Source organism: Mesocricetus auratus, unplaced genomic scaffold (assembly GCF_017639785.1).
Source record: "Mesocricetus auratus isolate SY011 unplaced genomic scaffold, BCM_Maur_2.0 Super-Scaffold_100010, whole genome shotgun sequence".
In the NCBI taxonomy this organism is placed as follows: Eukaryota; Metazoa; Chordata; class Mammalia; order Rodentia; family Cricetidae; genus Mesocricetus; species Mesocricetus auratus.
In genome coordinates, this window is record NW_024429194.1 from 19,574,160 (window position 1) to 19,646,248 (window position 72,089).

At 46.6% G+C, this 72,089-nt stretch overlaps 1 protein-coding gene across 1 annotated transcript; it reads right to left on the reverse strand.

The window, feature by feature from the left end:
• Window positions 1-23,308: 23,308 nt before the first annotated feature.
• Cops8 (COP9 signalosome subunit 8) lies at window positions 23,309-33,715 on the reverse strand. The gene is made up of 8 exons (XM_005082217.4): window positions 33,553-33,715; window positions 32,846-32,916; window positions 31,767-31,815; window positions 30,230-30,362; window positions 26,488-26,595; window positions 25,414-25,476; window positions 24,889-24,936; window positions 23,309-24,194 (listed from the first exon to the last, which is right to left on the reverse strand). The coding sequence occupies exons 1-8, from the start codon at window positions 33,628-33,630 to the stop codon at window positions 24,115-24,117; spliced, it is 630 nt and encodes a 209-aa protein (XP_005082274.1). The 5' UTR covers window positions 33,631-33,715; the 3' UTR covers window positions 23,309-24,114.
• Window positions 33,716-72,089: the final 38,374 nt, after the last annotated feature.

The following is a 72,089-nucleotide window of genomic DNA, read 5'->3' on the forward strand; positions in this document are numbered from 1 at the left end:
CATATGGGGTGTGGCTCATGTCTGTGGTTGGAAACCCTAGATCTGTAGATGACTTTGCCTTTTTCCTGCGGTTAGAAAGGGTCCATTAAAGAAGAACATGAAGTATACCATGTCTTGAAGATGTAATTTTCCCACCCACAGTTAAGGGCTGATGACCAAAAGCAATTCCCTCAATCCTAAGAAAAGATGACCAGCCTGTGGGAACATGAGTCAGTGGCCTTGGCTTTGGGAAGATCTTCAGCTCCCACAGTGCCAGTTGGGGTCACACAGCCCACTCTCTCTTCCACTTGAATTTAGTGGGACCTTGTGTCAGAAACTTACCCATAAGCCATTGTGGGCAAGAAGTGTCTAAGAAAAGGTGAGTGGAATTGCAGGTGCAGTGGTCTACTCTGTGGAGGTCCAGAGCAGAGGAAGGCAGTTTTAGGCTCAGACTTGCAGCAGCCCAATCCAGTCTTCCCATCCTGGGCCAGGGGACTGTATCCAGCCTGAATGTTGATGCCCTATTTTTCTAATCGTGTGTGGTTGCTTCCTCCTGCCCTGGTGTTCTCAGATCCTGAGAAGGCCCTGTGACCTCGTGGACCAGCTCAGAGGGCTGCAGGAAGTGGGCCAGGCCTGACTGGCTTGCCTAGCCACAGTAGGCCTCACATTGTTCATCTTAGAAGAGTGTCTGGGTGGTCATCTTTGGAGTGATGTCACACTCTCTCCATTCCAGCTCTCAGAGCATGAAGTCCCAGAGATTGTGTGAGGGATCTTCAAGGTGAAGCCCTCTTAGGCTCTGTTGACCTTCCCCTGCTCTCTAGGCCTCCTGGGGGGGTCATGACATCTGCTCTGACCTTGGTCTGTGCTTATGTCTCAGATCTGTTCCTGCAACAATCTTGCAGCCTGAGATCCACCTTCAAATAGTGTCTCCTTCCCCTTGTCCCTCAGTCCATGGCATCATGCATGTGCCGGGCCTTCCACAGCAGGCCTTCCCTGCTGTTCCATAAGTCAGGCAGCATCATTTGGCAAAGGAAAGACCTGGAGATTTATATATGAGAAAACACAAGTCCAGTGCCTACGGGACAATGTCATTGACAGGAATGAGTGCAGCAGGCCATGAGGTGAGGTCATGGTATCAGCAGGGGCAGCAATGACCAGCTTGTGTATCTTGCATAGTGCAGCAGGATGAACCAGGACCCTATGACACTTAGATCGTCCCAAAAGAAGTGAGCAACCTGGAGCTGTCAGTGAAATCTCCCCCTTTCTAGCTGACAATTCATTGGTGTTTCAAAGCAACACACACACACACACACACACACACACACACACACGCACGCACACACACACATACACCGTGCCTTGTACAATATAATAACAATAAATTTAATAAGGGACTAGCAAACTGACCATAAAAGTTTACTTAAAGACTTCAGAGTGAAATTACCTAGGAAAGGAACCATGTTTCCGTGATGAGGAGTGAGGCCAAGTCATCCAAGCTCAGAGGTCAGATTCAACTGGCCATAGCAACCCTTGTCATGCTGTTTTGATTAGAAAAGAAGTCAAACTAACATTTATAGGAATTCTTAGTGAAGACTGATCTAGAGGCTCATACACATGTGTGACCCAGGCATCTTCAGAGACGTGTCTTGGAGCTCTTGCAGCTGGATTGTGAAGAGAGGCAGTTAGCGTGCCTCGCTGAGAGCAGCTGCAGCTTCATAGATCGTTAAGCCAGCACTACATGGGTCGTTTAAATAAAATGTACATTGCCAACAGTTCAGGATGAGCTAGTGAGTTAAACTCACCAATTGGCATTGGTGCTCATCGTAAATGAGGCTATCATCAGACGTCTAGATACCAGTCACATAATCTCAGAACCTGTCTGTTGAAAGTCACTTAAACCTGTAGATGCTCTCCATTCCAGAGCACTGATGAATGCTCCTTGTTCAATATGTCATCACAACCTTTCATTGTTTTATATTTCCATTGCACGACCAAATTCTCTCTAAAGTGACCCAACAGAATTGAGGAAAATACTCTATGACTACTGAGCACTAGGAAAATAACCCAGCATTCTGTCCTAGGAAATTTACATTAATGAATGATGCCAGAAAGCTAAGTGCATCTTGAAGGACTATTCACCATTCACATGCTCCAGAGGCTACAGAATGAAGAGGTTCCATTAGCGGGGTATTCCAGCCCACTGAAGCTCCCATCGGCAATTACTGCCTACAGATGGAGGTGGGAAGGCAGTTGTGGGTGGAGTACGGAATCTTCTGTGTGGCTGTTGCTGAAGTCACCTTTCCCGAGTCCCTGGTGAGGAGATAGAGGCTCAGTACTGGTCCTGTGCTGGCTGTGGGCAGAGAGACTGTCTCTAGCACTGGTTTCCTGAGCTCACATGATTGTCCACTACCCACGGCTCCTGTTCAGCACGTTAAATCACATTAAATCCACGGAAGAAAGAAAGGTGAAGGATTCTTTTATCTTGGGTTGAGTTCCCTCTGCAAGTGAGTATTGAAGAGTCACTTCTGTCTGAAGATACAAAGAAAGCCAGCAATGGCCCTGCTTAGACAGAGGACGCCTCTATGAAGAAGAGATATTTCAAGAAACAGAAACAAACGTTAAAAATAGAAATCAAGGTTAAGAAATGTGAAAATAGAGTCTAAATGATAGTTGAAGATACATTGTTTCCTTCTCATGACTATTTCACAGGCCTGGTCTGCAACAAAAGAAAATTCCTGAGGTATGATTATGAATGAATGCCAAAAGCAAAATAGTTATGAGCTTAGAATAAATTAAATATTTACAAAATCACTCTATTGCACTGAACTCACACACGAAAGGCTGCCACTCAAATGCTTACCCAGCCCCAAATTCTATATGTCTTAGTAAACTTCTGTACAGTTAGATTGGCCATCCTGAAGCCATGGAGCTTAACTCACCACAGCAGGAAGCACCGTAGATGTCCATCATCAGGTGAATGGATCATAAAAACATGGTACCCATAAAAACTACAATGTTGTTTAGTTGAAAAGAACAATGCAATCACTTAGAAAATACAACATTACCCAAGGTCACCCAAACTTAGAAAGAACCCCCACCATGTTTTCCCTCATGTGTGTGTGTGCATGCCTATAATGTGTATATACATGCACACGTGTGAGCAGCTGTAGGTGTGGGTGTAGTGTAACATGTGGAAAGGACACCAAGAAAAAGCGATATAGGGTGGTGAGCGAGGCTGGAAATCACATGGGAATGGAAAAAAGACTGAAAATACAAGACTCTAGAGCTAGAGAGATGGCTCAGCAGTTAGGGGCACTGGCTGCCCTTCCGGAAGTGCCAGGTTCAATTCCCAGCGTTCACATGGCAGCTCACAATCACCTGCAATTCTAGTTCCAGGGGATCCTGCACCCCTTCTCACCTCCACAGGCACAGGCCTGCAAGTAGTACACAAAACAATCAGACACATAAACAGTAAAATAATATTTATTTTAGAAAATGAAGAATTTAAGGAAAAGAGGGGTAGAGCCAATGAGTCTGGGAATAAACCAGAACTGCAAGAAGGAAACACAATATCAATAAGATGAGTGACCCTGGGAAGAACCAAGGCTGCCCATAGGTCAGGAACTGTACTTACATTCCTAGTGTGTCACAGAAGGCTCTAGACTAGTTGCTCTCAACCTGTGGGTCTCAACCCACATGGGGGGGGTGCATATCTGTTATTTACATTATGAGTCATAGCGGTGGCAAAATCAGTTATGAAGTAGCAACCAAAATAATGTTATGGTTGGGGTCACCACAGCATGGGGTTGAAGCATTAGGAAGGTTGAGAACTACTGCTCTAGAACATAGGTAAGACTCCCACAATTCGGTAATGGCAAAATGGGGAAACAATCCAAAATGTCCTCCTCAGTGACAAAACACCATTTGCAAAGTCACCTGGTCCCCTTGATCACTGGGGCATCAGATTTTTGACTAGCATTAAAAGGCAAGCCAGATGTCATCAAGCATTGGTGAGGATGTGAGCCGAGACCCTTGCTCCCAAAGCACAAATTGGTTTCACTGCCTTGGAAAAGCCATTGGTTGAGCAGCAAGCCTTGGACCAAGGATTTGGAATCCTAGATGTGGCTCTTCCTACTGTTTACTGGAAATACCTGGGGCAAGAACCACTCTTAGAGAGGACTCGGTTGAGGGGCAGTTAGGTCCCCACCAGGAAGAAGATAGTGCCGCTCTCACACGTGCTGAGCTGAAATCCTGTCCCTTCTATTCAGCCACACTCCCTCCCTTCCCATCACAGGAGAGTAGCCACTTTGGGCTCCCTAGATTGGAAGTGCTGTCTCCACCAGGCACTACTCTAAGAGATCCTCTGAAGTGAGGCTGCCATATTTTAGTCTCTTCGGGCTAGGGGACCAGAGGCAGACAGGATATCTGTGGATATCCTGAAATGACCAGTTCTCTGTGGCAGGAATGTCCCACACAGTATAGGCTGTTCTTCTGCATCATTGGTCCCTGCCTGCTTGATACCAAGAGCTCCCTGCACCAGTGACTGGGATGGCCTCAGTGTCTTCAGACATAGCTGACTGCCCTTTGGAAGACAAAGTCACCCTGGAGGGCTGCTTTAGGTGAAGAGCAGGCTGTGGACAGATGCCCAGCCCTGCGGCACCACCCACCCTCTATGGACTCACCCAGTCTCCAGGGTGCTTTCCGCAGCAGCTGCGCTGCTGGTGAGGACCGTGAAGGACATCTCACACATCTGCTTCCTTTGCCCAGGTTTTCAGATCATCCACAGGCCCAGCCCAGCACTGAAGACAAGGGCTTCCTGTGAAAGTCACCAAAAATACAGTTGCTTCTTTCTTAATATCTTCAAAAATCTGCGAGACCACTTGGAATTGAGGAAATAGAAAGTTCTAGAATTAGACAGATGGAGTGTAGAGCTCTGGCCATTCTGTTGCCAGCTAGAAGAGGTCAAGTTTCCGACCTCTGGGATTGGGGGTCAGATATGAAAGTGTGGAACTCGGAGCATGGCCTCTTGTGGGGGAGGAAGAAGAGGGGAAGAGAAGAGTGGGAGGAAGGAGGGCAGTGGAGGGGGGACGGAATGAGGAGGAGGAGGAGGGCGGCACAGACCCAGCTCAGACGCAGCTGTGTTTTCAGCTCACACTCACTCTCTGTCTTGGGCTGTCAGGCCTTCCGCACCGCCCTTCTCGAATGCTGCTTCCCCACCTCACCACATGGATGAGAATGTCAACAAGGAGCGGCCAGTTCCCTCATTGCTGCCTCTGTTCGTTTGTCCTCATGAGGTGGGCAGTGCTGAGCCCTGTGCCCAGCTGAAAGCAGAACTTGAGGCTTTTGTAAACATCTCCTGAGGTAACAGGATAGCCCAAGTAAACACCTAGGTGTGGTCCACAAAAGAAGACGTTGTGGAGCATCAGGGACAGGCCCATGAGGGCCAGGTGGGTGGAGGAGGCAACTGAGGTGGTCTGTGGAACCAGGCCAGGGTGGAAACCAGGGCTGCAAAAATGACATCCTCAGGTGTCACTGGAAGGAGCATGTTTCAAAGCCTCTCCCAGAGAATGCAATGGAGAGAGGAAAATACAAGGGTGAAGGAAACAGGGATACATCAGTGTCTTGTACTAGTTCACTAAGCCAGGCAGCCTTACACATAGCAATGTACACACAGTCTCATACACATGCAGCCCCCACACACAGACACAGACTCCCTCCACCCATTCATACACACACACACACACACACACACACACACACACACACACACACACTGCCACAGTCACACATCTGCCTTGCCTTCAAGCAGACCGCAGAACACACATGTTTCTCTCCAGTTTCCCATCTGTGAGAAGTGCCAGCTTCCAGCCATCCCCCATGACTCAGGTCTCCAGAAGGAGGCACCGTGTGGTTTGGCTCAGCTCTGTTCCGTGTTGAGGCCACCTCACCCAGCTTGAGTCACAGGCTTCGTGTTTGTTCAACCTTCAACAGGCTGGACTTATTTCAGGTGCTTTCTTGGGCAGTGAGCAGGAAGCAGGGGAAAGCAAAAGCAGATGAATTCTTGGCAAGAGGTGAAGAGAGAGGGCGGGGCTAGGGACACCCAATGGGGCAGCTTGAGGCCTGCCAGGGGACTTCTGGTGCCCCCTGCAGGTCAGGGGAGTGCAGGCATCTTGAATCTGTCTGGTCCTTCAGGTCCCCAGTGGAACCCTGGAATCTCTGACAGTGAGGGAGGGTATGTCTCCACCCTTGCAGCCCATAGCTACTGACAGATTCCAGTGGGATAGGTGTCCTGCCCCTACCAGAACCTCATGTGTGAGCATAGCTGGACAGACCAAGTGGAAAAGCATTACTGGGGAGGATTGTATGTTGGTTTTGTGGCATGCACAGCATCCTGGGAACAAGAGATTTCAGTGCACAAAGGCACTGCCCTGTGTTGAGGGGAGGGCCTTCACCTGAGTAATGATAGGACCAGAATAAGAGGCTAAGTAGATAGCACATTCTCTGCTTGGTTCTAAGGTAGGTGTGTGTGTGTGTGTGTGTGTGTGTGCTCGTGCACACACATGTGTGCAAACCCATGCCAATACATGTGTGGAGACCAGAGGTTGACACCACGTGTCCTCTTCTGGCCTCTTATTTTTTGAAGCAGGGCCTCTCCCCAACCCTGGACCTCATGGCTAGATGGGCTGGTAGTGGTGCCCCAGCATCCTCCTATCTCTGTCTGTGGAAATATTAGGTGTCCAACAGGCCCATTTTTCACCTGAGTGCCGAGACTCATGCTTGCACAGGGTGTCATTACTGCCTTGGTTTTTAAGGCAAGTTTGACACCTAAGCAAGGTAAATGCAAGGGAGAAAGGGAGACTTCAAATGATGGTGTGTGTGTGTGTGTGTGTGTGTGAGTGTGTGTGTGTGTGAGTGTGTGTGTGTGAGTGTGGATTAGAATCCGTCAGTGTGTGTGTGTGTGTGTGTGTGGATTAGAATATGTCAGTGTGTGTGTGTGTGTGTGAGTGTGTGTGTGTGTGTCTGGTGTGTGTGTGGTATCTGGACAGAAGGAAGCAAGTGTATCGAGCATATGTGGACAGAGGGGTGTGAGTGTATACGGGTACATGGAGACATGGTGTCAGTGACATTCTTTGTTCCCAAGAACCATGGCCCCTGATTCAGCTCAGGCAGGGTCTGAAGAGCGTGCTCAGACAGGGCTCCTCCTTCATAACAGCTATGGTAGGCACAAAAGACCAAATACTGGGGGTGAGATATTCAGTGAGTGAAAAATATCACTAACTTCCCTTACCACCTGTGTAAGTTACTTTTCTCATAATTGTAACCAAACAGCCCCCCACCCCACCCCAGTGGCAAGCAACTCAAGGGAGGAAAGGCTCGTTTGGCTCACAGTTTAAGAGGGACACAGTCCGTCACAGTGGAACAGCATGGCAGCGGGAGCCTGAGGTGGCTGGTGAACTACATTCACATCAGGAGGCAGTGGGTGAGCACTGGGGCTCTGCTCAGCTCACTTCTTCCTTGTTATGCTCACTTCTTGTTATGCTCACTTCTTCCTTGTTATTGCCTCTCAGCTCCTAACCCAGAGGACGGTGGTGCCCACATCCAGGGCGGGGCTTCCCTCCTCAGTTACATCTATTTGGAAACTCCTCACAGACCTTTCTAGAGGTGTGTTTCCTGGATAATTTACAGTCAGTATTAACCATCAGAGACCTACGGACACATTGTCATCAGATACAATTGACAGGTCTCACCAGTAGCATGGATTTATTAATGCAACTCCCCTCTTCGTCTAGCAAAGGTCTGGAGGGTATTTGCGGAAGTATGTTCTAGAAAAAGAAAGTCACAAAGGCAGTGGGGAGGGAAACAAGGGGAGGAAGAAGTGACGTACTTCAGAGTAAATGAAGAATGTGCGTTGAACACCTGTTGGATTCTACCTTTGCCTCTGAGCTCTTTATGCTCTGGAGAAAACGACAGAAAGAACACCAGACAGGCAGCTGGGATCTACCAGACAGTCTCCAGACACAGAGAGCTGAGTGATTTATCATGGTGAGGAAGAAGATTCCTTATTTAAGAACATCAGTTGGTGCTACGGGAGACATCTTTCTCTGTATTTTAACAGAAAATATAGTACAGTGTCCCAAGGTACCTTCTCATGTTTTCTGCTCTGGGGTTTGGCCCCCCAAACAAACACAGATCTAGAGTGGAGAGGTGGCAAACCCTGAGAATAGACATGCAGGCTTCATGGGGCTCAAGAGCCAGCCAGGTCTTGGTGATTGCAGGTTTTGACTCAGTAGGTTGGAGGCTTCCAAGCAGTACCCAGCTTAGAATCAGGATCCACTTAGAGAATCAGGTCTATAGGAACTTCCCATGACAATCATTTTCCCAAATAGGACTTGGGATAAAATGCAGGACACAGCGTTTAGAGTCATTGTTCTGTGGACAATGGTGGGGGGGGGCAGCTGTGCGAGCCTGTGCTGCCATCAAGGATAGGCCAGACCCTTTGCACAAGCTGAGGACCCTGAACTTCTTCACAATGGGAGACTTGCCATTAACACCCAATTGGAGTTCCTTTATGTCAGTCATGAACCGGCTGGGACACTTGGCTTAGGACGTGTTTTTTATTATTTTAAATTGCAATAGACATTTAGATTTTCTCTTCTAAGTTCACAAACTGAGTGTGCTCCAGTACCATGTTAACACACTGGCTGCTATTTCAGATCTCTTTTCCTTAACCAGGTTGTCCTAGTTGGGGTTTTTATTGCACGGCAACTCTTATAAAGGAAAACATCTAATTGGGGTGGTTCGCTTACAGTTTCAGGGGTTCAGTCCATTATCATCATGATGGGGTGGGCACATGGCCGTATACAGTCAGATGTGGTGCTGCCTACATCTTGCAGACAACAGGAAGTTGACTGGCTGTCACACAGAAGAAACCTTGAGAAAAACAGACCTCAAAGCCCACCCCTGCAGTGACACACCTCTTCCAACAAAGTCCCACCTCCTAATAGTGCCACTCCCTTTGGGGGCCATTTTCTTTCAAACCACTATGCAGGTTCTGGCTCCAAATTCACCAGAGTTTTTTTTTTTCCTCTTTTGCTTCAGTAAACTGTGTCTTACCGAGTAGTGACCATTAACTAACAAAGGACAGAATGCTGACAGTGAACCCCAAAAGCAAATGAATTGTGCGTGTGTAGCCTGAGAGTGCAGGATCATGGTGAGTGGTGTGAATCCAGTGTGGGCCCTGCTCCCTGCACGCAGAGGATTCCTTGCCCTCCAGGCGGCCTCAGCATCATGCAGGGCTGAGTTCCATGTCTAAGCCCTTCTGAAACCTGGAAGAGGCGGGAGGAGGGAATGCAGAAAAGCGTCTCTGCAGACAGCAGCCTTACCCCTGCAGAAAGCACAGCACCCAAGTGTGTAACCGATCATGTCAACAACTGGAAACAACTCCAAAAGTGGGCAAAATTAGGCAAAACGGAAGCACAGAGAGCCATGTTCCTGTGTTTCCACTCAGGTTGTCTGTGAAATGGGTAGAAATTCCTGAATGACGATCTGAATGACGATCTGAAGCCAGGATTCTGTAAAGAGGTGGCTAGCAGGTGTTGGGTGAGGCTGACAGTAGACTGGATTCCCTGACCCATTCATTCTCCCTTGATCCCAACCTCACAAGAAACCCACTCTAGCTTTTCAAGACACAAGCCGTCGTGGATGGGCCTTTATCACCTTAGCCATAACCAGGCATTTCTCTTAGTGTCCTGAACTGCTTTTCTTGGAGACTGGACTTAGGCACATGACTGGGAGAAAATAATTAAGTCCAGAATGGTCTTGGCAATTGTTCCCATCATGGGATTCACAAGTGGAAAATGTCTGGTTCCTCTTTTCTCCCCAGTGAAGGCTTTTCTACAACTCCACCCAAGAAAGAAATCACGGCTCGACCCAGGATCCATGTGCTCTGGCCCAGGGCAGGGGTGGTGGTTGAACACAGTCTCTTCCCGAAGACCCACTCATTTCTTGAAGAAATGACAGAAACAAAATTAAAACCTGCTTGCTTCTCACTATCTCAATTCTTTCAGGAGAGTGCTGTCAATCATTTCCTCACTAGCTTTAGCTTATCTGCAGGTATTTAAATAAAAGTGCACAACCACGACCCTGCTGGTTTGAAAGCTGCCTTTAAAGCACTATAAGTTCAGAGGAAATTTAGAACTTGGTTTGGCCACAAAAAGGTGATCACATTACCTAGATTATCAGTGCCATTGACAGGGCAAGCACCTGTTCCAGGCTTTCTTTTGGGCCCCCAACCAACTCCCAAGTCATGACATGGAGACTTATTATTAGTTATGATTGCTGAGCCTTAGCTTAGGCTCATTTCTTACTATCTGTTATAACTTGGGTTTTACCTTTGTAGCATTACACAATGGCTCCTCTGGGCCTTTTTTTGTAGGGAATCTGACCCTGCTACACATTGACTGATCTCAGAAGCTTTCTGGAACCATGGCGCAAGCATCGATAACTCCTATAACTCCTGATTCTGCATGCTTGCAAAACCACATGGCTACTGCTGCTGAATTTGGCTGCTAGTTAAGATGCAGTCTGTCTGTCTTCTGCCACAGCTGTAGTCTTGGTGTGCCCTGGCAGCATAACCTGGGAACCATGTTCCATATGTGGTTGTTTTCCACCATGGGAGCTCTACAGCAGCATTCTCAGTTAAGGCTCTCTCCTCTCAAATTTGTGTTTTTGTAGGTTGTGTGTATGTGGACTTCCCTGTCCCACCAGCCAGTCCCAAATAACCACACAGAGACTTACTACTAATTATAGATGCTCAGCCAACAGCTCAGGGTTGTTACTAGCTCTCACATTGTAAATGAACTTATTTCTTATCTACGCTCCGCCATGTGGCTTGGCATCTCTTCTCAGTACAGCAAGTTTATCTCCTTCTCTCCTTCTCTCCTTGTCTCCTAGATATTCTGAGACTCCTCCCCTTCTTCTTGGAGCTCTCTTTTTGTTTTCAAGTCTCAACTAACCTCTACCTGTTCAGCTATTGGCCAGTAAAATGCTTCAGTGAGATTCAGCTCTAAGGCATTTTCTCATTGAGTGATCAATGGGGGAGGGCCCAGCCCATTGTGGGTGGAACCATCCCTGGGTTGCTGGTCCTGGGTTCTATAAGAAGGTGAGTTGAACAAGCCAGGTGAAGCAAGCCAGTAAGCAGCACCTTTACTTGCAACAGTAATATTGTGATTAACGCAATTACCGCAACATATATTCCACAGTTGTGGGCTTTGGTGGGTAGACTCTTGACCTCCTATTGTCCCAGAGAAGATCAAGAGTTCCTCTTCAGTTGCAAGCATCTCTTCAACAACTGCAGCTGCTTTTCCTCACTGAGGCTTTTCTATGACTTTAAATCCACCCATGTGCCTTTCTTTACCAAGACACACATGTTTACCGTTTTTATTTCTTTTTCTTTCTCTGTAAATCTAAATAAGAGCTCTGCGCAACAATCATGATGCAGCCTGCATATTTTGCTGTCCCTTAATTGAGTTTGTTAAACAACTTTGTTACATTAGCATTCAACTATGCATAACACTTTCAAACTTTAGGCAGAAAATGGCTACATTTGTCACAAAATGTAGCACAGGTGATGTAGCCCAGTTCCTGAGAAAGCCCTCTTCCACCCTGAAACATCGTGAGCACACTGTCTGCCTTTCTGTTGGCATTCTGGTCTTTCACATTCCTGTCAGAATGGTCCATTAACCTCTGTTCACAAGGTGTCTCCAGCTCAAGGCTCCAAACTCTTCCACATTCTCCCCACAAGCTGGTTCCAAAAGGTTACAAGCCAAACTTTCATGTTTATCATAGCAAAAGCGCCGCTTCTGGTACTGATTTTCTGTATTGGTTACTTTTCCTGGGATAAAAGGTCCCGGAAAATCAACTTAAAGAAGAGTTTGCCTCAGGCTGGAGGGATGGCTCAGGGGTTAAGAGTTTGCTTTGACTCACAGGTTGAGTCACAGTTCACTCTGGCAGCTGCCACACTGTGTGTCTGTAGTCACCAAACAGAGCGGGGGGGATGACGACAGGAGGGATACCGGTCCCAAGCTCAGTTCATTTTCTCCTTTTCTTAGTTTTATGCAGTATTGAAGCCCAGTCCATAGGATTATGCTGTGCACATTCGAGATGGGTCTTCCCCCCTCAGTTAAATCCCTCTGGAAACATCCTCACAGACACACTCAGAACTGTTCTCTGGGTGAGTGTCTTAGGGTTTCTATTGCTGCGATGAAACACCATGACCAAAAAGCAAGTTAGTGAGGAAAGGGTTTATTTGACTTACACTTTACCATTGCTTTTCTTCACTGAAGGGAGTCAGGACAGGAACTCAAACAGGGCAGGAACCTGGAGGCAGGAGCTGATGCAGAGGCCATGGAGGATGCTGCTTACCGGCTTGCTTCACCTGGCTTGTTCAACCCACCTTCTTATAGAACCCAGGACCAGCAACTCAGAGATGGCTCCACCCACAATGGGCTGGGCCCTCCCCCATTGACCACTCAATGAGAAAATGCCTTACAGCGGATCTCACTGAGGCATTTCCTCAACTGGAACTCCTTCCTCTGATGACTCTAGCTTGTGCCAAGTTGGCACACAAAACTATCGAATACAGTGATTCTACATTAACCAAGTTGCCAATGAAGATTGACTATCACCACTAGAGTTCTTGCGTAGTGTTCTGTTCTTGTGTGAGTGTGTGCATTTGTATGTGTGCACGTGTGTGTGTGTGTGTGTGTGCTTGTGTGTGCAGCAGGAATTCCTTCCCTAGGGAGAGGTAAATAAACATCCACCCTCTTTCTAAGAGCCCAGTAACAAGCTAACAACCAGTTCCACCAAAGTCCAACTCTCCCTCTCCCTCTCTCCCTCTCTCTCTCTCTCTCTCTCTCTCTCTCTCTCTCTCTCTCTCGTGTGTGTGTGTGTGTGTGTGTGTGTGTGTGTGTGTGTGTGTGTGTGTGCACGCATGAAAAAGCCAAAGATCGACCTGTGATGTCATTCTTAAGACAGTGTTTCTTACTAACCTGGAACTGGCCAATCAGAAAACCCCAGAGATGCGCCTACCTCCACTTCCTCAGGCTGGGTTTACAAGTGCACATCACCATATCTAACTTTCACATGGGCTCTGAAGATCAAACACGGGTCCCCAAACTTGCACAGCAAACAACCGAATCTGTCCTTCCAGCTCTTATCCTTCTTGCATTTGTTACAGAACGTGGAGAGGAAGTCAGGTGGGTGGGACCTGTAATATAGTCAGTGCATATAGTCCCAATAGCTCCTCAGTGGGAATTGAGCTTACTTCAGCGATTCTAACTGACAGCATGTCGCAGCATTTCCCCAGATCCCGAGATATTATTGACCATGCATACACACTAGTCACATGTGGCTACTCAGGGTGTAGAACAAAATCTTCCTATGTCTTCTGTAGAACTGAAATTGTAGATGATGCTGGCCTCCTGTACTCAAAAAGCAGGGGTATAGACAGTTGGATAACTCTTCTTGGCGTTAAGATGAAATCACCCCTTTAAGCTGTCTTGATTTTGCCTTCTGAAGCATTAGCAGAATTCTTTCACAGGACAGTCAGTTCAGTATTTGTAAACATCCCCGCCCCATCCGTTTATGACATGTGTTAGATATTATTTATCTGGCCTTGGAAGACATCAAACTGGGCGATTTTGTGAATAGCCAATCTGACTGTTGCTGGGCTCTCAGGGAACAAACTGAGTTCACAGCTGCCCACTTATCAGTGATAAGTAGTCACTCAGAGTTCAACCAGAGAGCAAGGAATGTTCTTTTACTATGAGATAAAATGCAAAAACTCCCATAAACAGCCTGGGGATAATGGGAAAGGCCTCCTGCTGGGCTTTGCCATAATTCCCATTCTGGTTGTTGGGGACCCAGCTCCACACAGAGTGTGGTCTGTCTAGTTGATGCTTTTTATATTAAGGTCTTTCTTCTATTTTGTTGATTTTGATATAGACATCACAGGTATTTATCACTGATATTCAGCAAATGAGTATGTGGGTGCGCATGTGTGTGAACACTCATATCCTTCCTTAAAGGATATAAGTATCCATTTAAAATTAAGAGTATTCTGCATTAGAACCACAGTGAAATCAATCAAATCTGCAAAATTAATGTTGGTGAGAAATTACCCAACTCAAGGACTGGAAAACATTTCAATGCAGAGTTCGGGTGCAAATATTTCAGCTTCATCTGGGTACACGCTGTCTGCCACAGTCTTGATTTGCAGTTAGAACTCCGCCCCAGTGAGCACGTGAATAAGTGGGTGTGGCTACGCTCCTGAAATGCTACTTGTGAAATACTGAACAGCCTTGTGCAGGCTCACAGGCTGAGTTTTGCTGTGGATCTAACCTACAGTGTCTACCCAGATCTCACTCACTTCCCAAGAATGTGTGAGGCTTTGCCTCCCCAGTCGCTGGGCTTCCCGGTTTCATCTTAACTGAGGCTGTTTCTGATCTGTCTTCATCTCTCACGGATGAATCTGAGGGAAAGACGGTTACCTCACAACATGTCCCTCATGCTGTCTTGTGCAGCTCTGTCATTAACACATGATTTACACTCGCCACAAACGCCATGGCACCAGGGTTCTCTTCACTTCACACCTGGAAGCCCATTCGCGAACCTGGGAGCTGACCTGACCAGGCTGCTGGCTGCAGCACTGCTGGTCTCAGCCTCTCGAGTGCTCATATGTGTGCACGTGGGGATACCTGTGGGGAGGAGATTTGGGCCTGGAAAACTCCCAGCCCCCAGGCTTCCCTCCGCTCACGTATCTCCACAGCCTGGCCTCTGTGGAGGTGTCTGACTTCATCAGGAGTCTGCTCAGCCCTCGGCTCCCGAACTTCCGAGTCCGTGGCTCTGCAGGTGGAGCGAATGGCAGAGCATCGTGTCAGGGGTGTGAGGGAGCCCAGTCACGTAATGGACAGAGAGAGACAGCTGGCTCTTGGCATGGCTCAAGGGGTCTCTTGAGGCCCACGAGGTCTTATACAAGTACTTTTTGAGGGTACACCCTCCGTGCCCTAATGTCCTCCCACAACGTCCCATCTCCTAGAGTCCATGACCCTTCAACACCTGGGTCCAAGCCTCAGTACAGGGGCCTCAGGGGAGTGCAGAGCATCCAAGCCACAGCCGTTTCCAAGTGGAGACATTCCACGTGTATCATTGCCTCCACATCTGAGCTGGAACAGTCGTTCACCCCTGATGCTTGATGTATCGGGCCAAAATTGTGGCTTCTTTAATAGCCTGTACCTTTTAACGATCATTATTTACTGCAGTGTGAAGCTGACTCCTGGCCCGTTGGCAGGCCTCCTATTCTTTGACCTCCTCCTGGCTTTCTGGCATTATTCACAATATCCCAAGTCATCCTCCACCACTGGAGCTGGCGTCAGCTGTTTCCCGGAGGAGCTCCAACTCCTTTTAAAGAAAACGCTTTTAGTTTCACTAATTCTATCTGTCATTGTGTGGTTGCTGTCCCATGCATTTCTATTTTCATTATCTGTTTATATGAGGCTCGATTTGCTGTTTCTAAACTACTGAGTGGAAGCTTAAGTGACTTAATTAAACATCAGAAATACAAAACTAGCTCTGAGTGGAGCTATGATTCCTCAGATATGTTAGTGCTTTCATTACCACCCATCCAAGGGCATTTCCTTTTCGTTTCTTCTTTACTTAACAGTGCATTTTAAAATTATGCATGAATTCATGGAGATTCTTCACACTTTCTGCCACTGGTTCCCAATTTGGCCCTGTTGTGGTCAGGGAACACTATGGTCTGTGACCTTGTAAGTGACTGGACACTTTCCTTGTGGCCTTGAGAGCTCAGTTTCTCAGGTCCTCAGAGTCTTGCTGATTTTCTGTCAAATACTGATTATGAAGAATTGAAACTTCCAGCTAAAACTGTGGGTTCAAGAGCTTAGTTTAATTGCTTAGGCTTGAGTTACCCAGGCAGATGGAATTGACCTGGCTAAAAGATATAGGCACAAGCAATGGCTTTCTGAGAAACTCCAAACATCTCAGGAAATAGTAGCAAGAACTGACAAATGGGATTAGAGTAAAGTAAAAAACTTAAGCAACACCAAAGTGAAAGTCAACAGAGTGAAGAGACAGCTACAGAGGGGAGCTGAGTCTCTTCTGACCACACACTGGACAGGGGAGCTCTCTATCTCTACACACCAGACAGGGGAGCTCTCTATCTCTACACACCAGACAGGGGAGCTCTCTATCTCTACACACCAGACAGGGGAGCTCTCTATCTCTACACACCAGACAGGGGAGCTCTCTATCTCTACACACCAGACAGGGGAGATCTCTATCTCTACACACCAGACAGGGGAGATCTCTATGTCTACACACCAGACGGGGGAGATCTCTATCTCTACACACCAGACAGGGGAGATCTCTATCTCTACACACCAGACGGGGGAGATCTCTCTATGTCTGCACACTAGACAGGGGAGATCTCTATGTCTACACACCAGACAGGGGAGATCTCTATCTCTACACACCAGACGGGGGAGATCTCTCTATGTCTGCACACTAGACAGGGGAGATCTCTCTATGTCTACACAGCAGATGAGGGAGATCTCTCTGTGTCTACACACCAGACGGGGGAGATCTCTCTATGTCTACACACCAGACAGGGGAGATCTCTCTATGTCTACACACCAGACAGGGGAGATCTCTCTATGTCTACACACCAGACAGGGGAGATCTCTCTATGTCTACACACCAGACAGGGAGATCTCTATCTCTACACACCAGACAGGGGAGATCTCTCTATGTCTACACACCAGACAGGGAGATCTCTCTATGTCTACACACCAGACAGGGAGATCTCTATCTCTACACACCAGACAGGGGAGATCTCTCTATGTCTACACAGCAGATGAGGGAGATCTCTCTGTGTCTACACACCAGACAGGGGAGCTCTCTATCTCTACACACCAGACAGGGGAGATCTCTCTGTGTCTACACACCAAACAGGGGAGATCTCTCTGTGTCTACACACCAGACAGGGGAGCTCTCTATCTCTACACACCAGACAGGGGAGATCTCTATCTCTACACACCAGACAGGGGAGATCTCTATCTCTACACACCAGACAGGGGAGATCTCTATCTTTACACACCAGACAGGGGAGATCTCTATCGCTACACACCAGACAGGGGAGATCTCTCTGTGTCTACACACCAGACAGGGGAGATCTCTCTGTGTCTACACACCAGACGGGAGATCTCTATCTCTACACACCAGACAGGGGAGATCTCTATCTCTACACACCAGACAGGGGAGATCTCTCTATGTCAACACAGCAAACAGGGGATATCTCTCTATGTCTACACACCAGACAGGGGAGATCTCTCTGTGTCTACACACCAGACAGGGGAGATCTCTCTCTATCTCTACACACCAGACAGGGGAGATCTCTCTATGTCTACACACCAGACAGGGGAGATCTCTCTATGTCTGCACACTAGACAGGGGAGATTTCTATCTCTACATACCAGACAGGGGAGATCTCTCTGTGTCTACACACCAGACAGGGGAGATCTCTCTGTGTCTACACACCAGACAGGGGAGATCTCTCTCTATCTCTATACACCAGACAGGGGGGCTCTCTCTATGTCAACACACCAGATGGGGGGATCTCTCTGTGTCTGCACACCAGACAGGGGAGATCTCTGTGTCTACATACCAGACAGAGGAGAGCTCTCTGTGTCTACATGCCAGATGGGGGAGATCTGTCTATGTCTACACAGTAGACAGGGGAGATCTCTCTATGTCTACATACCAGACAGGGGAGATCTCTCTCTGTGTCTACATACCAGACAGGAGAGATATTTATTTCTGAAAGATTAATAAAACGAATCCAATCAACAGTTGAGAAAATGAATTTGTCAGTTCTGAAGAGAGACACAAATGGTCAAAATGTATCTGAAGCATCTATATGTTTGGTCTCTTGATAATGTGTCACAACTCTTGGATGCGGTTTTATTTGATGTCTGAATGTTGCATTTATTCATCCCAGTCTCTCTCCTTTGGCATTTATTCTGCCTGATGACCATATCCACCAATGGTGGCTCCCCTGCTCTTTAAGTTTTCTTCTCAACATTCTGGCTGGTGTTTTTCAAGCTGTTTCTTGCTGACTTTCTCTCGCATGCTGCTGGGTTCATATCTCTGTCTTGGCTCCCTTACTTTCCTCGTTCATCTTTGTCTTCTTTGCCTTTGAAGCCGTTATTTTTAGAAGCTGACTCTCGGATTCCTTTCACGGCACTTCAACCATCCCGGCATCGCTGGGTTCATTGATGGAAGAACTATGACCCCCTTGGAAGCATCGTGTCTGTCTTGATTTTTCACATTTGTGTGTTTCTGTGTTGCTTTTTCATGTTTGTGTGTGTGTGTGTGTGTGTGTGTGTGTTTCTGTGTTGCAATTTGCCTATCTTGTGTTTGGCTCTCTCTTCTAGATCTATTTGGCATCTTCTTAGTAAGCAACTGACTCTAGAGGGATCATTACCACAACTAATCGATATAGGGAGACCCAGCCCAGTGTGAGCAGCACCATTCTCTAGGCCTGAACCCTGCGAGAATGAAAAAAGCTACTTAGCGAGCAAGGGGGCAGCATGGGTACATTCATTTCTCCCTTCTCATTGTGGATGTGATGACCAATGGTCTCAGGCTCCTGACTCTGTGACATCCCTTCAATGACAGCCTGCAATCTAGAATTGAAAGTTAATATAAACTAGATAATTCCTTGGCTCAAACTCTTTCTGGGTGATTCTAGGTTGTGTCAAGTTGACAGTTAAAACCAACCTTCCCCCATTAGTTGCTTTTGGTTAGACTCCTTTATCAAAACAATAGGAATGACGCTAAGGAAGACTTGAGCTACTCCTGTATCATCCTTCCAAGAACTGGTTTAACCCATGAACCACCACTCCCTGCTCTAGTTTTAATATTACCAAAGCAGAGCCTGCTTTCTGGTGTATCTTTTCTTATCTTTTACAATGCCGAGAATGAAATAATGGCCAGGATTTGTATCCATCAACTATACAACTACCAGTTCATCATCTACCTAGCATCTCTGCCACTGTTCTCAGGACAATGCCACAACTTCATCTGCTGCACTTTTAATGTACCATGTAGATGTCTTTGCATTTACCCTGTGGGGTGTGTCTGAGAATTCAGAATGGATAGTTTGCTTTTTCAGATCACCATGGAATATTCTATGATGTGGGATTATGTTCTTGTTCATTGTAAGAATTTGTCACTCATATTGGTTTGATAAAATGCTGATTGGCCAGTAGCCAGGCAGGAAGTACATGTGGGGCTACCAGACTAGGAGAATTCTGGGAAGAGGAAAGGCAGAGAAGAGTCACCAGCCAGACACAGAGGAAGCAAGATGACAATGACTTACTGAGAAAAGGTACCAAGCCACGTGGCTAAACATAAATAAATAAGTATGGGTTAATTTAAGTTGTAAGAGTTCATTAGTAATAAGCCTGAGCAATAGGCCAAACAGTTTATATTTAATATAAACCTCTGTGTGTTTATTTGGGACTGAATGACTTAGGATCCGGTGGGACAAAAATTTCTGTCTACAATTCTGGCCCAGGATTTCCAAGCTTTTACTTTTCTGCTGTATTTTCTCCTCTTTGGAACTGAAAGGTACACATGGCCAGAGTCCTTTGCGTCTCCGACATATCCATGCCTCACTGTTCCCTTCATTGCTGGAGTTAGCACTGTGCTGGCTTGATGTCCACCTGCAGCATTTCTACACTCTACCTCTGGCTTACAAGCACACCCGTTCCCCAACGCAGCACAGAATGCCAGGGAAATGGGAAGTTTCACGCTTGCTCTCACAATCAGGTGTCTTGCAGGACCACTTTGCAGGTTATCCCTTTCCAGTTCCCACTCTCCCTCCCCATCCTCCTGAAGGATCCCCAGTCCCACAGGCTTTTGAGAAGGCTGGGGTTAACTTTCCAGGATGAGCAAATGGGTCATCTTTGCAGATTGCTCTTGACCTTGGCTCTTACAGCTGCACTGCGTTAGGACCGGTGGCTTTAAACATGACATGGACCCAGCTGCTCGGAGCACTTGTGAGTCTGTCTTTAGGTGCTTCAACCCAGGAGCTGAGGCCTCGTGTACTCAGCACCATCTCTACTATACTTATTCTTTATTTCAAGAGGAAACCCACCAATCTGTCTGCGGTTAGTGTTGTCAACCCAACACAAACTAGAATCACCCGAGAAGAGTCTCTACTGTCTAGATCAGGTTGGTCTGTGGGGACTATCTTGATTGCCTTACTTGATGTGGAAGACCCTGCCTGAAAATGGGTGGCACCATTGCTTGGCTCAGGGCCCAGGTCTGTGTGGGTAGAGAACACTAGCTGAATATTAAACTTCCATCAATTCATTCTTTCACTCTTGACTATGGTTTCCACTATCTGCTTCAAGTTCCTGCCTCTACCTCCCTATAATAATGAACTCAGAATCGTGAGATAAAATAGACCATTCCTCCCCTAAGTTGTTTGTCAAGGATTTTTTAAGCAACAGAATGAAACTAAGGCAGAAATTGTTAACTGTGTAAATGGAGTCATTGCTGTGTCCTAACCACGTGGCTTTTAAAAGCCTCTACAGCTATCCAGGGCAAGAATGTGGAAATGTATGGCATGTTGAACTGGAAAAGTGATTGAATGCTGGAAGCATAGCTCAGTGGGTAGCTATGAGGGAACTTGGAAGACAGTAATGCTGAAAGAAACATGAACAGCAGAAGTATGGCTTAAGGTCTCAGTGGGGGAACACACTCCTAGGGTAATTGCGGGAAGAAGCCATCTGTGTGGTATTTTGGACAAGAATCAGGATTCATTCTGCTTGTGTTCTGAGAACCTAAAAGAAGTTGATCCTAAAGATAATGGGCTAGTTTTTTGGCTGAAGAAGTATCAAGGCAGGTTGATGTTTGGGCTGGTGCTGAGGCAGCAGCTGTAACTGACAAAGATCAGCATCATGGCTGAGAAACCTCCTGTACTGCAGTGGGGTAAGAGGAAAGAGTTTCCTCAGGGTCAGCACAGCTGATACAGCTGTGGTCCAAGGGGTCCAGGCTACATCCCAGACTGGCAGCAGACCCTGGTGGTGTTGTGTCATCCATGGGGTACTGGTTTTGAATGCAAAGATGTCAGATTGGGGGAATCATGGAAAATAGCTGATGCTATTCAGAATATTATCTTAACTAGACAAAGACGTGTTACATTTGTTTAGTGACTAGCGCTCTGGTCTGAGACAGAGTTCTTCCCTTGGGAAGTTCCCACCATCTGGCTCAGCACACTCGGGTTCATTCTGCGGCTCTGGAGACTGTTGAGGGATCATTATTGTTCTGAAAGCTGATATGGAGGGATGTGGAACCAAACGTCCTGCCCTTCTCATACATCGATGACTGTGGGGAGGATTATAAACTTTGAACGTTTAAGCTCACGGATTATTCATCCACAAGTGGCTGACTTCTGGCATGGGAGTCAGGTGGCACCCGTGGCACTTGCTGAGCCTGCATCTTTACATACTCCCTGGCCTAGCCCGTTCTGTGTCGGGCAGCACTCTGCAGGCCAACCTTCTTCTGCGTTGGTGCCAACTCCACAGTCTCTCCTCCAGCCAGTGCCTGTGCCTCCTAGCAGCATTGTCCTCTGCTCACTCTGGGTCTTGTCAGTTGGAAAGAGGGAGGAAATACTACTTACCAAGAAAAAAATCAGAAATTTCCAAGACAAATTCAAGATAGCTTGCCTTCAGCAATGTGAACAATTGCTAATTGCATTCTATGGTTCTGTAAACCATGAAACCACTGGCAAGGCAAAGTCACAACATGGAGTCACCTGAGATACTCTTCTGTGTAGTTCTCTTCGTGTGAGCAGGTGAGCCCACATACAGCTGAAACCCCTCCTACTCACCTCAAGCCAGGCTCATCATGAGATCTGCCCACTCCATCCAGCCTCAGTTACTCAATAAACTACATCACCAACCTAAGGACACATCTGGGTCTACCCCCAATGTGCTATTAAAAGCAGAGGCCATCCATCCATGCATCCATGCATGCAGACTATGTATCATGTATCTACACCTCAGATATTAGTGCCCTTATTCTCAACACTCTGACTTCTGAGGTCTCATTTCCTCAGCTGTTAAACATTTTAACATCATTTCTCAGGATTAAATAAAATGGAAATTTACAAAATATTTCCAAATGATTTTTAAAGATTGTATTTCCAAAAATGATTTAAAAAGAACCAATGAAAACAAGAATTATGTAACACACGAGTCACAGGTGAAATAATTTCCTTTTAATTAAATTCTAGAGCAGTGGTTCTCAATCTATGGGTTGAGACCTCTGGGGGTTTAAGTGACCCTCTTCACAGGGGTCACTGGAGACTATTGGAAATCAGGTATTTATGATGGGGAATGCCCTTCTGTGTATGTTTATCTTATTGGTTGGTGAATAAAACACTTATTGGCCAGGCAGCATGGCAGGTAGGACTAGGAGACAAGGAGGATTCTGGGAAGTGTAGGCAGAGAGGAATTGCCATGTGATCCCAGGAAGTGACATAGCTGGGCAGAAACTGCCACTAGCTGACCATGGAGGTCTGTACAGACAGGCAGGAAGTGACATAGATGGGCTGAATCAGCATATAAGTAGGGGCAAACAGGAAATCACTCTTCTCTTCTCTCAGGAGACATGTAGGAAGCCAGAGGAGTAACAGATCCCCAGACCTTTCATGGGTAAGAGAAGACCATGTGGAAATAAATTAAATTAGTAGTTATGGATTAATAATTAAGACAGAGCTAGCCAAATAAACAATAACCAACAGCCATTAGTTTCACAAATAATGTGAGTCTTGTGTGTTCATTTGGGGCTGAAGCGTCGGCCAGGCCTAGCCAGGTCAAGAATCTCACACTATATATTTATATTATTACGATTTCATAACAGCAGCAAAATTAGTTAAGAGGTAGTAAGGAAAACAGTTTGATAGTGGGGGTCACCACAACCTGAGGAAGTGAATTAAATAAAGGGTTGCAGCTTTAGGAAGGTTGAGAACACTGGTCTAGGGGAAGACTCAGAGAAAAAAAAGGATGGATTTGAACTAAACACATTACATACATGTATAAAGTATCCAAATAATAAAAAAATGAAAAAGGTTTTAACTCTTAAAAAATTATTTTTGAGACAAGGGCAAATTATAAATGTGCTCACAGTAAGACTAAAATGCGAAATTTCTAGAAACAGCTTGAGATGAAACACTTAAGAATTCAATTAAATATTTATTGAACAAATGCAGAGTAAATGAACCAGGGCTGTTTGAACCTGAAGATCCATTAACCACCTCAAATCTTCAAGGGCTTCATAAAGGAACAAAAACAGATGCGTTCAGCGTTTCTACACAGGACGGGCACAGCAGGAGGGCTGCATGGGCCATCCCAGCTCGGGAGCTCCCTGCAGCACTCCAGGCCCCTCCCTTCTTCTGAAAGGACACATCAGAAAGTTCCCACGGACTGTCCAGTGTCCACCTCATGCAATGGAAACTTGCATATACTGGGGAAAACCTGTAGCACTGAGAAGCTCCTCCCCAGGACACGGCTCACCCTCCTCAGCAATTTCTGGTTCTACATCAGTGACTCCTTGTTCTGGGGTGGGAAGAAAGAACACATTCTCCAGGGTGTGAGTGACAATGTGGGTTGGGCACATCTGGAGACAGTCCTCCTCAAGCCCCAAGCACATCACGACAGCTAGAGGCCAATGGTATGCAAGTGTGGTGTGTGCCACAGAAGCCTCTCTGCTACTTAAAGCAGAAAGGCTCGAGTCCAGAGTCTAGTCGTTGAGAGAAACTAGACGCATAATACTGATGGTTCCAGCCAAAGGGATCCATGCCAAGGAGAACGGCTCCAGGACATTCAGCATCTGAGGAGGAAACTGTACAACTCGCTTCATCTTCTGTGTGCCTTTTATCAACCCAAAGGACACCTGGTGCACCCTGCTCAGTGAACTCAGAACACAACTCCAGTCTGTTTGCCAGTGACAGGGGGTGAAGGTGGGTCTTGAACTCAGAGTGACCAATCAGTTTTCCAGGAAAGCCACGTAGTCGGTCAGCCTGGCAAGCTGCTGCTCGTTGGGGATCGGTGGAACTGGGGCAGGCTCTGTACGATAATGAGGGAAGCACACTAAGTCAGCCAGTGGTCACATGACAGAGCACTCAACCCCGCCACCAGTCTGTGGAGGACTTTAAGATAACTTCCTTAGTGCTATCTGATTTTAGATAAAAACCATGCCTGCCAGAGGCCCAGACGGCTTTGAAAAGGAGGCAACAAGTCTCCATTTCTACCAGCCTGGTGTCTCACATGGACGTGAGCACACCTCAGAACAGTGCTGCTGCTGCTGCTGCAGGCTACGCATAGATGCAAACATGCCTAGTGTGCAGCATCTTTGAGACCACAGCTCTATCTAAACCGGTCCCCACATGTGGAACACAGGGTAAAGAGCAGTTCCTAAGTGCATCTCAAGCGCCTGGTCCAAGCAGAGCACTGCACTGTCAACAAGAGCAGCACAAGGACCAGGCGAGGATCCACCTCAGGAATCACAGGAAACGCTGAATTTGCACGCCAGGCTGTGGAGGCTGAGTACACTCCAGAACCCCAACAGGCCCTGGCATGATGGCAGGTAGTTCAGTGGCTGGGCCATCAGGTGCCACCACTGCAGTTTAGCTACAGAGATGCCTACAGTTTCCTTTTTGTAGCCATGTGTCACTACACATCTGCTGATTTAATCTCCACACATTCCAGAAAACACACCAGCAAACAATGCAACACTTCATGTCCACGTGAAAACATGTACCTGATAAAGGAATAAACCTATTAAGGGAAACATCCAGGGCTCCCGAAGCTAAACAAAAGAAGAAAAAGACAGTTATAACCAACAGAAGTCATGTCACGCTCACCCCCGCTACAAAACTGGGCTCTCAAATGGAGATACGACTGTTCACTTAAACACTTATCTCCAGCCTTCCTTAAGATCTACAACCTTGGGGTGGACAACTTACGTTGTCTAAACACCAGGTGCCCAGGGCGGGTGAAGGCCGTAGGGTTCATGCAGGAGGAAAATGAGGGCGGGACAGGGCTCTACAGACTCCAGGGAAGGACACTCCTGCACTCAGGAGGGAAGGACACACGGGAATGAACAGGCTTTCTCCTGAGCGGGAGATGAAGAGACGCAAATGGAAACAATGGGGGTGGGGCAGGGGACTGCCCTGAAAGGAAAGCTAGAGCGACTAGTTAAGTGAGTCACAGAGATGAGTCTCAAGCAGGTGACCTTCCATGGCATTCTGCTCTGATGTTCATTCGTCTCTGGGGATCCACCTACCTGGCTTCCTGGGAAGAACCATTCTTGTGGCAGAGTCAGCTTGCCACCCTTGCTCCAACACACCTGGAAATGCAGAGGTCACATACTGATGGGGAGAGCGCACGTGCCGGCATGGCCCACACCTGCCACCCGGGCACTGCTCTAGGTGCCACCCTCAGCGGGTATGTGTTTAGAAAGGGTACCACAGGGGTTGTATAGTACCCTGAAAAGACTGCAAGCCTACTTTCCTCTCTGGGGCTGGTATAATCACTGACATGCTTAGTGTTCTGTAGTAGTGACCTAATTCCAAATAGACATAAGAAACTTCTATGACTATCAGTCCCTGTAAAACAATGTAACCAAGTGTTGTTTGCTGCAATTGTGGGCGATGAAACAAACCACAAAACTCAACAAAACCCATGTGGAATTTATTGGGAAAAGGGAGCAAAGGGAGGGATAGGTGTTGGCCAACTGGGAACAAAGGTGGAAGGGAGGAACAGGTGGGCTTAAAAAAGGGAAAGATTGCACATGCGTACAGAGTCGTTATGAAGCCACATTAACGCATGATGTAGCCACAAAACAAGGGGCCCTTTGAGCTGTCTAAGTATCTGCCTGAATGCCAGTGTGCATACCCCGCCAGTTACCAGGGACTGGGGTCAGCATAATGCCAGATCTCAACACCAAAAACACACAGTTCTACCAGTGGGTTAGGAGCTGCAAAAGGTACTTTCGCATGCATAAGGGACTGGGGCAATGAACTGAAATGCACTGTGGAGACAGGACTGTCTTTTAGAGCAGGGAAGGGTAAGCCTGGGGAATCCCGCCAGTTGAGAAGGGCTTTCTTAAGCAGCTACGTCTACACAGCTGCCACAGGAACACTCCTGTGCTTGGTTACAGGTGCCACACAGCTGCCACGGGGACCCTCCGATATTTGGTTACAGGTAAAACATGCAGGTGCTGGGTGATGTGGATTTTGTTATTGCTTCCTAAAAAACCCTAATTTCCCATCATTCTCCTAGGGTTCCAGAGGAGCAACACTGAACCCATGATTTGTGGCTTCTGTTCCCCTGTAAGGAACCAGCAAGCTCCAAGTACCTTTCACAGCTTCTTCCACAGGAAGTCCAACAAAGGCTGCAAAATCATCTGCGATTATGGAGGTATAAGCTTGAGAGACCAGGGCGAAGGCGCGTCTCCTTGTTGCATCTATTGCGGGAAGGGAGGGTTGGCAGCAGGAACCAAGAGAACAGGACTCTTAGACACGGCTCTGTCATCCAGTTTTTATTTACAGTCAATCCAGACACACCCAAGCAGACACTGCAAGGCCAGAAGGTATGAGGGACCCCACACTCACACATTCCTCACATCAGATGTTGACAAAAGCCTTAGAGGTAGGAAACAACATCCACAAGACCCAAACATTTACAAATTTAGGTACAGACATTTTCAATTTCCTTTGCTCCATTTCACTTGCAAATACTAGTAGAATGGCTGAGAATACAGCTACCCCTCTTGGGAGGATCTCCAATACAGGATTCCTCCAGTGCAGGAGCAAAACCCTCATCCCCAGCACCTGTTCCTAACTTCAAGTGGGCATCAAGTCAGGACCCTGAACCCCAAGCATGAAGGTCTGACTCTCAAGAGAAGGTGCTGCCAGGCCCAAACATAAGCTATCCCTGGAAACAGCCTTCCAAATTTCCCCATGCTCACATTTCTACATTAAGAAAATTCCAGAATAAGACAAATGCCCTATCCAATCCAGCCAGTCCTCCTGTACAGTGCCCTTTTGGTAATACAAGGCTCCTCCAGGAGGCTGCCAACCTGCTTCAGAAATAACCGGATTTTACAGTTTACAATTGAGGCAATCAAACCAACCTCTTATTACGCTGAAACTCCCCTTTGCACTGTCAACCAAGGAATACAAGTCCCTTCAGGAACCTTTTGCTCCAAACTAGTGCCCTGGGTCAGACCACTCTTTACATCCCCCTCCTGGGCTCTGGGCCCCACTGTTTAAAGGTCTGAAACAACATCTCTTGCAGTACTACTGTGAACCTGGCTTGCTGGCAGTAAACAAAATGGGGCATGCCTTCAGCCACAAACGTTCTCACAGGTCTGAAAAACTGCATATACAATGGACCTGGAAATGGCTCAGTGGGTAGAGGTGTTTGCTACCCAAGCCTGGAGACCTGAGTCTGTCCCCCTGACCTCTGTAAAGGCGGAAGGAGAGAACCCCATGACCACTAGATGCACACCATGGTACGCAGTCTCCCCACATACACAGCACTCTGACACTAAGCTGCACTCCATTTCCACCACTCCTCCTTGCTGTCTTTACACCTGCTTGAGTCTCCTGCAGACATTTAGAATGTCTCAGAGGTGCAGACATTTCCCTATAAAGGAGTCAGACATTCAGTGGGAAAGAACCAAGGCAGCAAGTAGCAAGAATGTGCACCGTAACCAGCTCTCACCATTTAAAATCACTGTCTTTAGTTCAAATATTCTGGTCAGACTTTCGGAGTAGGGAATACACAGGAGCCGAACAAGAATGGAAGCGAAAAGCAGCAGGTTTGTGGAAAGGCGAGAGGGCTAACAAGAATGGAAGAACATGCAGAGGAGGGGCAGGAGTAGGCTGACAATGGATGCAAAAATAAAGGCTCTGAGTTCTAGTGCTAATCAGCAGCCTCACATTTGTCTCCCAACTTGCTCCAGCTGTGGTCCCCCTCAGCTCTGGAATTAGACATGTTCTAGAGTCCAGTAATACGGCCCTCATCTTATTCACTCAGGGTTTAGGTGAGAGTGACTGGTATGAACATCTATTCCCTCAGTGCTTTGCCAGCCCTTTCTGGCTTTCTGTAACAAACTGTTCTCACACCAGGCTCTTCAGCCAAGACAGCTCCAATTTCCCAATAGCACTGAGATGTTCAGACAGAACTGAAGGCACTATGGTTTGAACACTCTGTTCCTACAGGTCTGCGTCTGAACTCTTGGTCCTCAGCTAGAGGTGCTGTTGGGAAAGTCGTGGCACCTTTAACAGGTGAGACTGTGATTGTTCTTAACAAGAAAACAGACTTACAATACTCTAAGAAGCAAAGCACCAATCTCCGCAGCAATTCTGTTCTGAGACTGCCTTACCAGGCTGGCATTTTACAGATCATTTAGGAATCTGGAGATTTTTTTAAATCTCAAGAAAATCATCATGGATTGAATAGAACAGCCTCTCAGGCTGTGACCAGGGTTTACAAGTCAACTCTTCAGTTTTGTTTCAAAACAAGGCAATGAAGCCCAGCAGGTAGACGTGCCAAAATGAAAACTCAAATGCCTGACTCCAGCGATCAAACTCCAACATGCTACACTAGACAGAATGGGTGTCTGTGGGCGGGAAGTGACTCTTAATTTCACATGGAATCCAGGGCAAGGTGGTACTAGAAAAGATAAGACACACAGAACACTCACTGGATGAGTAGGGAGCCCCTACCCAAGTCCTGACTGTGAACCTGCAGTCCAACACGTGGAAAAGGCAGCCTGTACTTACCAGGCTGACCCCAGCCCTGCTGGTCTACCCTCCAGTGGCTCCTCCCAGGGATGGTGCCACCACAGCTCTCAAGCAGCCCCACCACACTCATGTGACCTCACTCCACACTCCTCCTCCTGCCCGTGTCTACCCTGAAATTCGGCTCATGCTTATTGAAGCATCTGTTTCCTGCTTTGTCATTTCCACTGCTCTGTTTTATGCTGACCATGTCCGACTGCAGAGAATGGACTGGTGCAGCTCTCCAGCCATCCTTACTCTCTGCTCCCTGGTACACCCATGCTCTAACCCTGCTGATAAGGACCTTCACACCAACTGAGCATCGGTCCCCAACTGCAAGAACACATTAAAGGCAGGTAGTGGCTGCAGCAATGAGGTGACAGGAAGAGTGGAACAATGTAAGAGAGATCACAGTATGAATGTGTGTGATGAGGCCAGAAGGCTAGCTCAGCGGCTAACAGTCCACATATGTTCTGCTCTTTCAAGGTCTGAGTCTGGTTCCCAGTTCCCATGCTGAGTGACTCCAGAAGATCCAATGCCACTGGCCAACATGCATGCAATGCATATGCACAAACACACACACACATGTACACACACACACACACCCTAGAGCCAATGAAAAGAACAGGAAAGAGTGACCCAGAAAGCCTGGCAGTACATGCAGGACAGTGAGAAAGGAGGGAGGAAGGGACAGAGCTATTATGTGTCAGCGCCACATCATGCCAGGCCTCTAAGCTTCCAAAGCCATGAAAACAAACTTAGATTCTAAGCTCATTCCTTTTATTAGATGTATACTGGGGACACACATCTACCAAAGGCCAAAGTTAATGAAGTTCAAAGTCTGTGTATTTTCAAGTACACACTTAAAAAAATCTTGACCCACCTATACCATCAACTTTCCTTATTGCCTAGTTTCAATTTAACAACAAAGAACCCTTTCACAAGACCACATGTGTGGTACCCACCAGTAACTCAAGGAGTAAAGAACAGAAAGGTTTACACAGCGAGGACCCTGTCACAACCTTCCTGTCTCCACAGAAATAACGACTAAGAGGACAAAAGGTATTGCCAATGGAATAACTGCAATCTGGAATCAAAGTGACACCCTCCGCTCCCACCACGCTCCCCAGAATCCCCAGTAATGAGATGAAGAATCACAATGAGCACAGATCTAGGTCAAGTTTGAAACGGACCCACAAATCAGAACTATGTTCTTCTAAAGCACACACTGACACAGCACAGCACTACACCTCCAAGGGTTCCAAGGACAGGCTTAGTGCCATGAGACTTTGAACCACAAAGAAACATTACCTCTAAGGGCTTCCATGATTGGCTGCACAGTCTCGGACCACTGGTGGGCGTTGATGGTGGTATAGATTCCTGGGAAATCTCTCTGCCAGATTCGCTGTCCTACTGACCAAATCCCCCCAAGTTCAGAATTTGCCTGCAATAAATATTGTTGCCTTTGAAGGAATTCACTCTGAAATTCTGAAATTAATTATGACTGTATCTTCAAACAAAATCTCAGAAATGACACCAAACTTGTTAGCTGTATCATTAAAACACACACTACTAGTTTTAGGAGATACAATTACTTTTCTAACATGAGTGTCCAACCTGCAACCCACAGGTCAAGAACAGTATGAACTGTAAAATCACTTTTTTTTTGTAACTTGCATGCCTAGTTCCAGACTCTGAACTTTGCAGGTGATAGAATGGTTTTGCAATGTCCAAAGGTTGGAACTGACTGGTTCTGAAATGTTGTGAGCAATAATGTCAACAATTTCTAAAATTAATGTTTCTACTACAATCACAAAGCATGTGAAAGTAAAAAAAAAAAAAAAATACTGTTCCAGATTCCCTTGAACGTGGATGTCAGTTTGAAGGTCTGGGCAATCTATGGGGCCTCTGGTAGTAGATCAGAATTTATCCCTACTACACAAATGGACTTTGGGAGCCCACTACACATAGAGGGATACTATCTCTGCCTAGACATGGGTGGGTGAGTGTGTGTGTGTGTCTAGGCCCTGCTCCAAATGATGTGACAGACTTTGAAGATCCCCCATGGAAGGCCTCACCCTCCCTGGGGAGCAGAAAGAGGATGGGATAGGGGGTTGGTGGGGGGCAGAGGAGGGGAGGGAGAGGGAACTGGGATTGACATGTAAAAAAAGCATGTTTCTAAAGGTTTCAGAATGAAGTCAGGGGACCAATTATCTTAAACCTAAGATGCTGGCATTTCTTCGGTTAGGACAAGACCAGCAGAGAGCTGGTTAGCAAGGCAATGTCCACTGCAGAGCCTATGTGCAGAGCTCTCTCCCGTTCACACCAGCTCAGCGGTCCCACTCACACCATGTGCTAATCCTGCCTCTTGTTTCACTCTTGCAAACAGCAGTTCAGGGTAAGGAAGGAAAGTTAAATAAAATCTTACTTCATGCTACTCGGCAAGAAACTTTTCTCAGGTTTCTGCATTTAGTCTCCCACCCCAAGTAAGAAATTTTAATTAACAGAGTGATCTTAATGCAGTGATTATCCACACAAACAATGCCAGTTTCCAAATAGCCGTCACTGCAGGAAACCAAGTAGTCTGCTGAAGTCCCCAGCCCTCAGCCACCACCTGCATCTGAACTGGGCAGCTGTGAACTGGCCAGCCCACAGGGCAAGGCAGGCCTTACTAAACCTCACCAGTACACCAACAAGATTTCTGTTGGAGAAACCTGAAGGTTTGTAACTTTCACATTCACTTAACAACCATTTCTGGGATATATATGGGAGAGAAAAGAGGAATTGGAAGCTGTCATTTATGTCAATGCCAGTATTTTCAAAGCAACGGGCACTGCAGAATACTTACAGACTTTATAGCAGGTGGTATCCTCTTCCAAAGATATCTTGCATTATTCCTAATTTACACAGAGATCAATTAAAACAAGTCATCTTAGCCAACACATAGACCGCCCAGGTTCTAACGTAAGCACATGAAAGAACACCTACCGATACACTTCGTGGACAAGCCAGTTCTGTATGAATTTGTTCTTCGGAAAGGCAGCTTTCCAGAAAAGACAGGAAAGAACCTTTTCCCAGGCAATCTTTTCCATTTTTGTTCAGTTTTTAAAATTAACAACCCAGATCCTAAACTAGAGCAACGCATTCAAACCACAGACTTACATTAAACTACCTGTACAACCACTCAGTATAAACAATGTATGCATTTAAAGGCTTTGACGTGTCCCCCACAATACATGCCAACACAGTGCTGCTGGAATTAGGAGCCCTTCTCCTAGTGGGCACAGGGCTTAAGGGGCTGGAACAATCATAAGAAAACAGAAATAACTTACATGTGTATACTGAAAATAACCCCAGTTTAGTTTCTGTGAAAACATCACAAAGGGTTTGGAGCTACCTGCGCCCTCCATTTCTAGCACACCCATGCCTTCTGCTTCCCACCCAGGAAGACTAATTAGAAACATGCCTAATGCCTCCTGACTCTTCTGGTGTTCCCTTCCAGCTTTCCTTCTACCGAGTACAGACAAGTTTCTGACACCCCCCCACACACACACACGGTTTCTCTGTATAGCCCTGACTGTCCTAGGACGCACACGTCTACCAGGCTGGCCTTGAACGCAGAGATCCACTTGCCTCTGCTTCCTGAGTGCTGGGATTAAAGGTGTGTGACTTCAGACAAAAGAGGACAGGTCAACGGCTCCTGACACTAGTTTTTTTCTCAAGAACCTGCCATGGTTTTTTTTAGGTGTATGTAAAACACACACACACACACACACACACACACACACAATTTCAAGCTTAATTGTTATTATGACTGAACAGGAAACATATAACAGGATTATGAAAAACACCTATGTGCTGTGTGTATACTTCTGAATAATCTCGAGGAAGCTAGGGCTCTTTGATTTAGGTAAAAGTACTACTTACATGTCATTCTGGAGCAAATATAATGCTAGAAGCTGACCGTATACTGGTGGTGTGGCAATTCCTCCAGGAGCCTACAGGGACAAAAAGCAGAGAGAAACCTCATTTCCTAATACACTTTCAGAAAACAGAAAATTCACATTTACGAAGTATTCGTTTCTTTACATACACACAAACATGTAAGTTGCAACACCTCGGAAGGTCTCAAACGTAAAAAAAAAAAAACCCCAACTCACGATTGTAGGAAATACTTCTAAAGTGTTCTTAAAGCACTGTGTCTCTGCCCACTGTTATTTTTTTTTAAGGCATCCAATGAATGGGTAATTATAGAGGTCCGTCTTTCCTCAATCTTAACCCAGTTCAGCAAAGGTCTGCTAAGTGCTCAGTATCAAGCTGCTGCTGTCTCCTTTAGTCGGGGAACAACCCCCCACCCCGTTTCTTTTGTTGTTTTGATTTTACGTGGCCCAGGCTGGCCTCGAACTTACCGCCAATCCTCCTGCCTGGTTCTCACGTGTTCCCCCAAGAGATTTCTGTGCCACCGCACCCAGCCTAGCTAGTGAACTTTATCTTAACGTTACAAATGGAAGCGTCTCCCGACTCCGGCCAGGAACCGGGGCGTGAGGAATCGGGGACATGCTCCCAGCAGGCCGCGGCCTGGCCCGTTACCCTGGAAACGGCGCCCACTTGACCGCCCCACCCTGCCGCGCTACCTCAAGCTCCTGGTTCTCGCACTGATCCAGCAGCTTTCTGAAACTGAAGGCGCTGTCCGCCATCACCGCCACTGGCATCTTCCCGGCCTCACTCGCCGCCACCGCCCCGCCAGACCAAAGCCCAAGCTGGCCTTCGGGGCGTCGCGCCCGCAATGACGTAAAGGCTGGTTCCGCTCAGGACGCATGCGCGAGCGTGCCGTAGCTTCCTGAGCGACGCCGTGGCTGAGAAAGGGGCGGTGAGCGCTCTGGCCCGCTGTCTCTGTGCTCTGGAGGACCCGCCGCCCACTTGAAAGAACCGGGTTTCTAAACCGGACCACTCCGGTTGGGAGGGGCTGGCTGGGACTCGGATCTTCTGCTCTTGAAGTTGATAACGGGAATGCGTCCTTCATAACCACAGTTGCACTGGGAGAGTAGTGAAACCGTTTTATCTCCGTGTGATTTGAGAACGCCGAACTGTGCACTTCATGTAAGCTAAGGTGTTACAAGCCGAGGAAATTTCCAGAGCTGAAACTCTGTTTGGCTTGGGTCTTGCACACATCCGTCTTCTAACCATGCACTGGCAGCCTGAGACCCTCACCTACATTTATTACACACACACACACACACACACACACACACACACACACACACACACACACACACACACACCCCTCTCTGAAAAATCACCTAGCAACTGTTGGCAACCCAGGACCCTTGGCTACAGTCTGCATGGAGCTGCAGGCACACCCTCTCCAAGTAATGGAATAACTTTCTCCTCCCCCTACTAACCGTTGAAAAGATTCGATTCAATATTACACCAGATATATACAAGATGAAGGTCTGATCTGGCCTGAACTGGTTTTAGGAGCCTGCCCAATATGGCAAACTGTGTCTTCTAAGTGAACTTGCTGGGAGAACTATTAACCATCTTATGCCTGTGCATACGCGTGGATGCATATGATTAAAATCAAATACATTATAGAAACAGACATACACAGTAGACAGAGGTAACAGAACTAAAGTCTGTCAATCAAAACAGTGCAATGCCCCTTAGCAAACAAATTTCTGAACCCCATAAAAGCCTCAAACAGTAATTGGGGCCCTGCCTAGAGTATTCTGTCTTATGTGGTTCACGGTCCGTGTTTCTGCAGTATTGCTTTGCTTTTGGATGGGGTTCCCTTGCTACTTTGCAAATCTGTGTGCCTGAATTTCAGTTCTGTGCATGAGAGTAAAACACACCCTGACCACCAAAAAAAGTACCTCCAGAATTCTACACAGTTCCCTGGACCTGTGAGCACCAACAACTGCCCCTTCGATGTCTCCTCAGGCCTAATTAGCAGCTCTGGAGACGTAGCTACAGCCTTGTGAACAGCACAGTATTCTAACACTGAGTTGTGCCTCTAGATCTCCTTTTACTTATCTGGAGACAAGGTCTTACTACATGGTCCAGGCTGGCCTTGAACTTGTGGAAAAATCTCCAGTCCTAACTCTCACTTCTTTCCCTACCTGTCTCCTGATCCACCCTCCCCATCTCAGTAGACTTCTGTGTGTATCTCATGAACACACATACACATGAAGGAAGTTTCTCTAGCTTGGGTCACTGATGTGCCTGATCTTTGGTGGTCTCCCGATAAGCAAGCCCTCCTCGACTCTTCCCTGCCCTATGAATTTTCTTTGAAGCATACACGGTATCTTTTTGCTCTTCTGCTCAAACTCATGTGAAAAAAAGGATCCAAGACTTAACCAGAAGCGCCACCTTGTAGACAGATGGACTGATTGGCGTTCCAGTGATTTTGGAGAGGGCAGAAGGCTACAGGGTTAGAGTATAGTTATACTCTGTCTTGGGCTGTCTTCAGTTTCCTTAGCATCTATTCCTTGCCTGTCTGTGTCTGACCTAACAGCCCTCTGATTGTCTAGTGAAACTTTTTGAAATACATTAGTATTATGGACTGCTGGCTCCTCAGAACTGTGAACACCCTCCTTACTCAATTATGCCATGACTGCCAGGTGGTGGTCTCGTCCCATCATTTGGGAGGCAGAGGCAGGCAGATCTCTATGAGTTCGAGACCAGCCTGGCCTACAAGAGCTGGGTCCAGGACAGCCTCCAAAGCCACAGAGAAACCCTGTCTCTAACCCCTCCCCCAAAAGAAGAAATTATGCCATGACTTGCTTCCCTTGTGGTCATTTGGAGGTCTGCTGGTCCTGCACTATTGTGTTCCCAGGTAGTTTTATATTTCAGGTATGGCAGGACAGTGAGGTCAAAATTAACATATAGGAGGAAGAAGGCTGGAAACCTGCTTCCCACCAAGATTGACACACACCAGAGTCTGGGCAAAAAGAATGTGTGTGCTGTGTAAGTGTCCCAGTCTGTGGTCAGTGTTAAGTGCCCCTGTCTGCCTTCCATGCACACTGAGAGTTTGACCTTTCTCCAGCTCTGCCTCACTTCAACGTTCAGAAAGGCATCTTTGCCCTCCTAAACTCTCTCTTCTATTCCTACCCAAGTGTCTCTGTCTAAGGGATGTAAGAAGCCGGAAGTCCCTGTGGGTGCCTACTGGACCCCATATTTGCCTGTAACAATGGCGCACTGTGAATGCTATATGGAATGGCAGTGGCGTGCTTATGACATAGATTCCCTCAGCTTGTGTGTGCTCTGTTGTCTTAAAGGACAAGAAAAGCCACATTTTAGAGAAACATATTAAACATTTTAGGGTAGCAACAGCTATCACTGATGATTTTAGTATAAGGAAGTTAAAATAAGGATGTTTAATGTTCTGGTTACAGTATAAAGAGTGGGGGCTGGAGAGATGGCTCAGCAGTTAAAAGCATATGTTGCTCTTGCAAAGGACCCGAGTTTCAGTTCCTACCACCCGCTTCAGGAAACTCACAATGCAGCTGCCTGTAACTCCAACCCTGGAATCTAATACCTCCGGACTCCAAGAGAACACACACACACACACACACACACACACACATCAATAATAAATATTTTACAATAAAATATAAAGATTTAAAAACAGTTACAATATTTTAATGTTTCACAAGGAATTGCCATTAGATTATAATTTTGACCTTTAAAGGCCTACCAGAGGGTCCATATGTTGGCTTAGTTCTCACCTTGGCATTCTTTGGGACTGCTAGAAACTTTAAGAGTTGAGACCTAGTGAAGGGGCCTTAGGGTCACTGGGAGCATTCCCTTGATGAGGACAGTGAGACACCGGTCCCTTCTCCCTTCTGTTTCACTCATGGCCATGAGGGGAGGTTCATTGCTCCACCACAAGGTCCCATGAGCATATGCTCCATAGACCAAGGACTGTGAGCCCATGTCTGCCTCCTCTCCTTCTGACTTACTTATCTCAGATATTTATTATAGTGATGGCAGGCCCACTAACACACAGCAGCCGGGAGAGCCCATGGCCACCAAAAGCAGAAGGAGGTGCGTGGGGTGGGGGAGATAAAGTAGCAGCGCATTGTTAACAGCCTTGAAGAAGAGAAGGGCTCTACTAACATGATCCGGATATCATTTACATAAAGCTGAGGACCAGGACCTACAAGTTCAGTAAGAGATGATGACTTTTCAGTCTCTTTGAGGCTGTGGGGGAAGTGTGGGCTCCTGAGGAAGGGTCCTGGGTTTGTGGGGGAAGTGTGGGCTCCTGTGGAAGGGTCCTGGGTTTGTGGGGGAAGTGTGGGCTCCTGTGGAAGGGTCCTGGGTTTTGTAGCCATGGCCCATCTTCCCTTGTACAGTTGTCTCTCTACCTTCTCTAGCCCCTCTCATGAGGCAGAGTGGTCGCTAGGAGGCTAGGAATCTTACCAGGGTACCCGATTCAGGATTCTGCACTTTCTACCTCTTGATCTATCTCAACTCCATTCTGGAGTTATTTAAAATACGTGAAGGCCCTGGAAGAAGAGATGTCCTGAAGGACTTGGGTTCCCTCTGGAGCAGTGGCTCTCAGCCCTCCTAACACTGCAACCCTTTAAAACAGCTCCTCATGTTGTGGTGGCCCCTCCATCATAAAATTATCTTTGTTGGTACTTCATAACTGCCATTTTTCTCTTGTTATAAATAATGCTGTAAATATCCAATGTTACCAATGGTCTTAGGTTGTTAGAACCCCAAAGGGGTTGCGACCCTGAGATTGAGAACCTCGGCTCTAGGAGGCTCCATGCTATCAATCCACCCTGGCCAGCAAGACTAAGTCTCCAAAGATTGAAGGAAATGCCAAAGATCTGATCGAGGGGATCAGGAGACTCAAGGAATTTGAGCTCATGAGTAGTGCCAACAAAGCACTTTTCGTTTTATTATTAAAGCAAGCAAAACATGAGGTGATGTTTACAGTTAATTTAAGCAAGTGCTAGTACCGTGAGGGAGTACACTGTATGAATGTTATCTTTGGTCCTGTGAAAGAGCCACGAGTATTCTCCCCAGACCTTTGCCTTTCCCGCAGAGATAATGTGGACATGCCTGGGCATTTCCTTCATGCCCTTGCTTTCGAGTGCATCAACTTATCATAGTTTGTGGAATTCTTTCTAGAAGGGCACCTTGTGGGAAGAACATTCCTTACTCTTCCCCTATCATAGTTCACAGTAAGTTCATGACTTTCTTCCACGGCTCCCACTCCATGTCAGCTGCCTGTTTGCTTCAGAATCAGAGTTGCCTCCGCTGGCCTTGATGCCACATCAAGCGAAACCAGAGAGCCCAGTCACTATGTGGCTGGTTCTCTGCCAAGGGTCTTCTGTTCCCTCTGTTCTTGGATTACACCATAATGCCAACTAGCATCACAACAGGAAGCAGGAAATGCCCAGGCTGGAGATATAGAGAGAATCAAATGAAAGAACCATTTACAGAGATGTAGGCAAGATGCTGGAAAACTATAGAGGACACAGCCCAGAACTGGTCAGAGTGACATCACGACCACCCTAAATTATTTAGGGGGTGGTCTGTTTCTGGGAGGGGAACAGAAGGCACCCCTAGAACTGTCCTCAATGAAATGGTAATCACTAATGACAACTGTTTCTAAAGAAACTCAGTCCTGAGAAGTGATTCAAAGGCCTTGAACCAAGAAGAAACATTCATTGAAGAAACTCCACTAAAATGTGGTGAGAAGAGTGACTATCTCTGGCATTTAAGCTGTGCATATGTCAAGAGTCCACTCTCCTTCACCTCTCAAGCAACGGGTCTGGAATCTCTGCAGGGAGACTGGATGTGATTCTAAGCCAAAGAGGTGACCTTTTAGGTAGATATATGAGTATGGAAGTTCCTTTCCTCCCCAAGTTCTTTTTTCATTTAGACAAAGAAGAGAGAGAACTCTGTGCTTCCCAGTGTCCCACCTCAACTTGCTATGGGCCAACTGTGTCACTCAGCTGGAAACTGAGGTGACACCCTAGCACCAAGACCCTGCGCATGGCTCAGAGACATTTGCTCCCGACGGGAAACCCTCCAGTAGGAGCAGGGAGATGGAAAGCTGTTATTGGAGAGACTGAGTTTCTATGGAAATGAATCCCAGTGGCCAATGAAGGCAGGCAACACTCAGAGCTGCTGCACTGAGTACCAACCATACCCTGGCCTTGAACTCTGGCACGCAGAAAAGGATGAGAGATGTCATAGCCACTGTCCTGTTGCTGTGAAGAGACACCATGCTACCACAGAAGACAGCATTTAATTGGGATTTACAGTTTTACAGGTTAGTCCATGATCATCATGGCAGGAAGTTGACAGGCATAGTGCAGGCGTGGTAGTGACAACTTTACATCCTGGTCTTCAGGAAGCAGACAGAGAGAAAAAGAGATGTGGCCTAGCTTGAGTTTTGGAACCTCAAAGCCCGTTTCCAGTGGCATACCTTCTCCAACGAGGCCAAGCCTCCTAATCCTTCCCAAACAGTTCCCACTAACTGGTGGGTAAGCATTCAAACATTAGAGCCTATGAGGGGTCATTCTCATCCAAACCACCACAAGTAATAAGACTGGAAACAACAGGGGCTGTGGCTGCGGCTGAAACTAAGACCAAAGGCACATCTTTGGAAAGCTTAACAAAACATGTAAATTGGTAGACTGAACAGTAAAAAAAGAGAAAAAACAAACAAATAAATGGATAAAGGATGTTGCAGCTCACCCGACTAAACGAACCAGAGTTTAAAGGAACTGCTAAGGAAGATGAGTGCCAATGAATGAGACAAGCTACACCAGAAGGACGCAGAGCTCCAGACTACCTCAAGGAGGAGAAACCCCGGACAGCAGGTAGAAAGGTAGGGTTTGCAAGGAAAAGCCCAGGCCAGGAGGAGGGTTTGCTAGTTGATTCTAATAGAAATCTGGAAAACAACTCAAATCACTTCCTACAAAATTTTCCTAAGAAATAGATGAGAGGGGGCCCTGCCAGACTCATTCTACCAGGCAAGAAGTGCCTGGAGGCCAGCAGGGACAGAGCGCAAGCAGGACACAGGTAGTTTGTTTTTTTATGACTATAGACACCAAATGCAAACATCCTCAGAAACATTAGCAAAGCAGATTTAGATTTATGCAAACTAAGTCAAATTCCCCAAAATAAATTCATGCAATATATAACATCATCAGACTAAAACATGAATTTACTCTTTTAGATGCGGAACAAATTAAATATATATCTGCACACATGCATACAGAAATAATAAGGATTACTGCTAAAGTGGATGGAATAAGCAATTGGAGATGATGGTAAAGAAAAATCCAATTTCTCTTCATACTTACTCAATGGACTATGGGTAGAAATCTCTGCCCTCAAACTCACAGACAGAACCCAAGTAGATGCTACAGTCTTAATGGTTGACGACTAACAGCTTGCTCCTATCATCAGTAAAAAAGGCAAGAACCTCAACTGATGCCATGATTTAGTCTACACTGTAGCAGTGGTTCTATGCAGAGCCACCAGTCAGAAATAAATAATGTGCATGAATTCAATGCATAAATACGTGACTCCAAGTTGGGAAAGGAGGAAATGAAGTCAGTCTACTTGAAGGTGGCAAGCCACATGATGGTACAGGGCTCCCTTCGAGGACAAGGCCATCGCTTTTCAATGGTGAACCTGTTATCACACTCATTATTGGCTTGTGAGGTATAAAGGCTTGTAGGCTGTTGACTAGCAAAGCCTGGGAAGATGGGATTATTGTCTCTAGCTTGTTTTAATTCTTTGAACTCTATAGAGCTTGTCTTGATGTAAGCGCTTAACAAACAGGTGCCCAGTAAATGCTTGCCACTTGCTGGCCAAATGTCCTTTTGTTCATCCCCTGAAGGCAGAGCCTTGCCTTCTCTCTTGCTGCCCATCTGCCCTGAATGCATTCCTGACGGTCTTTGGTCTGCATCTGCAGGATATAACAAGATTTTCAGCCCATGGAAATTCTGATGTAGAGGACACTCATGGAGACAAGAGGGTGTGAGGAATGTGTGTAGACTCTGCTCTCTGGATTTGACTCAGCATTCTCCTAGCCCGAGTTCATGTCTGGCTAGGGCTGTTGCTATCTCTGATGTCTTCCGAGAGCTGGTGATGTGTCTCCATTAGTTCTCACTCCCAACTTAACATGTGGCGACCTCCAGGATGAGCATGTCTGTCTGTGGAACTTATTCTCTCCTGACTGGCTTCTGCCTGGTTTTATGTGGACGCCTGTCTTCACTCATCCATGCCTAGAGAAGCACCCAGAACTATCCATTCTCACAGATGCAGGGGCCGGTCTCTGACAGCATATCTCTTTCTCTGGAATCTTCTCCACAAGCATTAAACCGTTTCTTCCACCACCAGTTTTTAGAAGGAGGGATTTTAAAAAATATATACAGTTGTCTCAGGACCAGTAAAGACAAGTTCAGATTGTAATGAATCCCAGCCTCTTTCCCATGGAGCCAGGGAATGAACTCAAAGCTTTCTTCCACAGAGAACCTGTGCTAACAAAGAGTCGAGTTGGTGTGCCAGTATAGCCTGCCTCCATCCCTGGGCCAGAGTGAAGGTGCCACCAGACTTTCATCCACAGACTGCTGGAGTCATCATTGTCCGGGTTTCCAGAGATAGAGTTTTGTTTGCCACTGTGGAAGTCATCATCTTGTCCCTCCTTTCCCTTGCTCCAGCCGCTGCCCCCAGCCCAACTCGCTCTGTGCCCAGGCCTGCTGTGTCACAGTGACCCCCAAGCAGTTTGAAATGAGTTGAGGGCTGTGTTTCACTTCTCGGCTCTGCGTGTCTCAATGAAGCCTTCCATTCAGTGAGTGTCACGGGTCACCTTCCGGGCAATGTGAGCCTCCTGACCACTGACTTGCCCCTCAGTGTCCCTCCCAGCTTCTTACAAATACTATTTGATCAATAAACTTTCCCAAAGGGATAAGCTGTGCTTTCCTAGAAACAAACTAGAATATGGAGCTACTGTACAGAAAGCCAGTATTCAGGGGGGAAAATTCAGAATTTTATAAATAAAACCAGAGTTCATTGTATGTTCTGGAGAACGTTTCCCAAGCACTTCATATCAGAGCGTTTGAAAGCCCAGGCCTGGGAATCCTGGTGCGACCACTCTAGGACAGGCAAACCCCTTAGCATCTTCTCACCTGTAGAAGTAACAGCTAACATGCTCTGGGAGGCTGCTGTAAGGCTTGTGAGGTTAGATATCTACATCCTTAGTCACACAGGACGTTAAGCCAAATATTTTAAACCTTTGATAATAAGAAGCACTGTGTTATATTAACTATTCTGGAAAGGACACAGTTCTCGAGGGAGGCATTTGCAGGTTTATCCTCTCCAAAGCAGAAGGCGGGGAACAGCTAAGCAAAAGCCATGCTTGGGGACCTCAGCCTGGTCCCAGGCTTCCCAGCAGGGGGCGCTCTGTCACCACTACCGACTTCAACGTTCCTCCGTGGTGCAGGGCAGGTTCTCATTTTCTAGTTTTTTCAGCTCAGGACAATTCATTTCACCACAATTACCTTTCAAGTAGAAATCGGGATACCGATTTCCAGTGTTTCGTCTACGTGGATCTTGTCTCTCTCAGGCTCCCCTCTTGGTCCACCCCAATTCAGATGGCCCAAATGCAGTGCGCATTGGGTCAAGGCTAAGTCTGGGACGTCACTGGGCAAACGGTATGAAGTTTGCGGGAGAGAAGAAAAGGAGGAGGCCTTGGGAAACTTCTCCTTAGGAAATGTCTGATGAGGGTGCCTCACAGCTGGGAAAGTCATTCCCTAGTTTCTTTCCCAAGGCAGTGGATTGATTCTGGGAGTACATGGGGTACATGACTCTGGAACTTTCCACCCCAGTAGGTCATAAAAGGTCTCCTCTTCAAATCGGGGTAGGTGAAAAGCACAGCAGTCGCTGTCTCACTGCCCCTTTGATTTGTTGTGGGGGCAAGGGTAGGATCTTCCAGAAGGGTCCTGAAGCCTGGAAGCAGATTTCTATTGATCTTGGTTCTAACCTCTAGGATTCTGGTGCTTCCTGTACCTACAAAAGAACAACTATGTGTACCCAAATCACCAAAAGTGCCTTTACGCTAACTACCACAAGCATGACCTTGTGAGCGGAATGCTCCCAAAATCTTGGGCTTTCTCTCTATCCTGTGGTCCAAGACACAGCATTGCTGCAGGCAGAACTGGGAGCAGGGGGAGCAGATGTGACTTGAGTGCCCCGAGCTGGGAGACGGATGCTCCAGGCATTACGCACTGCTGTGTGAGGCTTTTCTGTGTCTCTCACTATTTCATAACAGATGCTTGGAAAATTAGGTTTTCTTTTTTCCTTTTGTTTTGAAATGGCGGTGTATGTTTTACCCAGTGGCCAAGGCTGGCCTAGACCTTACTGTATAGTCCCAGCTGGCCTTGAATTTATGTCAATCCTGCTTCATGAGTGCTAGGATTGCAGGCATGGGCCGTCATGCCTGGCTGAAACTTTTTTTTTTTAACACACAGCGAAACTGACTAGTGAGACCAATGAACAGATTAAAGACTTTGGAAAGGACCCTATGGAGAGTCAGAATGCAACACAAGTGGTGTTACGAATGTAACAGTGCAGTGGCCTCCAGGAAACAGGTGGGCAGTCAAACAGCTCCCAGCACACACAGTAACACCAAGCTTATGTGAGAAGTCAAAGCGTGCCAGTACCGGAGGGAAACTGCACACAGCCCTTCTCCAGAAGACATTTCCCATTGTGAGCCCAAATCCAGATATGCAGAAAGAAGATATGCACGAGGTTAGACTCATCAGAACAGAAAAGACATGTGCGTGGTCTAAATGCCACAGATTTAAAGATAAATTAGTGGATCCTAGTCACAATTTGTGTCAGGGGAAATCCTGGTGTATATGGCCAACCAAATTCCAACACCAAAATGTAAAACACGATTCCAAGATGTTTATGGAACACTGACCCAATCTCCTTTTCCTAGGTTCATGTCATGGCCACCTCTACATTTCTTGGGAGAATGAAGGATAGAATCTCGGCCCACAGGTTCACCTATGTGTCTTCTCACAGAGGAGTATTCTGTTCTACCTTCGTTCTGCCTCTGTGGTAAAACACTCTGCCTGACAGCAACTTGGAGAAGAAAGAGGTCACTTGGCATATACTTTCCAGGTCACAGCCCATCACTGAGGAATCCCCCTAAACTCTTCACTCTGGAAGTGGGTGCCAACAAAATGCAGAGGTCTGAGGCAGACTGATCTGTTACGTGTAGTCTTCTCGCCAGTTGCTTGGGTCCCGCTGCTGTCTCAGCCCCCAAATAACACGAGACACTATATTAATTATGAAGCTATAGCTGTTTGCTTGGTTTCTTATCGGCTAGTTCTGACTTAATTATTAACCCATAACTGCTAATCTGAGTATTTCCATGTGATCTCTTACTGGAGAACAGGGTCTGCACCTCTTACTCCTCTGGTGTCCTACATCATGACTGGCTGTGCCTCCTTTCCCAGAATCCTCTTCAACTCCTAGTCCCACCTATCTTGCTTCCCTATTGGCCAGCAGTGTTTTATTTAATCAACCAATAAGATAAGTACATATACACAGAAGGACTTCCCCATCACTGTTCTCAGGCCAGCATGCTGTGTGTGGGCACATGAGTTGGACAGAACCCACTGTTTGTCAAATTGTGGATCCAGTTTCTTTTAGGTTGGTTCACTCTCAGACACACCCTCTTTCCGATGCAGTAACATCAATCTCTGTTATTCTTGCAGGTGCATCGAGCAGGTGAGCTTTCCCCAAGCCCACCTCTCTGGGGGGTCGCATGCCTGTTGTAACCCAAGCACAGTAAGAGGCGCTGACTGGCTGAGAGTGGTTTAGGTTAGGTTAGGTGACACGATCATAGACCAGATCCCTTGGGTAGGGTGGGAATGGCTTCTGGCACAAATCTCCATAGAATGACCAGAAGGAGATGGAGATGGATGGGTAACAAATCATTGGGTGACAGCCAGCGTCTGCTAATCCCTACCCAGAGGGTGATGGCACAGAACCTCAGGGGCACTGAACAGGTTCAGTAAGCTAACATTCATGGGCCACTTAGAACAGTGCTCTCAGCAAACGCCAAAAACACAACAGGCTGATCTCCAGTCCCAGCTTCGACAGAACCACGAGGAGGGATTTCATTTCTCCATTTGACAAGAAAGGAAACTAAGGCCCATGGAGATCATATAAATTTCCTGAACTCACACACCTTGTAAGAGAGAGTCAAGATTTGAAGCAGCCAAGTGTGGCCCCACAGTCGTTTGAGTGTCTGCCTTGTCTCCACAGGGCTTCAAGGAAAGGACTGTTTAGGTTGGGTATGGCACTTGAAAAGCAGAGGTGGGAGGGTGTGGGGCTGTAGGTCATCCCTAGCTTCTTAGTGAGTTCAGGACCAGCCAGGGCTATATGAGATGACTCTCTACTGAGGAATATTAGCTTACACAGGATAGGGATGTCATATGAGATTTTATTAGGGAGAAGTCACTTACATGAGAAGCCTGGAACCCAAGGTTAGCGCTAGCTCCACTGCTCTCCGAGACCCGACTGAATCCCCAAGAGAGAGTGAGTCCCCTTCCTCTTAGCTCTTTATTCCCTGCATCTTCTATGTACTTGCACACCCAACGGGCGTGGTCAGCGCTACAGGTACGTAAGATCTCCCCCTACAGCCCTGTCTTGAGCAAACCAGAAAGGAAAGCAGGGAGGCGTCCCGGGTGCGGGGGCCAGGAGCCAGGGAAGGGGGCTGGATACACTTCAAGTTCCCCACAACTATGTGAAGCAGATTCTTGTGGTGGTTAATTTTCACCTGTTTCTGAATTGGGAAACTTATTAAAGTTGCCTTAACACTTGCAAAGTAGAATCCCTGAATTGTGAGAGTTAGCACTACCTTCACTACCTTCCTGTCATCGTGGCAACACAAACGCTTAGCTGGGCTTCCGGAACCTTAGAGGACAGCACTTGTGTATGGAGAAGGTGCAGTCCTGGGTGGATAACGTGACCCGGTTTCATTCCCCAGCAAAGCTGTTGTCCGAAGAGTTTATGGACAGAGAGGGATGAAGGACTCTTACAGAGTCTCCAAGGGCAGCTAGAGACAAGAAAAGCAACTGTGGTGCCTCCAGGGTTCTCTGCCGTGTCTCTGTGTCCCGTGGTCTAGCACCCGCCGCCCAAACCTGTGACTGGCAGCTTTAAGAGGGAAGATCACAACAGGTTGTTCTCAGGAGGAGGCTGGCAGGATGGGAGACACAAACAGGTGAGGTGAAGCTAATCCCCACCTGTACCTGTACGCAGAGCGCTATGCAGTATCTCTAGCACAAATCTCAACCTTCCAACCTTTCTGTGAGCCTAGCTGGATTTTTCCATTAAGTCTGTCTACAGCATGCTGGGAAATTGTCTGAAGCACCCTATTCTTCAGATTACCCGAGAGGGTGGGGATTCACTGACTTGGATGATGAGGAACAAGCCCTTTTAAAAAAAATCTTCCTCATCTTATGGGATTTCCCAGAGGAACTTTAAGAGACACGGGGATGCCCTCTTCTGCTTTAGTTTGCTTTATGATACTAGAACAAAATACCAGAGCTGGTGCATTATCATGAAAAAGAGGTTTTTGTTCCGCTTACAGTTTAGAAACTGTCTGTAAGCTATTATGATAACACCTTTGCTTAGGAATTGGGGAGGCTCTGGGGTGGGGCTGGGCCCTCAAGTGGGAAGGGCACAGTAGGGTGGATTTAGCATGAACGTGCAGGTATTGGGAGGCCAGGCGAGGAGAGGCTGCAGAGTTGGACTTTGGTAAAGGGCTTTACTACCAGCCTTGGACCCTTGCTTTGTGCTCCTGGGAAATACAAAAAGCACCACAAGGTGGCGCTCATCACAAAATAATTCTTTGGTCACAACTCTGCCATGGAAAGACTTGTGACTAATTCAGGATTTGTAAAAACAAGGCAGACAAAGGCGGTTAGACTCCCTAGTTGAAACTGAAGAGTTGACATCTTTAAGAGTGACCTTTGGACAGTAAGTGTGTTCAGGAACACACTCACACATGTACACTCACACAAACGCTCTCGCAGGCACATGGGATATGAACACATGTGAATATATACATGCACCCTTGAACTTGTACCCTCATATATGTACAAACTCTCATATTAGCATGTGTGCATACTCACACATATGTACATGTGTGTGTGTGGTTGTGTGTGCATGCGCGCACGGGTGTGTGTGTGTGTGTGTGTGTGTGTGTGTGCACCCACACCCACGCCCACGCCCCTAGCTCTCCCCAGGCCACTAGAAGAGCGGAAGAGTCAGGTTGTGGCACTTCAGGTGAACCTGTGACTGTTCTAGTCCTCAGACTGGAGACATGGAGGGTTTTGGTTTCATTCAAAGGTCACCTCTTTCTACACACTTGCTACCTGTGCTGCTGGCCACCACAGGGTCCCTCATTTCCCCACCAAGACAAGGTAGCAAGTCTTCAGATAGTAAGAGTAACAGAGAGACTCACAGGGCCCAGTGTATGGCCCTGAGGACACAGCGGGGCGCCGAGGAATGACAGTGCACTTGGAGACGCACACAGCCAGAAGGAATTCAGACGTGATGGATGGAAACTCCTTCAAACAGCACCGTGATACCCTTCTTCTCTTGTTAGCCCGTGGGGTACCCTTTGGTTGTGAGAGTTTGTCTGTTCTTGAAATACTAACTTCTGGTGCATTTCAGACACCCTCACAGGGTTCCCACTGCTCGTGACCAGGCTGACCAATGGGACCTCCCTGGTGTCTCCCAGGAAGACCAGCCTACCTAGCTTTGTGAGGTCACTTTCACCCGAGTTTATTCCTGACCCACAATGTCCACTTTCATCACAGCCAGAGGCTATGTCTGAGCTACTGGGCCTTACAATGTACAGAGCTGAGAGGATTTTCTCTGAAGATCTGGGTCCTACACACACTGCTTCTCACCTCAGTGACCAAGCAGAATGGTGCAGTGAGACACAGTCCCTTACCTGTGACTCCTCCTCCCGCCACAAAACTTTAACCAGGCTGCACAGAACCTGAGGACAGGTGGTCTGTGGTACGACGGGGTGGGGCAGGCCAGAGATGTCCATGCATCCGATGCACAGCACAGGGCCAGTGTGGCCCGCAGGACCATGTGGAGACCCAGCTCTAGGCACTGTCATGGCTCTTGTTCTCTCTGTCCTGGACTGTCCTCTGTGTTCCCACTGCTGGTGGGATCAGGACCACATTCCTTGAAAGTATGTGTCCCAGAATGGACCGCCAATGTGAGGCTTCATTTCATGATCAAACTATTAACACATTAGAAAGAAAGAAAAAAACAAACCTAAATTGTTCATATCACTACAGCTTCTGTGTTTTAATGGTAAATAGTTAGAACAGAGGTGCACGGGCTTGCAGGAGCTTTCGCAATAAAGGGGATCCCACCAGTCCTGGGTAGACACTGAACTCACTGTGATTCAGAAAGGAGCAGATGACCTGGCCATGAGCAATATGCTCTGTCTGATTCATGCCACACCAGCTTTGTCTCACGACACTCAAAGGAGCACGTCAGGCTAGCTTTGTTTCCATGTGATTTTTTTTTATCTTTACTTCTCCTGGCTGAGCCACAGGTGCAGAGCCCATGTGCAACTGAGTGGGGTCGGGGATGTCTGCATCCTCTCCTGTTCCTCTCGGTCCCCTCACTTCTCCACTGTGACACCTTGGTCAAGATGCTGGTCTCTCAAACAAGGAGGGCGGTCAGCAAGTGGGTCCCTGGTAAGCCGCCTCAGGTGCGGTCATGCACGCGCAACCACACACACACACACACACACACACACACACACATGTACATATGTGTGAGTATGCACACATGCTCATATGAGAGTATGCACAGATATGAGGGTACAAGTTCAAGGGTGCATGTATATATTCACATGTGTTCATATGAGAATGTGCCTGTGAGAGCATGTGTATGAGTGTACATGTGTGAGTGTGTTCCTGAACACACTTACTATGCAAAGGTCACTCTTAAAGATGTCAACTCTTCAGTTTCAACTAGGGAGGAAAGGCAGCTCTCTGTGACTGGAGCACACTACAGGGAGCTCTCTGGTCACAGCGTCCACAGCGTCCACACAGTCCACAGCATAGTAGAGCTGAGGGGCTGTGAGGAGAAAAATAAGCAGGCTGCAGACAATAGTTTGTGAATGGCTCCTGTGTGGCCAGTCCGGAGAAACAGCCTGCCTTGCCGTTAAGAGGGCTGCCTTTCTTCTTAGCAGCCCATGCTGGAGTTGCTGGGCTTGACCTTCAGACCAGCTTGGCATGCTAACTGAGCTCATGGCCAGTCAGGACAGCTCCTAGTCGTCTCTCTAGACTTCTTTGTTCTAATAAGACTCCTATATCTCTTTGTTCTCTGGGCTTATAAGAGGCCTCCCTGGTCTCTGTGTGTCCTAGATGGTGGTTCCAATTTTGTAGTTAGTCCCAAGTAAAATCTTTTGGTTGGATATTCATCTTTATGTTTCTTGGCTTTGACACTTCACATCCAGGCAGCCTGGGGACTGTGATACATCAGACACAGTGATAATTCAAAGTGCCCAGAATTCATTAGAGCCAGGACAGAGCACAACCCCGTGGAACACAGAATGACAAGAGGAAGTCCCCAGGAGAGTAAGAAGAGGGGAGGGCTTATTCTGCCGTGCCCCGGAAGAAGATGCCAAGATGTTCAACTAGATAATAACGCCATTAAGGAAGAAACTGGGTAAGGATGGAAGGAGCTTCCTGCTGAGATGAACCTGACTCTGGAGGGGGGGGTGATGGGAGGAACCCAAGTCACCATGCAAGGAAGTTCTGCAAGTGACTGGGCTTCCTCAAGCATCGGTAGAGCAGCCTGAGGAGCCCCCTGGATAGATGCAGATACTTAGCAGCCCACAAGCTAGTGTTCTGTAAAAACGCAGCTCTGCCATCTTAGATAAAGGCGACCTAGAGGCAGGTGAAAACGGGAAGAATTGAGAAGGAATTCTTGTAGCCGCAAGTTCTGCTCATATCTAGATGAAAATATAGTTAATAATCAAACCTGCTCCCAACCCAGGCAGAGGAGAGGCAGCTTTGAATGGGTCTGGAAGTGAGTGTTTTATGTTTATGAAACAGAATACTGAGAATGAAGCATTTATTATTTATCAACTAAAAATCGGGAGTCAGATATTGGGGTAAGAACCTGAATGACCAGAGAAGCTGCGGAGAAGCCACCAACTGTCTCCCACCTCTTCCGGTCCTTCCTCCCAAAGGCTGAGACCCTCGCTCAGCCCCGCCTTACTACTTCCTGTCTCCTGTCCATCCACAGTCCTCCAAACCTCTATGGTTAATTTTGGTCGGCTCGTGGTTAGCTCTGTGCTCTAACTCAGCAAGCTTTATTTTCAGAATGAAAGCAGAATATCACACAGCATGAGAAACCCTCAGTGGCAGGGAAAACGTCTCAGAACTGGAGACTCAAGTTTGTCTCTGCAAGTAGAAGGAAGAGTGAGGTCAGGCAAAGCTATTAGCGCTAGTCCATGTGTGAAGGGGGTCCTTTGGTTTAGTCTTTGTTGTGTTCTAATCAGCCCTTACTGTTCTGGTGGTTACTGCTGCTGCTGATCAAGCCTGGGGCTTCAGGCATAGCAGACAAGTCCTTACCATGGAGCTAAGCACACACCCTAATAAAAAAGGTCAAAGGACTGGCCTAGCAAAATGGCTGTCCCTGGGCTGGAGAAGTTTGGGGTAGTGAGTGTGGTATGCCAGCCAGGAGAATGTGTAACAGGTAGGGACTGAGTAATGCTGGAAGAATCTTGTGGCCAGGGTCTGTGCTGATATGTTAATAAGCACCTTAGTTGGCCCTCTTTCCCTGGTTTGAGGCCTAGCCTGTGCAGGTGTAGCTCCAGCTGTACTGGGGTACAGGAAGGTGCCCCATCATTAGGCAAGGGTCTATTACCCCTCATGGTCCTCAGGGCCTCTGGCACTGGCTTAGGTGGAGTTGCCAAGGATCCAGATTTGGATTTTGTATGGACAGAGCTACCAAATGCCAGAAAGCTCTGAGAACCCAGGCATGGCCCTGCCCACCTGAGCTCACAGCCCTCCACAGCTCACCTTGGGGAAGGTTATTAACTTCCCGTTTCTTTTACCTCAAAGTCCCACAGCCTATCTCCAGCCAAGGCTTGGGGCCTTTCTGTTCTGGTGGCTAAATTTCCCACAAACTCTGCCCTGCAGGGTGCCAGGCTGGAGAAAGGTTAGTATGCCCACTCTGCTAGGCTTTGTCTGCTCCAAAGCTCAGGGCAGACACACTTGGCCTCCTAACCATAACTGTTAACAAAGCAGTGTCCATGGACGCATAACACTGAGCATTAAGCAGACCTACTGGAATGTGACCCCAGTGAAGAAATTCCTCTCCCATCTCTGAACTCCAGAAAGTTCTATAAACAAAGGCCTTCATCTATTAACGGCTCATTTGGGGTATAATACAATCTCCTGCCAGTTATCTGGATTTTTACAAAATGGATTATTTCATCTCTGGGGTTTGTGGGCCCTTTCTTTTCTGACAGTCGAAGGGTGTCTTGGCAGAGGCAAGCGTCGGTTGGCCACATTAGCTCTGTCCCCTTCCATTCCAGCCTTGCTCCTGGCTCCCATAATAAAAACCAGGTTTTCCCCTGCAGGACTTTGCTGTGATAGCTTTGTATGGCTTCATTAGAGTCGAACCTCTCTCTGACAGTTGCCCGTGAGCTTTATATAGCCCAGCTGCTATCATTATTCCTGAAAGGTAAAAGTGGACATTGGTGATGGGCTGGGCTCTGCACACAGCCATGAGAATCAGGTAAGAACACACTGGGACAAATTTGTTCTTCAATATTACCCAATGTTGTTAGTCAGCTGGCTTTGGGCTCAGATCTGGAGGGCTTCAATTAGAGTCCTGTTTGAGGGCCCAAAGTTGAGGTATTAATGAATGCTCTCTGCATTCATTAATTCATTACCATATCCAATAGCAGGGCTCACAGCATGTCCCCACACCCATGTTCACCGGTTGGAAGACCTTGTACCACACTGAGAGGTATTTTCTACCCAGCCTGCCTTGAGCAGGCCCAGTCAGGCAGCCTCGGAGACGCAGTCAAACCCTGGCTTCCTCCTCTTCTCTCTGGTTCCCCCATACTTACAGAAGGACCCCTCTGTCAATCCAGTGCTCCCCAGGTTCCATCCTGTCTGAAACAGCTGCCCTACTCTCTGGAGAAGGAGAAAAGGTGATGCGTTCTGAAAAACCTCAAGGTCAAAGGGTCTATTGAGAGTCTAGGCCTCGAGGACCTCAGCAGTGAAGTGTCTAGGGGTCCATCCTGTGTTTATAGACTGCATTTCACCCTCATATCCAAAATTCTTTCTTCCAATAATGGAGGCAGTATAAATGAGGTCTTATGAATATAATCTGCATTTTGTACTAAGTCTTTGAAACTTCTTGCAATATACTTAAAGTCTATCTTAGAACATATTAAAAATTTCACTGAAAATACTCGTTCTGTATTTGAATGTCAAAACACACATACTTGAAAGTCTGTATTCTTGTTTCATAGTAACTGAACTGAGTGTCTGGCTTTTGTTTTCCCTGGTTCTAGGGGTGGAACCTGTAGCCTCAATGATACTAGACAAGTACACTGTCACTGAGCTATGTTCCCAGTCCTGGGTACCCAATTTAATGCAGAATTAATCACAGTGAAATGTGAAGACTGATTTCTCTGTTGCAGTAACTACAGGTCCCAGCAGTCCCCGAGCCTGGGAGTGTCACAAGCCTGGATGTGGAACAGATGCACATTCGTCTTGTTCCTAAAGCAGCTCCATGTTTGCCCACAGCACTGTCTAACCAAGAGGGGTTGAAGACAGGACAAAGTGTAAAAAGCTGAGCATCCCACTTCGAGTGAACCCCAAAGCAGTACCTTAAAAAACACTGACCTGCAACACCCTCACGTGCTTTCCCACCTGTGGTGTTTTGAAAGAGAAGTGTTCCCAGAGTCTCACATGCATTTGAACACCCGGTCCCCAGTTGGGAGCTCTGTTTGAGGGGGTGCAGCCTTGCTGTAGGAAGTGTATCACAAGGGGTGGGGTGGGGGTGAACTTTGAGGTTTTACAGTCTCACCTTCACTTCCTGTTCTGTCTGTTTTCCTGTGTGTGGATGAAAATGTGGTCAGCTGGCTTCCTGTTTCTGCCTCTAGTCTGTGCTGTACTTTCCCTCTGGAACAGTAAACTAAAATAAGCCTTCCCCCTCTTTAAGCTGCTTTTGGTCATGTGTTTTATCACAACAGGAAAGTAAGTAATGCACTGGCCATTGTTCATTCAACACTCAAATCATTTAGCTGAACCTTTGAAATGGGTAACTATTTTTAACCATTGATTCTGTGGGAGAGTTGCATAACCTTGATGCTGCCGTCTAAAAGTGTATGTGGCTTGAGTTTGATTTCCATGCAAAGACCAGGCTAGCCAGAAAGGCTTCTTCACAGCCTGGATGTCTGTCGAGGCCTCTTTGCACTAAAGTTCTTGTTTTGATGATAGAGAGAGGCCTGGGAACTTGAGTGCTTGGATGCTCCCTGAGGAGGGAGGCACAGGTCTGCTCAGGTCGAGTGCATCGTGCCGGCCATTTCCAAGTTAGAGAGAAACAGAGGGGAGCAGAAAGAGATGGGGAGAGCGGGAAAGGGAGAGAAAGAGGAGGCATGAGCGAGAGAAGAGAGGGAATGAGAGGAGAGGAAAAAAAGATGAGCCAGAGTGTTACAGAATGCTAAGATGTGATACATTTGTTTATGCTGTGGAACATTTGTTTTAATGATGCAAAGTTACATTCTTTCATGTTGCATTTGCTTAACTCTGTGAAGTTGTGTTACTTTGCTTGTCTAAAACACCTGATTGACTTAATAAAGAGCTGAACGGCCAATAGCAAGGCAGGAGGAAGGATAGACGGGGATGGCAGGCAGAGAGAAGAAACTGGAGAAATCTGGGGAGAGAGATCGAAGAGCAAGACAAGGAGGATAACAGGGTCCAGCCACCCAGCTTCGCAGCAAGGCATGGAGTAAAAAATAAAGACAGGTATACAGAAATCAGAAATAGAGAAAGATGAAATTCCAGAGGCAAAAGATAGACAGGATAATTTAAGAAAAGCTGGCTAGAAAAAAAGCCAAGCTAAGACTGGGCATTTGTACATAAGAAAAAGTCTCCCTGTGTGTTTGCTTGGGAGCTGGATGTCAGGCACCCAAAAGAGTCAAAAATAAAAAAAAATGAGAGAGAAAAGAGTGAGGACAGAAGAGAGTGGAGAGAAAACATTCACACGGGCTCTGCTATGCCTAAGGAGAGCCCAGCCTGCCAGCATTCCAGTATCCAGTTACACACAATTCAGTGTCTGCATAGTCTCCTACAAGATAGACATCTGCTCCTACACTGCTCAACTCTCTTGAAATGTCTGGGATTAGGGATATTAGCATTGCCCTCCAGTTCCTTCCTGGTTGATTTACCCACTCATGCAGCAGCACAGGAGCACTGGGGGAGACCCCAGTCAAAGCTCTCTCCTTCAAAAATCAGTTTAGCTCTGATTAGATTGTGAGACCAAGCAAGTTATTGCCTTTAATTAGTTTCAGACTTCAATTAGGCCCAGAAAGCAGTATCGGAATTCTTTAGTGAAAACCTACAGGCCCACCCCCTTCTCTGGCTTCCTTTGCAGACTTCAGTGGGGTCCCTTTGTCCCTGATCTTTTCTAAAAGCATTCTGAGGTTCATCTATTAACACCTTAGTCATTTTACTCCCTCACTTTCATTTTCTCTGACTCATAATCTTTTCAGCTTTTCCTTTCCTTCATATTCATAACACCTGGGACCAAGGGAGCCCATATTAGCATTCACAGACATGTGTGACCGTCATAGCTTTTCTCTTTGTGGTTAGCCTGTGCTGCTGAGCTTTTGGATATCAATTCTCATTACTGATCCATGTTCCTAAACTCGCCTGTGATGGTTATTCAAGTACATTTTTAAAATTTTTATTTTTAACTTTGTGTGTGTTTATGCATGGCTATGTGTACTTTGAGTGTAGGTGCTTTCAATGGCCAGAAGAGGGATCTGAAATTATAAGGGGTTGTGAACTGACTGACTTGTGTGTTGGGAACAGAACTCAGGTCCTATGGAAGAGCAATATATGCTTCTAATTTCTGAACCATCTGTCCAGCCCTACAAGTACATTTTTGTATAAGGATGTCCAGAATAGTGCATGAGGCATAGCGTCACAAGACTGTGAATGTGCATCCTCTGTGAGCCATGACTGAGTCCCAAGATACAAAGGTAAAACACCCAAAGTTACTGCTGTCGCTCTCAATGTCACACTGCCACTGGAAGAGTGCAGTCAGGGTTCCCAAGGAAAGAAGAGGAGAGTACAGGGGATGGAAGGAGGGGAGAGGTTGGCAGGAGGAGCCAGTGCAAACATAGTGCCAGGGAGTGGACCCTTGTGGAGCCTGTGGGACAGGGCTTTTGTGGCTGTCTGTCTGTCTGCTACTGCCTATGGCCACCATCTGGCAACATCTGCCTGCAGGAGATTGTTTACTACCAGGGAGGTTTTATCACAAGTCTCACCTGAGACCCAGAACAATGGCAGGAGTCCCCCAAGAAAGTGACACAGTCCCGTAGACTGGCATCTTCTTTAACAATAGGATTCCACACTCTAGTTATTCCCTTCTTTACACATACCCATGGGGGTGTGGTCTAGCCCAATAAGACCATTGTGTTAGAGCCATGACATCAGTATATATGTTAGGACATTCATTAATGAATATTTGTAACACTACACAGTGGGTATTCACTGAACTGAATGTCTTTTTATAGTTTCAAATCCCCCTGATATTCTGAGCTCTCCATTCATGTTCTCTTCAAATGAGAGGCATGTACACATATACACACATGCAAGTACATGCATACACAGGTTCATCTTCCTGGATGTACTATGATTAGCAATAATTGACACACACACAGGTCAGTCTGAATGCATAGCTACTAAAAGATTTTTAAACTTTGTAGGTGTAATTTTAAAACTCTGCCTACATTTTAAGATGTGTCCCCAGTGGCCACAGAAATGATTTGCCTCCTCAGAATTTAATTGTCTTGATAGTTCCGTCCTGCAGTGTCTTCCTTTTCCCTCATAGAAAGCCCTCTCTGTGAGCTGTTTAATTATGCAAATATGAACAAAAGATGATGAGCTGGCCACAAGCCCCAAGGCAAAGGCAAATCTCCCTTTTCCACCAAAGAAATTGCTGATAACCCGAATGACAGAAGATTAAATTAGGAAATAATTTGGAGATGTGGAAATCTGGTGTTAGCAGGTGCTCTTTTAGCCAGCCCTCAGCTCTAAGTATTGTTCATAGAGAAGTCAGTACAGGAACGTTCAAGGCCCCTTCTCATGATTTAATGGTTTGGCCCCCTAATCTTTTCTTCCAAGACACATCCCATCTACCATTCATTGAGGTTTTCTGTCCATTTGTTCATATTTTTGTCTACAGAACTGATATACTGGACACCTTCACACAGCTGTGCAGATGGTTTGAGACAGAGTACGTTTCCCCTCAAATCTGGTTGTGTTCCTTTCAACATTAGGTTTTAAGATGCCCATTGCTGTACATAAGCTCGACTATGCATCTGTCTGCTTATTAGCACAGGGACGTGCTGCTCCATCACACCCACTTGCTCTTTTAGGAAACAACCCCAAAGGGATAAAATATGCGGCATGCTTGTCAAGGTACTGGACACTTACCCTGGAAGTGACAGTCCTTTTAAGACAGCTGATAAACAACAACACTTCTTGCTTACTCTTCCTTTCTTCAGGGAATTTCCATGCTGCAAGACAGCAGAGCCCAGTGGACACTTGAATTGAGAAAAAAGGAAATCATAGTGGGACGTGAATGACTGAATGCTAACAAGGAAGAGCTGCACAGAATCAAATCTGGACGTGTGCAGAGGGACAGCCTCAGGGACTGAACTTGACACTTATTGTCACATGCATTTAAGGGACCCTTCAATTTGTCAAAGAACTTTTGAGGTTTTGCAATGTTGGGCCTGGGAGCCCACCTAGGACTGACATGGTGCTGTTCCCACCATCCAGGCTGCCACACCACACAACCTGCCGGATGCTGGTCAGAGACTGCAGACTGCCTCACCACAACCCCGGGAATATATAGCACCAGTCTATTCATGGTCCCAACTGCAAAATCGTAATGTCAACACTTGGAAGAGCTATGCATGATCCAAGCAACTTACATTCATCCCAGCAAAATACAGAACAAGCAAACAAAGAACATTGAAAACGCACAGTCAGGCTTTGATTGATGTGACAAATATCAAAGAGAATAGCTTAGAATGTGGGATGCTCTTCTTGGTTTATGATTTCGTCCCTAGTCCGCCGACTTCATTGAGAGTCAGGCTACTGAGATCCTCCGTGGTTAAGAACACTTCCTGCCTTTGCACAGGACCCAGAGTTCTTAGCACCCAGTACAAGTGGCTCCCAACCACCTGTATCTCCAGCACCAGGGGAAGCTCTCCTCCAGCCTTTGCAGGCACTGCATTCATGTGCGTGCACACACACACACACACACACACACACACACACACACACACGCACACACATGCACACACACACACACACATGCGCCACACATGTAATTGAAAGCAACGTAAATCGTTAATAAAGGAATATGTTTTAGAAAATTTCAAGCTTTACAAAAATGCCCCATGTGTGTTTGGATGCTGCCACGTATGATACTCACTATTCGACTATGTTGCCCTGTAAAAAACAGATCTTTTTGTGTGCTGTCTATTCTGCATCTTTGAGATTGAGCCACTCTCCAATGGCAGTCATCTGCAGGATACTAACCTCTTTCGGCTGTTCAAAGAGGTTATGTGGGATTGGTTTTTTTGCTGAGTGTGGGCTATGGCAGGGGTTAGCAGATTCGAGAACAGGAGAAGAATGGGATCAGTTAAACACAGGTGAGAATATCAGCTCCTTTCCCAGGTGAAAATTAAGTGCTTTTATATAAGCCCCAACTCTTTGCTGTTGTCCTCATATAAAGAAAAGTGTTTCTTCTTAATGGAGCTAGACTCTTCAGCAGTCACACTTCTCAAGGTCCCAACTTTACAGGTATTTCTTTCTTGGGCAAGTTGCAAGATTTTCAAGCCCTTTCACACTGTATTTTGCTCATCATTCTTACTATAAATCTGGCTATGAACAGCTAGTAATAACCACACAATACCCTGAATGCTGGCTGGGTTGCCTCGGTACTTTACCCCCATGCTTAATGAGTCTAGTACTTTTAAATACAGCCTCAAGGTGATACCGTAGGGCACAGATAAACTATAGAAAAGTTGCTTGCTACAGTATCACTGGACCAGTCTCCGGTCTGATGCCAGAGTCCTCATTCCCACCTGAAATCTCACAGGTACAGTCTTTCTTTTGTAAAGACTTAGATTATCATATGTGGGAATTCAGAGGTCAGGAGGAACTGAAGCCCAGAATGGAAACTTAGGGTATGTTAAAGCAACCAGGATGTGAGCAGAAAGCCAGCTCCCACCCTGTAACAAAGACTAGGTTCTATAATCAGGATGTCTGCATCCACTCCACACTTGTTCTTGGAAAGTCTTGAGCAAGTGACATTAGGGTCTCTCTCTCTCCATTGCCTGCCTTGTTGCCACAAAGCTTCTCTGGGACCTGAAAGCAGTTGTCATCAGTGTGGTCTCCATCCCTGTTGGGGGAAGTCCTGTGCATTTGTCAATAAAGTACTGTTGAGCCAATAGGAAACCTAGATAGGAGGGACTAGGAGTCCAGGAGGACTCTGGGAAGGAGAAACTCGAGGAGTCGACATGTAACCGCCATGGGGTAGGAAGCCCGGAACTATTCTCCGGTAAGAGACATACTTAGATTAACAATTATGGGGTAATTACTTAAAGCAGAGCTAGCCAGTAAGAGACAAGCAAGGCCAACAGCTTCATAATTAATACAGCATCTTGTGTGTTATTTGGGGACTACAACGAGGCAGAGCCCAGGCGACTGGCGGGTGATAAACCAAAGCGGCTAGCAAGGAAAAGCTTCTGTTAACACATTCCCGTGAATTGTTGTCAACAATCCAGTGAACCAAGCCCTGGGCAGACTCAGGGGACCCCTGTCTCCATTTCCACAGCATCTCCTCACTTGAGACTTTGAGAATTTCTTTCTTTCCCACTCTTGAGTGAGAGAAGCAGCTGACCCACTCCCCTCCCCACTGCCCTGCGGCAGGTGGGACCGCACTCCTGTTAGTGAGATCATGAGAGTGTTTGAACTGCCCCAAGGCATCACGGTAAAGGTGACTCTTCAAACATGTTTTTAAGTCCTCAGCTTTTGATGGCTTTTATTTCCTAAGAGGTAAGTGAACGCTTCAGGCAGTGTTGGTGGAGTGGTCAGCATGAACAGGACCTGGGCAGGGACAGGCCACTTGAGGAGCACTGTCATAGCTTTGGTCAGAGTCACAGACCCTGGTTCTGCCCTGTGCAGGTAGTTGAATTCCAAGAACATCTGAAAGATAATTTTATGTAAACCAAATACCACCTGTCTCTGTGGAGACCATCCTGCAGGACAGGACACCCGAGGACTCGCTGTCATTCCTGCTGGGGACAGGGTGACGTAGCAGCAGCACCCTGTTGGCCCTGCCTTCCAGTGACACCTGTAACTGCTTGCCTGACAGATTGTTGGACCCAAGTGTGATACTGACAGGAGCGTCTTCTACAAAGAGCAGAACATTCTAGAGGGTTACCTTGCTATCAAAGCTATGGTGATGGCCTGTGCCTAGCTTACTTGCGCTTCTTTTTAAATTAATTAATATAAAATCACCTCCATGTTTTCTTTCAGGGAGTTTTTCTTACCCATTCCAAGATGTTTTGTGAAATTCCTAGATCACTGTCCCCTTGCCCCCCCAAAAAAACCCAGCTTCTTCTCTGTTTGTACCTGAATTTTTTTCCACCTTGGAAGTTTCCTTTTAGAAACTTTGAAGTACCCCCCCATTTACCCTAAATACTTCTCATTATGGACTTTACAAATCAGAACAGAGATTTTAGGGATGGGCCAGTGTATTTGTTTCTGTTACTGTGACAAAATGCATGAGAAAAACAGCTTAGAAGAAGGAAGGTTTATTTGGGCTCCTGGGTTCTGAGGTTTCTGTCCTTGGTTGGCCCCATGGTTGTGAACCAGAGGAAAGTCAGAACATCGTGGGGTTGGGAACACGTGAAGTTCCCTAAAGCTGTTCAGTGCAAGACAGGAGGGGGGAGGGGAGATGTCAACCAGTTGATAAGATATGCCTGTCAAAAGCACACCCAGTTACCTAGTTTCTCCAACCAGGACCCACCTACTAAAGCCCATTCCTGTGGGTCTCCAACCAGGACCCACAACATGACTTCTATTGTGAAGTCAACAACAGATTGAATTCACTGACAAGCAGCACTGCCTGCTAGTGACCAAGCCTTCCATATGTGAGCCTTCCTGGGGGACTCTTCCTCTCAGACCACAGCAGGCGATGGCTCTAGTCATTGACTTCTTGAGGTAAACATCAGCAACACTGCTATCATCAAACATGTCTGAATATTTATTGTTTCACAGAGGAAAAATGACCAGATTGAAGAACCACATTATTTTTTTTTGATCAAATCCTTAAGTATCATCCTGGCCTCCCAGGAAACCCTGACATGTTCCAGACTAAACAAAACAGAGAGAAAATGAAGCTCAACTTTAATTGTGTCTTTACGGCTCGCAATTGTCCTGAGTACCACACCTGCTCAGTGTGGTAGTGTGGCAGTTAACCAAAGGGCCAGACTGCTGCTTGCCTGTTTTGAAACTTTTGTGCTTTTAAAACTTCTGTCTGGAGTTGGCAGCCGCAGGGGTTTCTGGGCAGTGTGAGCATTTCCCTCCGCTCCTTGCCTCCTCACCCTGTGCGTCGAGTTAGTTAACACAGACCTGGTGACAGTGGGCAGAGCGGGACAGAAGCTGAGAAGGAGAGCCAGTCACCCACGAAGTCTCATCTCTGCCTGGACTCACTTACTTTCTTTAATGTGAGTCCAGTAATTGAATAAATGAGCGAGACAGACCGTGGCGACAGCTTCCTGGAAGGTATCGCCCTTCCTGGAGCTCTCAAGGCTCATTACATGAGTTTTCTGTATACAAACTGCACAGATTATGTACGCTTCCTTGGTTGGGTTCTCACAAGCATGATTCAAGTAATGAGTGTTGGAAAAGAAAGGAAAGGAAGAAAGAAAAACTGCCTAAACATCATACTGTCAAATTTCTTTGGGAAAACGTATTGAGTCAAAAAATCTCTTTGAGGATTTCTCTTTAAAAAGCAAGCCGCAAGCATCGGGCTTTAAGCTTTTTCTGTAAAAACTGGTTGTCTTTTATCTTCTGTGGAGGCACCAAGCATACATCAAGAAAAGGAAAGTGACTGTTGGGTGTCTGCCTTCAGGAGGGCTTGTGTGACATTGTCATAAACACTAAACCCCGGCATGCCGGGCGAGGCCAGGCTTCCTTCCCACCTCCACAGCTTGGTTTATGTCCCTCCCATCCTCCTGAGGAAGGACTGACCCTTGTTATCTCCCTCCCCACCTTTCTCTGACATCACAGATTCCTCCGTGCCTCCCATTCTTAGTTCTGGCACCAACAGTGAAGAATGGAGGACTTCCAGCCACAGAGCCTGAAACCAGTAAGCATTGTGAAGCCCCTTCGGGTGTCTTCAGAGCTGTCTTGGCAAGTACCGTGTTTCCTGTACTTTGTACAAGAAAGGGAAATTAAAAGGCAGATGACAAATGTCAAAGTCATTAGGTCAGCAGATCATAACCCAGGTGTTTACATTTACATGATTGTGGAAGCAAACTGGGATATCCATGTGGAGGTTTGGGACACAATGGAATAAACTCCATGGTGAAAATGGGTATTTTAAGTCATTGTTGTCAGATTAATCACACAAGCAGGGAGATAAAAGGAGAAGGTTGCATCAGTGTGCATTCACTGGGACATCTCCAGCAGCCTCTGTGGTGTCAACATGGGTGGCTCTGGGCCTCTGTGGAACCAGGCCAGCTGCAGGCTCATGACTGAAACAGTCCAGAGGTCAGAGCTTCCAGAACATTCGTACAGCCACTTAATACCCTGCAGGGTGCACACTGCCCATGTAGTTTTCCAAAGACAATGGCACAGGTCGAATTTTTGGTTAGTAAAGTCAAAATAAAGGCACCATGTAAAAGAAATGCAGCTATGGGGCATGATTGACTGGATGAATGGTTAACTTGTAGAGACAGACTATTGACCACAGGATGAGCCACTGGGAAGGGCTCTTTCTGGGACCCACTGCCAATGCCTCTAGTTAGTCATTTAAGTGCCAACATCAGAGCATGGGGGTTTGGGTTATTCAAAGTGTTTGATGTCTACCTCTTTGTCACCTCATTCTCTTCTCTCTTCACAGAGGACATCGGCCCCTCACCCTCTCCATCTCTGTCTTCACAGAGGAATCGGCCCCTCAACCCCTCCATCTCTCTCTCCACAGAGGACATCAGCCCCTCACCCCCTCCATACCTTCTCTTTTGCCATTACCTAGAGAGTGCCAGTGTACACTGACCTTGTATACACTGACCACCCTCTGCCTCCTTGACTTTAGACTTCCTGGGGCCCAGACCCTTAGGAAGTAAATCTTTGAATTGTATAACTATCCAGTCTTGGGAAATAGGGTCTTTGCAGATGCAGCCAAGGTGAAGTTATCATAGAGTAGATGTGATCCAAGTTCAGGGTGACAGGTGACCCTGTGGGAAGAGAGGACTGTGGACACAGAGGAGACCACTATGTGAAGGCAGACACAGGTCTCCTGAGACCAACAAATAATGCAGAAAGCTAAAAGGCTGGATATAGTAGCCTAACAGATTAATTTTTTGGTGATTTTATATACATCTATGTGCACATTCTTCATTGATATTTTACTTTTTTCTGTTCAGATGATAATTTTTCAAGTTAGCACACACTCACTTGGATTATCTGGGAAAGTACTTGGCTGTGGTATGTTAGAGCTCATGTCTGCACCTCACACCTTGTCAGTGCCCTGTGACCTGGAAAAATGTCTGACGTCACCTGTCACTGTGGCAGGACCCTCTGTCTGCCATTGGCTCAAAGTGAGCTGTTTAACCAGCTGTGAGGAGAGGCCTCTTTGGCTGTGGTCACTTGTAAATGCTGTTGTTGGCTGGAAGTCATTGCTAAGTTACTCAGTGAAGATTGATTTAAAAGAATTGAGAAGACCCAACATTTTACTTGCTTTCCTGAAAATAGAGTACTATCTAATGTTAAATCAAGGTCAAATGAAATGATAGTTTATTCAAACAATACAATGTCTGAGGCTATACAGAAAGCATGGCAGAACCCAGACCTCCTGTTGCCCCAGGGGAAGGGGACTAAAGGACCAGTGGCCCAGCTGTTAGTCCAGACCTCTCCTCTCCCAAGGAAGCAAGCATCTGCTGGCTCCCAACCTCACAGATGTCACACATAACCAACTGCAGGAATCAGTTAGCAGTAAATGTAGCAGGAGATGGGCCCAAGATACATTCTCATTAAATGGCATATTTTCTTATTTTTCATTATTGCATTTGGAACACATTTTAAACATGGTTTGCCTGTCACCATAATATATTGGCAGTTAAAAATAACCCGAGGAATACATAAAAAATAAAAAAGGCAAATTATGACACTAGAAACAATGGCGATGCCGACAACATTCCATCAAATTCATGAGGGAACGTATTCGGGTCAATGTCAAGAAACAGCCGCCAACACACTCTCTATTGCTAAACTCAGAACTAGCAATTTTGTTTCAGGAAAATAATGCCATCTGTCATATCCAATAGATACTGGTCTGAATTGCATTCATTTTAAGAAAGAAAGTTTGTGTTTCCTCCATAACTGTGTAGCGTTCATGAAGAGGAGAATTAGGACTAGCTTTGTGCAAGTTTCTAACTAAAGAACATTATGATGAAAGAGCCAGATGAGAGAATTTAGAGAATTATTTTCTTTAGAGGGAAAAAAGTCAAACTGAAGTAGCAGGACTCTCATTGTTGTAATTAAAAAAAAAAGTGGCACGTAAGAGAGAGACATCATGCAGCAGAGTTCAAGCAGAGGGTTTTTTAATTGGGGGAAAAAGATCACAAAAAGGGGAAAGGGGAGGGGGGAGACTGGACTCCTGGGACTGGAGCAGTGGGAAAGAGGAAAGAGGGAGAGAGAGACAGAGAGAGAGAGAGAGAGAGAGAGAGAGAGAGAGAGAGAGAGAGAGAGAGAGAGAGAGAGAGAGAGAAGGAGGGGTGGAAGGTATGCAGGGCTCTTTTAAAAGGAAACATAGTGAATGTGCACAGGTGGTGCTCTTAGTGGCTGCAGCTGAGGGTGTATCCTATCAGAACTCCAAAGGCAGATCAGTACGGATGCCTAAATACTAACACTCATTGCATTCTGATCTTCTCCTGTTATCTTCAAATGTTGAAAAAAATAACATTTGCTTGTGGGGTTCTATGGTTCCAAAGGAAGCACATGTCTATGGGGAGCAGGGTCATTTGTAACTCTTACCTACAGCCCTGGATGCTTTTTCTTTCAGAGGCTTTTTTAAATGATTTATTTATTTTTATTTCATGTGCATTGGTGTTTTTCCTTTCTGCATGTCTGTGGTCTGTGTGAGGGTACCAGATCCCCTGGAACTGGAACTAACGACAGTTGTAAACTGCCATGTGGGTGCTGGGAATTGAACCTGGGTCTTCTGGAAGAGCAGCCAGTGAATGTCCTTAACCACTGAGCCATCTCTCCAAGTCTAAAAGGGTTTTCTATAAGTGTTTAATTTAATAAAGCCCAAGTAATGTGGAACTGTAAACCTCTTTTATCACTCAGTCACTATGCATGACTACCTCAGGGTGTCATAAGATGATCATCTTCAGGTTCATCAGAGAGCAACAGTCTACGGAGAGTCAAAGTGACCCCTACCATGGAGTAGGACATGGAAGGGGACCGGAAGTATCTTTTCAGTAGCCTTAGCCTGTGTCTGAACCAGGTAGGACCTGATGGAGGGTGGGGAGGGTATAACAGTGTTATGTAGGGGGACTTTGTCCATATGTTGGCTGCTCTTCTTTCCCAAGAAATACTGGGGCTGGGCGAGTGGCTCCAGTGGGCCCCACTGAGACTCCATCCTTTAATGTGAGAGCTCTAGACCTGGCCCACAGCAGTAGGAATGGGCCTGCAGGAGCAGAGCCAAAGGGACTGCACTTGAGACCTCATCAGAACCTGGGTAGAGTTGAGTGCCTTCAAAAGATTGGCCCTTGTAGGTTCCTGTAGATAAGATACTACCCACGTACGTACAAACAAGCATTACAAAGAAGGATAAGGTGGGGGTGATGCAGACATTGTATGAAGATTCCAGATGGAGCTCTTTCTTCCGAAGTCCCAGATGGAGAGTCTGGTGAGGGAAGGAAACACCAGGGATCTTAGGTGTGAGTGATGGGTTGAACACAGGTGTTATCTGCTCCACAAGCATGAAACCTCACCAGGGCTCCATTCTCTGCCAAAACGTAACATTAGTTCTTATCTGAGTTATTTTCTGTTTCTGTGAAGAGACACCATGACCAGGGCAATTTGTAATAGAAAGCATTTAGTTGGGGTCTTGCCCACACTTTCCAAGGGCAAGTCCATGACCATCATTGTGGGGAGCATTGGTAGTGGGCAAGCGGGCACAGTGCTGGAGCAGTAATTGAGAAATTACATTTGATAACCAGCATGAGAGAGAAAGAGAGAGGACGACAGAGAAAGGGGGGAGGGGAAGGGGAGGGAGGAGAAGGGGAGATGAAGAGAGAGAGAAAGAGAATTAACTGGGAATAGTGTAGGATTTTAAAACCTCACAGCCCAGCCCAAGTGACACACCTCCTCCAACAAGGCCACGCCTTCTGATCCTTCCCAAACAGCTCTACGAACTAGGGACCAAGTATTTCAATATATGAGTCTATGGATGCGTTCTCATTCATACCACCACAGTTCTATAAACTGGGTCGGAAGACCTAGATTTGGAAGGTTATGGGTACAAGAAGGCAATATACTACCGTGATGTCTTTAAATGGACTTCATCGAAAATACCTTCTAGATACATACATCTGTACTCACACATAAGCTCAATTCTCAGCCTGGCAGAAAGGCTCCTTTACACAGAGGGTGTGGGTAAATGCAAAATTCTGTCTGGTTAAGGTGCTGAGAAGAAGCTACTGTTGAATGCTCAGTCCTAAACGGGCCAGCATATCTCCCTCAAGGCTTAGGCAATATCAGGAAGAGAGGCAGAAAGAATGGAAAAGCAACAGGGTGGGGGAGTGCCGTGAACTGCGGCCATCTGAATACGACACGGCCGTTTCAACCATGAGCACACAGCAGCAAGAGATACCAGCCCAAGATTGGGCCCTCCAACTTCCCACTGCAGGTAGAGGGCGTACCGTGAGACGTCACCCTTTTCTGGGGAGCTATTGGCTACTAACAGTTGCTTACAGTGCGGTAGCAAGATCACTTTCTTCAGCGGTGTGGCAGGCAACGGGGGGCTAGCTGGGAAGAAGAAAGAGCTCAAAGGGAGGGGAAGAGGGACAGAAGAGGGCAGCAAGGGTGTGCGCAATCACTGTCACTGTCACTGTCGATGATAAAGAAATGAAGCTCTAATACGGAGACAGCTGTCCCTGAAAGTCTGTGTTCTTCCTCTGCTTTTTGACACCTCTTAAGCTACGGCCACATGGCCGTTTCTCCTTTCACGTTTAAATGTATTTTGACAGGCACATGAATGCATAAAAATGACACACGAGGCCTTGCAGCCATATTCTGATTGTTTATGCTGTGACATATCTAAATGAAGTTGAAAATACCTGTCTCAGGAGTTTCTTCTCTATTAATGAAAAAATCATATAGTTTTAGTAAAGTTTGCAAAGCGTAAACTCCCCGATCAGAGGCTCTTCCACACTTCCACTCACCCATGCAGCTTTTGACACTTTACCACTTTCCACCCGTGCGTTCCTAACCCTGTCCCCTGTCCTTTGACTCTTCTTCCCTCCCCGGGACAGAAGGGGAGAAGCGTATAACCACAAGCACACAGGTGCAGCGGCAGGCGTCTTTGTGCCGGACAGCCGTGGGTAAGACTGCTAAGGAAGGCGATTTGGGAGCCTGGAGTACGTAACTTCTGGTCTGCTTATCGAAACACGCTTGCTTCAAAGCTCAGCTCAGCTGTCATCACCAACTGCCTAGCCTTTGTCACAAGCTGTCTGAGTCCACCAGAACGTGAGCCCTGGATGGAGAACTCCGCTGGGTTCTTTGAAGCCAGCAGAAGGTATGCATCTGGAGTCCTTACCACGGTGTTTGGTGATTGCTGTGGACTGAGTGAGGGACTCCTAAAGATGTGTAAAACGGAGGTGGAAATATCACCCCGACCCCACCCTCAGATGACAGAGCAATTATTCCTTCAGGCTATCTGTTTTATTGTTTTGCTTTGTCTTTTCCATTGATAAATTACTAAGGAGGCCCTAGACCCCAAACCCATTAAAAAATTAGATTCCTGATGTGTAGCCGTCTCCTGCTGAATCTCTGGAGGGAAAGCAGAGGCATGTGGAATTCACAAGGTTACAGATTCATGAGGACCCTCACCGGTGTTGTATAAGCAGTGAGTCACTGCTGGGTGAGGGAAGGGTCTTTGGTGGAGCCGCCTGCAGCCTGCCTGCACAGGGCACTCCAGTGACACAGTTTGTGAGAGTCACCTCTCATCTTGGGTAGGTGAGGGCTTTTCAATGATGCAGCTGCCACGGTCACTCAGAATCCTTTAAGCAGCCCCAGTAATTCTGTGGTTCACCAAGTAGACTTGGTAGGATCACAATTTTGGTCTGTTATCTGTGTCCTATCAAAGATGAGTAAACATTTTTATGTGTCCCCAAGTCTCATGAGACAGAGAGGGTCAGACAGCCCTGGGTGATGTGATGTCTGGTGGATAACTCTCAAATTTCTCTCTCAGATTTCTTAAGAGCCTTCGAAGGAGAGGCCAATGTTCTGCAGAGGAGAGGGGTCGCCGCACCGAACATCTCGGTGTCTAGGAGGCTCCAAGAATCAGCTTCGCAGCTTCAAGAACCCTCCGATGATCTGGGTGAAAAATGTGGGGCCCTCAGGGGGTTTGTTTCCTAATGGTCTGCTCAGCAGGTTCCAAGTGACTGACCAGGCACATGTGGTTGGCCCTCCACTACCATAGGTCCTGCATTTGCAAAGCCAGACCAAGACAGCAATACAGTCTGAAGAACTGTGCACACAGCATTCAGATTGCACTAGGCATGAGTATTCCAAGGAAGATTTCAAAATAGGAGCATGTGTTCAGGGACCAAAATACCAGACCATTTTCTGTGAGGTTCATGAGTATAGGTGTTGAGACCTGCAAGGAGTCTTGAAACCAATCATAAAATTGCATATAATATACAATGATTGACTTTGTATTGAGACTAGTAGGAATCTATATCCTGGCTTTTCTTTTACTGGCCATGTAGTTCTGGGTGACTTATTTAAGCACACCAAACCTCAGTTTCCCTATCTGTAGAATGGGAATAGGGATACAAACCTCGAGGGCTGTGATGTCTGCCAGACACCGTCAGTCACACAGCGTGCTTCTCGGGCAAGCAGCTTCTGGGATTGTTGGTGTGAGTCCCAGGAAACTAAGACTGAGGAATCTTCAACAGAGCATCACACTTCACCACCACACGGCTCAGTCAGGGAACATCTGTGGCTGAGAGCCACGCTGGCTTGCATGGGAGACAAAGTGCCTATGTATGGAACCTGGCACTTACACCTTAAAGTCAGGGTTTCGGAACCTGCCAAAAAGAGCAGGATGGTCTAAAGCAGTGGTTCTCAACCTTCCGAATGCTGCGACACTTTAATCCAGCGACTCTTGCTGTGGTGACCCCCCAACCATAAAATTATCTTCATTGCTTCTTCATAACTGTAAATTTTGTTACTCTTATGAATTGTGACATAAATACCTGATATTCCAGGTGGTCTTAGGAGACCCCTGTGAAAGGGTTATTCACTCCCCAAGGGATAGTGACCAATGGGTTTAGAATCACTTGTCTAAGGCGACACAAGGCTGACTTTCCCTCAGGAAGGGCTCTGTGATGTGATTCCCCAGCTCTGCAGTGGGAATGCACGTGACAGCTTCTCTATAGGCCAAGCAAGGCAGCTAAGGGTGCTCAGAGGCAGGCTGGAGGAGGCTTCAGTCCTGAGGCCACAGTCATTAGCTGCAAGCCTTAACAACAAGGTGACATCAGCCTGAGGTGCATCAGACAGTTGTTTCAGAGATGTCCCAGTGGAGGGGCTTTCTGTGTGAGGCTGTGCTGGTCAATGAACATGCCTGCGCGTCTGGAAGAGTCTGTGCAGCTGTTACCCTTGGGCAGTCATGCGTAAGAGTCGCCTTCCAGGATCTGTCTTTGTGTGTTTACTCTTCATTAGTGCTGACATGAATGACTCTGTTTTGATGTCTCATAAATTCAGTTACTTAAGAGTACATTACTAAAAAATTATTAACACAAATACTTCAACAAACCAGTACAGTTTGAGAGAAGACGTCTTCATGCACCAAATACATCAAACTATGAATGAGTGATTACTTAGAGCTGAAGCAATCCCAAGTGCATTAGATTTCAATGACCTTGGCAAATTCACAAGAGTTGCCATCAACTTTGAATAATTATTCAAGGCCTAATTGCACATGGTGCTGGATTCTTGATGGAAATGGACCAAATTAGGGAACACAGAAACAGGAGCTGCTCCTGTAGGGCTTGGATTCTCTCCTGGGCAGAGGCCCCATGTTTTGTAGAAGGCACCAGAGCAGCGGTAGAGATGGAAACATTGGGCACGTGCCTGGCAGCCACCCCTGGAGCTCTGCAGTGTCCCAGAAGCTCGGCAATTCTGAAATTTCAGGCTCTGCTCTTTTTAGTCACTTGGCTTATTAAAAGGAGCAAAACACCAAAACAAAACAAAGCCACAACAACAAAAACAAAGATAGAGAATTCACCCAAATGCTCCTGTTCCTTTCGTGTGGCAGGCACTTTTCCCCGTGTTTCTTTCCAATCGATACAGCTAACTTGCTCTTTCTTTTTTACCTCCTTAGGGAGTCATCTGTAGTGATTGGAATTCATTCTGCCTTGGACCAAGTTTTAAGTTCTCGTGATAATCATCATGTTGCCAGAGTCTTCTCTATTAAACCGTGAAGCCTCACATCATGGACTGAATGACTCTTCCAAAACTCAAGTTGGAAGTTTTTTGTTTGTTTGAGACTACGTGTCTATGTAGCCTAGTCTGGGTCCCGAATTCACAATCCTCCTGCCCCAGCCTGCCAATTACTGATATTATAGACACACACCACCATGCCTGGTTCAGTTCCTGCTGGAATTTAACTGGGAGATGGGACTGTGTGGGTGGTGACCTCCATAGCAGTGTGTCTTCATAAATCACTGATAAGAAATGGCTTACTTGGACTACATGCTAATTGTTCTACAGAACAGGGAAGTGTTGATCTAAATGTAATTGATTAATCACAAAGGCCCCCACGTAGAAGCGCTTTACAGGACACCGAAAATACATGATAATGAGGTCTTGCATGAGGTCATCATTGACCCCAATATTGGAGGAGGACTGTGGTCAACTTGTCACAACCTAGAATCACCTGGGGAGAGGAATTCAGTAATGAGTTGTCTCGATCATTGGCCTGGGGCATGTCTGTTGGGACTGTCTTGATTGTTAATTGATGTAAGAAGACACGATCTACTGTGGGTGGCACCATTCCCTAACAGGGAGTCCTGAGCTGCATAAGAGTAGAGAGAGAAAGCAATGTACTAGCAAGCAAACAGTAAGCATTTGTTTTTCTTTGCTCCTGACTGTGGTTGTGAGATGATTAACTCATTGAATTCTTGCCTTGCTTTCCATTCACTAATGAAGTATAATCTGGAATTGTAACTCAAATGAACCCTTTCTCCCCTACATTGCTTTTTGCCAAGATATTTGATCGTAGTAATAGACATGAAGTTAGAACAGGGATATATTCAAATGGCAAGCAACCACAAGTGCTTAGAAAGGAGTTGGTACTTGGGCTCCCAGTGCCTTTGAGACATCTTGAAGAATAGAGTGCCCCACAGGTCCTGCCACCATTGCTCCTGGAAGGAAATATGACAACCTGTCTGGCTCAGAATTAACTTTCCATCCAGAGTAGAATTTCTTGTGTTGCTGTTTGCATATCTTCCCTTCATCATAACAATATGGCCAAAGGAGAAAATACTGCCTGGGTGTTTTCTATTGTTGCTCTGCCTAAATATAGTTAAAGCTGCCATTAAAAGTGGCAATTACACAGTATGTGAGCCAGACAGGAAACTGGCCACAGATACATTTTCAGCCTGAGAGCGGGACTACCTTTGCTTGCTTTTGGGATTTGACTGGAGCCAAAGTCGGGATGTTGAGTCACGGCTCAGTGGAGGTGTTTTGGTGAGATGCTCACACATGGGATCCCAGAGTCTATACCTGATGATTTGCCTCACTTTAAGGGCTATGCTTCTAGAGAGGGAGGAGCAGCCAGCAAATGCCACTGTCTCACTTCCACACGAGTAGATATTTATCCCAGACATCACTGGGAGCCATTAGAGAAGGATTCTTCTGCACTAGACGTGGGGTACAGAAAGAATGTATGGCTTATTCTTTCATCACTTATCAAGTATCTGGGTCACATCAGTAGACCCTGTCCTCCAGGGTCTAAGTCAGTCGTCTCAACCTTCCTAACACTGTGACCCTTCAACACAGTCCATCATGTTTAGTGCGCACCAACCATAAAATTATTTTTGTTGCTACTGTGTAACTGTAATTTTGCTACTTATGCATTGTAATGTAAATATCCGATGCACAGGATATCTGATATGCAACCTATGTGAAAGGGTTGTTTGACCCTTCTAAGGGGTTGGGACCCACAGGTTGAGAACTGCTAACCTAAGTGTTCTAGTAGGGGAAGCACAGAGGAGACAGACAGAAAAAACAAAACAAAACAAATATCTAGAATGTGCTATGAGGAATGACGAAAACGCAGTCAG

Bases quoted from the DNA above. Each gene is read 5' to 3' on its own strand.
- Cops8 (XM_005082217.4), bottom strand. From the start codon at position 33,630: ATGCCAGTGGCGGTGATGGCGGACAGCGCCTTCAGTTTCAGAAAGCTG. The intron at 32,917-33,552 runs GTAGCGCGGCAG...TTGTCCCTGTAG, and splicing joins GCGAGAACCAGGAGCTTGAG to GCTCCTGGAGGAATTGCCAC. The intron at 24,937-25,413 runs GTAGGTGGATCC...TCTTTTGTTTAG, and splicing joins GGTTCTTCCCAGGAAGCCAG to CTTCGGGAGCCCTGGATGTT.